The sequence below is a fragment of the Orbicella faveolata genome, unplaced genomic scaffold (assembly GCF_042242905.1).
Source record: "Orbicella faveolata isolate gen_17 unplaced genomic scaffold, um_ofav_v1 contig_50, whole genome shotgun sequence".
Lineage (NCBI taxonomy): Eukaryota > Metazoa > Cnidaria > Anthozoa > Scleractinia > Merulinidae > Orbicella > Orbicella faveolata.
The window spans coordinates 1,279,561-1,351,400 of NW_028301581.1; the positions used below are offsets into that span (position 1 = coordinate 1,279,561).

The following is a 71,840-nucleotide window of genomic DNA, read 5'->3' on the forward strand; positions in this document are numbered from 1 at the left end:
GGAAAGTCCAGTGGATTTTGTGTTTCTTACGCGTAAGAAATAAAGTAAGAACGATTAGCGAAACTCCACTCGATTTTGTGTTTTTTACGCGCAAGAAATAAAGTGAGAACGATTAGGGAAAGTCCAGTGGATTTTGTGTTTCTTACGCGCAAGAAATAAAGTGAGAACGATCACCGAAAGTCCAGTGCATTTTGTGTTTCTTACGCGCAAGAAATAAAGTGAGAACGATTAGCGAAAGTCCAGTGGATTTGGTGTTTCTTACGCGCAAGAAATCAAGTGAGAACGATTAGCGAAAGTCCACTGGATTTTGTGTTTCTTACGCGCAAGAAATAAAGTGAGAATGATTAGGGAAAGTCCAGTGGATTTTGTGTTTCTTACGCGTAAGAAATAAAGTAAGAACGATTAGCGAAACTCCACTCGATTTTGTGTTTTTTACGCGCAAGAAATAAAGTGAGAACGATTAGGGAAAGTCCAGTGGATTTTGTGTTTCTTACGCGTAAGAAATAAAGTAAGAACGATTAGCGAAACTCCACTCGATTTTGTGTTTTTTACGCGCAAGAAATAAAGTGAGAACGATTAGGGAAAGTCCAGTGGATTTTGTGTTTCTTACGCGTAAGAAGTAAAGTGAGAACGATTAGCGAAACTCCACTCGATTTTGTGTTTTTTACGCCCAAGAAATAAAGTGAGAACGATTAGGGAAAGTCCAGTGGATTTTGTGTTTCTTACGCGCAAGAAATAAAGTGAGAACGATTAGCGAAAGTCCAGTGGATTTTGTGTTTCTTACGCGCAACAAATAAAGTGAGAACGATTAGGGATAGTCCAGTGGATTTTGTCTTTCTTACGCGCAAGAAATAAAGTGAGAACGATTAGCGAAAGTCCAGTGGATTTTGTGTTTCTTACGCGCAACAAATAAAGTGAGAACGATTAGGGAAAGTCCAGTGGATTTTGTGTTTCTTACGCGCAAGAAATAAGATGAGAACGATTAGGGAAAGTCCAGTGGATTTTGTGTTTCTTATGCGCAAGAAATAAACTAAGAACGAGTAGGGAAAGTCGAGTGGATTTTGTGTTTCTTACGCGCAAGAAATAAAGTGAGAACGATTAGCGAAAGTCCAGTGGATTTTGTGTTTCTTACGCGCAGGAAATAAAGTGAGAACGATTAGGGAAAGTCCAGTGGATTTTGTGTTTCCTACGCGCAAGGAATAAAGTGAGAACGATTAGCGAAAGTCCACTGGATTTTGTGTTTCTTACGCCAAAGAAATAAAGTGAGAACGATTACCGAAAGTCCAGTGGATTTTGTGTTTCTTACGCGCAAGAAATAAACTGAGGACGATTAGCGAAAGTCCAGTGGATTTTGTGTTTCTTACGCGCAAGAAATAAAGTGAGAACGATTAGCGAAAGTCCAGTGGATTTTGTGTTTCCTACACGTAAGAAATAAAGTGAGAACGATTAGGGAAAGTCCAGTGGATTTTGTGTTTCTTACGCGCAAGAAATAAAGTGAGAACGATCACCGAAAGTCCAGTGCATTTTGTGTTTCTTATGCCCAAGAAATAAACTGAGAACGATTAGGGAAAGTCCAGTGAATTTTTGTTTCTTACGCGCAAGAAATAAAGTGAGAACGATTAGCGAAAGTCCAGTGCATTTTGTGTCTCTTACGCGCAAGAAATAAAGTGAGAACGATTAGCGAAAGTCCAGTGGATTTTGTGTTTCTTACGCGCAAGAAATAAAGTGAGAACGATTAGCGAAAGTCCAGTGGATTTTGTGTTTCTTACGCGCAAGAAATAAAGTGAGAACGATTAGCAAAAGTCAACTGGATTTTGTGTTTCTTACGTGCAAGAAATAAAGTGAGAACGATTAGCGAAAGTCCAGTGGATTTTGTGTTTCTTACGCGCAAGAAATAAAGTGACAACGATAAGCGAAAGTCCAGTGGATTTTGTGTTTCTTACGCGCAAGAAATCAAGTGAGAACGATTAGCGAAAGTCCAGTGGATTTTTGTTTCTTACGGGCAAGAAATAAAGTGAGAACGATTAGCGAAAGTCCAGTGCATTTTGTGTTTCTTACGCGCAAGAAATAAAGTGAGAACGATTAGCGAAAGTCCAGTGGATTTGGTGTTTCTTACGCGCAAGAAATCAAGTGAGAACGATTAGCGAAAGTCCAGTGGATTTTTGTTTCTTACGCGCAAGAAATAAAGTGAGAACGATTAGGGAAAGTCCAGTGGATTTTGTGTTTCTTACGCGCAAGAAATAAAGTGAGAACGATTAGCGAAAGTCCAGTGGATTTTGTGTTTCTTACGCGGAAGAAATAAAGTGAGAACGATTAGCGAAAGTCCAGTGGATTTTGTCTTTCTTACGCGCAAGAAATAAAGTGAGAACGATTAGCGAAAGTCCAGTGGATTTTGTGTTTCTTACGCGCAAGAAATAAAGTGAGAACGATTAGGAAAACTCCAGTTGATTTTGTGTTTCTTACCCGCAAGAAATAAAGTGAGAACGATTAGCGAAAGTCCAGTGGATTTTGTGTTTCTTACGCGCAAGAAATAAAGTGAGAACGATTAGGGAAAGTCCAGTGGATTTTGTGTTTCTTACGCGCAAGAAATAAAGTGAGAACGATTAGCGAAAGTCCAGTGGATTTTGTGTTTCTTACGCGTAAGAAATAAAGTGAGAACGATTAGCGAAAGTCCAGTAGATTTTGTCTTTCTTACGCGCAAGAAATAAAGTGAGAACGATTAGCGAAAGTCCAGTGCATTTTCTGTTTCTTACGCGCAAGAAATAAAGTGAGAACGATTAGGAAAACTCCAGTTGATTTTGTGTTTCTTACCCGCAAGAAATAAAGTGAGAACGATTAGCGAAAGTCCAGTGGATTTTGTGTTTCTTACGCGTAGGAAATAAAGTGAGAACGATTAGCGAAAGTCCAGTGGATTTTGTGTTTCTTACGCGCAAGAAATAGAGTGAGAACGATTAGCGAAAGTGCAGTGAATTTTGTGTTTCTCACGCGCAAGAAATAAAGTGACAACGATTAGCGAAAGTGCAGTGGATTTTGTGTTTCTTACGCGCAAGAAATAAAGTGAGAACGATTAGCGAAAGTCCAGTGGATTTTGTGTTTCTTACGCGCAAGAAATAAAGTGAGAACGATTAGCGAAAGTCCAGTGGATTTTGTGTTTCTTATGGGCAAGAAATAAAGTGAGAACGATTAGGGAAAGTCCAGTGGAGTTTGTGTTTCTTACGCCCAAGAAATAAAGTGAGAACGATTAGGGAAAGTCCAGTGGATTTTCTGTTTCTGACGCGCAGGAAATAAAGTGAGAACGATTAGGGAAAGTCCAGTGGATTTTGTGTTTCTTACGGGCAAGAAATAAAGTGAGAACGATTAGCGAAAGTCCAGTGGATTTTGTGTTTCTTACGCGCAAGAAATAAAGTGACAACGACTAGCGAAAGTCCAGTGGATTTTGTGTTTCTTACGGGCAAGAAATAAAGTGACAACGATCAGCGAAAGTCCAGTGGAATTTGTGTTTCTTACGCGCAGGAAATAAAGTGAGAACGATTAGGGAAAGTCCAGTGGATTATCTGTTTCTTACGCGCAAGAAACAAAGCGAGAACGATTAGCGAAAGTCCAGTGGATTTTGTGTTTCTTATGTGGAAGAAATAAAGTGAGAACGATTACGGAAATTCGAGTGGATTTTGTGTTTCTTACGCGTAAAAAATACAGTGAGAACGATTAGGGAAGGTCCAGTGGATTTGGTGTTTCTTACGCGCAAGAAATAAAGTTAAAACGATTAGGGAAAGTCCAGTGGATTTTGTGTATCTTAGGCGCAAGAAATAAAGTGAGAACGATGAGGAAAACTCCAGTGGATTTCGTGTTTCTTACGCGCAAGAAATAAAGTGAGAACGATTAGCGAAAGTGCAGTGGATTTTGTGTTTCTTACGCGAAAGAAATAAAGTGAGAACGATTAGAGAAAGTCCAGTGGATTTTGTGTTTCTTACGCGCAAGAAATAAAGTGAGAACGATTAGCGAAAGTCCAGTGGATTTTGTGTTTCTGACGCGTAGGAAATAAAGTGAGAACGATTAGCGAAAGTCCAGTGCATTTTGTGTTTCTTACGGGCAAGAAATAAAGTGACAACGATTAGCGAAAGTCCAGCGGATTTTGTGTTTCTTACGCGCAAGAAATAACGTGAGAACGATTAGCGAAAGTCCAGTGGATTTTGTGTTTCTTACGCGCAAGAAATAAAGTGAGAACGATTAGCGAAAGTCCAGTGGATTTTGTGTTTCCTACACGTAGGAAATAAAGTGAGAACGATTAGGGAAAGTCCAGTGGATTTTGTGTTTCTTACGCGCAAGAAATAAAGTGAGAACGATTAGGGAAAGTCCAGTGGATTTTGTGTTTCTTATGCCCAAGAAATAAACTGAGAACGATTAGGGAAAGTCCAGTGAATTTTTGTTTCTTACGCGCAAGAAATAAAGTGAGAACGATTAGCGAAAGTCCAGTGCATTTTGTGTTTCTTACGCGCAAGAAATAAAGTGAGAACGAGTAGCGAAAGTCCAGTGGATTTTGTGTTTCTTACGCGCAAGAAATAAAGTGAGAACGATTAGCGAAAGTCCAGTGGATTTTGTGTTTTTGTTACGCGCAAGAAATAAAGTGAGAACGATTAGCAAAAGTCAACTGGATTTTGTGTTTCTTACGTGCAAGAAATAAAGTGAGAACGATTAGCGAAAGTCCAGTGGATTTTGTGTTTCTTACGCGCAAGAAATAAAGTGACAACGATAAGCGAAAGTCCAGTGGATTTTGTGTTTCTTACGCGCAAGAAATCAAGTGAGAACGATTAGCGAAAGTCCAGTGGATTTTTGTTTCTTACGCGCAAGAAATAAAGTGAGAACGATTAGCGAAAGTCCAGTGCATTTTGTGTTTCTTACGCGCAAGAAATAAAGTGAGAACGATTAGCGAAAGTCCAGTGGATTTGGTGTTTCTTACGCGCAAGAAATCAAGTGAAAACGATTAGCGAAAGTCCAGTGGATTTTTGTTTCTTACGCGCAAGAAATAAAGTGAGAACGATTAGGGAAAGCCCAGTGGGTTTTGTGTTTCTTACGCGCAAGAAATAAAGTGAGAACGATTAGCGAAAGTCCAGTGGATTTTGTCTTTCTTACGCGTAAGAAATAAAGTGAGAACGATTAGCGAAAGTCCAGTGGATTTTGTCTTTCTTACGCGCAAGAAATAAAGTGAGAACGATTAGCGAAAGTCCAGTGGATTTTGTGTTTCTTACGCGCAAGAAATAAAGTGTGAACGATTAGGAAAACTCCAGTTGATTTTGTGTTTCTTACCCGCAAGAAATAAAGTGAGAACGATTAGCGAAAGTCCAGTGGCTTTTGTGTTTCTTACGCGCAAGAAATAAAGTGAGAACGATTAGCGAAAGTCCAGTGGATTATCTGTTTCTTACGCGCAAGAAATAAATTGAGAACGATTAGCGAAAGTCCAGTGGATTTTGTGTTTCTTATGCGGAAGAAATAAAGTGAGAACGATTAGGGAAAGTCCAGTGGATTTTGTGTTTCTTACGCGCAAGAAATCAAGTGAGAACGATTAGCGAAAGTCCAGTGGATTTTGTGTTTCTTACGCGCAAGAAATAAAGTGAGAACGATTAGCGAAAGTCCAGTGGATTTTGTGTTTCTTACGCGCAAGAAATAAAGTGACAACGATTAGTGAAAGTCCAGTGGATTTTGTGTTTCTTACGCGCAAGAAATAAAGTGAGAATAATTAGCGAAGGTCCAGTGGATTTTGTGTTTTTTACGCGCAAGAAAAAATGTGAGAACGATTAGGGAAAGTCCAGTGGATTATGTGTTTCTTACGCGTAGGAAATAAAGTGAGAACGATTAGCGAAAGTCCAGTGGATTATGTGTTTCTTACGCGCAAGAAATAAAGTGAGAACGATTAGCGAAAGTCCAGTGGATTTTGTGTTTCTTACGCGCAAGAAATAAAGTGAGAACGATTAGCGAAAGTCCAGTGGATTTTGTGTTTCTTACGCGCAAGAAATAAAGTGAGAACGATTAGCAAAAGTCAACTGGATTTTGTGTTTCTTACGTGCAAGAAATAAAGTGAGAACGATTAGGGAAAGTCCAGTGGATTTTGTGTTTCTTACGCGCAAGAAATAAAGTGAGAACGATTAGGAAAACTCCAGTTGATTTTGTGTTTCTTACCCGCAAGAAATAAAGTGAGAACGATTAGCGAAAGTCCAGTGGCTTTTGTGTTTCTTACGCGCAAGAAATAAAGTGAGAACGATTAGCGAAAGTCCAGTGGATTATCTGTTTCTTACGCGCAAGAAATAAATTGAGAACGATTAGCGAAAGTCCAGTGGATTTTGTGTTTCTTATGCGGAAGAAATAAAGTGAGAACGATTAGGGAAAGTCCAGTGGATTTTGTGTTTCTTACGCGCAAGAAATAAAGTGAGAACGATTAGCGAAAGTCCAGTGGATTTTGTGTTTCTTACGCGGAAGAAATAAAGTGAGAACGATTACCGAAAGTCCAGTGCATTTTGTGTTTCTTACGCGCAAGAAATCAAGTGAGAACGATTAGCGAAAGTCCAGTGGATTTTGTGTTTCTTACGCGCAAGAAATAAAGTGAGAACGATTAGGGAAAGTCCAGTGGATTTTGTGTTTCTTACGCGCAAGAAATAAAGTGACAACGATTAGTGAAAGTCCAGTGGATTTTGTGTTTCTTACGCGCAAGAAATAAAGTGAGAATAATTAGCGAAGGTCCAGTGGATTTTGTGTTTTTTACGCGCAAGAAAAAATGTGAGAACGATTAGGGATAGTCCAGTGGATTTTGTGTTTCTTACGCGCAGGAAATAAAGTGAGAACGATTAGCGAAAGTCCAGTGGATTTTGTGTTTCTTACGCGCAAGAAATAAAGTGAGAACGATTAGCGAAAGTCCAGTGGATTTTGTGTTTCTTACGCGCAAGAAATAAAGTGAGAACGATTAGCGAAAGTCTGTGTCCATTTCTCTGCAGACCAAGACCATCAGGAGTTAGTTAAGAGTTCCGGGGACTGGAAAATATCCTCCAAGTTCCGGGAAATCGAGCCACAATTGATCAAAATCACTATGCACGGAAGGTGGTTTTGGCTACTCTATCATTCTGAAAATGATGTGGGGCTATATTTCGGCCTAGAAGTTCAAAACCGAGCGTTCAATAATTTTTCCTGTCTCCATTTCACTGAAAACCAAGGCCATCACCAGTTAGTTTAGAGCTCCTGGGATTGGAAATATCCCCCAAGTTCCCGCAAATCGAGCCAAAGTTAGTCAAAATCACGATGCGCGTAAGCCGATCTCGGCTACTCTATCAGTTTTAAAATGAAGTGGCGCTATATTTCGGCCTAGAAGCTCGAAACCAAGCGTTCAAATATTTTTCCTCTGTCCATTTCACTGAAAACCAAGGACATCGCCACTTAGGTTAGAGTCCCTGAGACTGGAAAATATTCCTTAAGTTCCGCCAAATCGAGCCAAATTTGGTCAAAATCACGATGCGCGCAAGGCGGTCTCGGCTACTCTATAAGTCTTAAAATAAAGTGGGGCTATATTTTGATTTAGAAGCTCAAAACCGAGCGTTCAAATATTTTTCCTCTGTCCATTTCACTGAAAACAAAGGCCATCACCAGTTAGTTTAGAGTCCCTCGGACTGGAAAATATCTCCCAAGTTCCGGCAAATGGAGCCAAATTTGCTCAAAATCAAGATTCGCGTAGGGCGGTCTTGCTACTCTATCAGTGTTAAAATAAAAAGGGGCTATAGTTCGCTCTAGAAGCTCGAAACGGAGCGTTCAAATATTTTTTCTCTGTCCATTTCACTGAAAACCAAGGCCATCACGAGTTAGTTTAGAGTCCCTGGGACTGGAAAATATCTCCCAAGTACAGGCAAATCAAGCCAAAGTTGGTCAAAATCACGATGCGCGTGAGGCGGTCTCGGCTACTCTATCAGTCTTAACATGAAGTGGGGCTATATTTCGGCGTAGAAGCTCGAAACTGAGCCTTTAAATATTTTTCCTTTCTCCCTTTCACTGTAAACCAAGGCCATCACGAGTTAGTTTAGCGTCCCTGGGACTGGAAAATATCCCCGAAGTTCCGGCAGATCGGGCCAAAGTTGGACAAAATCACGATGCGCGTAAGGCGGTCTCAGCGGTCGATTTTCAGCAACTTGAGGGAAATTTTCCAGTCCCAGGGACTCTTACCTAACTCGTAATGGGTTTGGTTTTCGGTAAAATTGACAGACGCAAAGGGATCGCACGCTCCGTTTCGAGCTTCTAGGCCAAAATAGAGCCCCACTTCATTTTATGACTGAAAAAGTAGCCTAGACCGGCTCACGCGCAGCCTGAGTTTGACCCAACGTTGGGTCGATTCTCTGGAACTTAAGTTTAAATGCTTGGTGTAGTCTACATGCTTGATGTACTTTAATTACCTGGTGTACTTGACTTGCTTCATGTACTTTACTTGCTTTGTGTACTTTAATTGCTTGGTGTACTTTAATTCCTTTATGTACTTTACTTGCTTGGTGTACTTTACTTGCTTGATGTACTTTAATTGCTTGGTGTACTTTACCTGCTTGATGTACTTTACTTACTTGGTGTACTTTACTTGCTTGATGTACTTTAATTGCTTGATGTACTTTACTTGCTTGATGTACTTTACTTGCTTGATCTCCTTTACTTGCTTGATTTACTTTAATTGCTTGGTGTACTTTACTTCCTTGATGTACTTTACTTGCTTGATGTACTTTACTTGCTTGATTTACTCTACTTGCTTGATTTACTTTACTTGCTTGATGTACTTTACTTGCCTGATTTACTTCAATTGCTTGGTGTACTTTACTTGCTTGGTGTACTTTACTTGCTTGATGTACTTTCCTTGCTTGGCTTACCGTACTTGCTCGGTGTGCTTTACTTGCTTGGTGTACTTTAATTGCTTGATGTACTTTAATTGCTTGGTGTACTTTACTTGCTTGATGTATCTTAATTCCTTAATGTAGTTTATTTGCTTGGTGTACTTTACTTGCTTGATGTACATTAATTGCTTGGTGTACTTTACCTGCTTGATGTACTTTACTTGCTTGGTGTACTTTACTTGCTTGATGTACTTTACTTGCTTGATGTACTTTACTTGCTTGATGTACTTTACTTGCTTGATTTACTTTAATTGCTTGGTGTACTTTACTTCCTTGATGTACTTTACTTGCTTGATTTACTTTAATTGCTTGGTGTACTTTACTTGCTTGGTGTACTTTACGTGCTTGGTGTACTTTAATTACTTTGTGTACTTTAATTGCTTGGTGTACTTTACTTGCTTTGTGTTCTTTAATTGCTTGATGTACTTTAATTCCTTAATGTAGTTTATTTGCTTGATGTACTTTACCTGCTTGATGTACTTTACTTGCTTGATGTACTTTACTTGCTTGATGTACTTTACTTGCTTGATTTACTTTAATTGCTTGGTGTACTTTACTTCCTTGATGTACTTTACTTGGTTGATTTACTTTAGTTGGTTGATGTACTTTAATTGCTTGGTGTACTTTACTTGCTTGGTGTACTTTGCGTGCTTGGTGTACTTTAATTACTTTGTGTACTTTAATTGCTTGATGTACTTTAATTCTTTAATGTAGTTTATTTGCTTGGTGTACTTTACTTGCTTGATGTACATTAATTGCTTGGTGTACTTTACCTGCTTGATGTACTTTACTTGCTTGGTGTACTTTACTTGCTTGATGTACTTTAATTGCTTGATGTACTTTACTTGCTTGATGTACTTTACTTGCTTGATGTACTTTACTTGCTTGATCTCCTTTACTTGCTTGATTTACTTTAATTGCTTGGTGTACTTTACTTCCTTGATGTACTTTACTTGCTTGATGTACTTTACTTGCTTGATTTACTCTACTTGCTTGATTTACTTTACTTGCTTGATGTACTTTACTTGCCTGATTTACTTCAATTGCTTGGTGTACTTTACTTGCTTGGTGTACTTTACTTGCTTGATGTACTTTCCTTGCTTGGCTTACCGTACTTGCTCGGTGTACTTTACTTGCTTGGTGTACTTAACTTGCTTGCTGTTCTTTACTTGCTTGGTGTACGTTAATACAGGTGAAACTTGTATTAAGCGGACACCCTTTGGACCCTCGCTAATGTCCTCTTGATATGGGTTGTTCGCTCTAAGCAGGTTCAAATATATTGTGCAATAATATTAACCCGTTTGTAACATATTGTAACATATTGTAAGATCAAGGACTGCCGGTAGCACAATGTCCAGTCATTCAATGCATCAATCTGGAATAATCTGCTTAGCTTTAATATGACATCGGTGAACAATGTTGACGGAGTCTGAGCTGGGCTTTCAGAATTAAAAAGCCCTTGAAGTGTCTGCTTATTACAGGTTTTGTGCAACAAAATGGGTTAATACTGGTGTCCGTGTCCGCTTAACTGAGGTGTCCGCTGAATGCACGTTTATTTTGGAGTAAATGTAAGAAAAAAAGGTGGGACTTGAGCAGGTGTCCATTTAATAGAGTGTGTCCGCTTAATATGGGGTCCGCTTAATACAGGTTTCACTGTACATACTTGAGACTTTTCGCTATCTCGATCGAGATGTTTTTGCGTACTGTTAATTCGTTGATTACTAAAGATGCGTTCCTTACTTTCCAGCTGTTGTTACTGAGAAGAAGCTAATTCAGGGCGTGGGGAGAGGGGTTTCTACCCTATATAAGGTATGTGCCGCCTTTTTGAAGGCTATGGCTTGTCAACCGTTTTGGTTTGAAAATGGGTAGAATGATTTCGCCGGTTTGGTCCGCGAAAGTATGGCTTAATTTGAAATAAACCATAATATAGACATTACTTGAAATTTATGTCTCTTTTTGTCGAGTTTATCATCTTCAAACAAAAACGAGAGGAATCAATTTTAATACCACGATAAAGCGCGATTTGCCTCGCAGAATACACTGAACGGTCATGCATATTTGAAAACAGCATTTTAGAGGTCAAGCCTAGAAAAGGGTATGAAAAGTGACATTTATTGGTCTGAAATGGGGTCAGGATTTAGAGAACTGGACGGCACGCGCCTGCCAATGATTCCAAGGAATACTGCACCCCCCTTCCGGTATTTGGGAAGCCTACAGTGTTTATTATTTTAAAGTGCTCTACAGCCTGCGAATGCAGACGTATTTCCGCCTGTCGCTTGTCTACACCGAAAAATAACGTCAGCGAACTCGAGCCAGAAAACGGTTCTGTGACATAGCAACTTTTGTTTTCTGTTGGCCAATCAGATTTCATGATAGAATTAAACTCGAGTGGCTCGCGGCTAATCTCATACCCAGATTTCACTCTGTTTGACCCTGAGAAGTGAAATCTCCCTTCTGCTTGGTCTTGGAAGATCTGGGTTCTAGATTAATTCGCGGCTCCCCCGCTCGATGGTCGATTAATAAAACACCAACGAATATTTCTCATGTTTTCATTCCGCCGTTCCTCACTAACCAAACGCCTGGCACAGGCTATTTGCAGTTAACTGTAAGTCCGCATGTGTTAATTACAGTGGACACCAACCGGAGGTGCACCAATCTCTGGTGGTTTCAAGTACGAAATTTGAAGCTAAAATTTGAAAGTTCTAACAAAAAAATTCTGTAATAGGAGATTTCGAGTCCACATGGAGGAGGGTGGCTCACTATGGAAAAGCACTACTTTTCGGCGGAGAGGGGGACAAGACATGCTTTACAGCTGAAGAGTAAATGATTGCCATGCCGTCCCACATGTTTGATACCAAAAGAAAATATTCACTGTCAGTTTTGCTTTTTGTGCTAATGTTGACTTCATAAAATATCCAAAAACACTGACGTTCTCCTTTCAGCGCGCGCGGATTACTCGACTTTTCGTCCTCAGTGCGCGTGCGATCGTAAAACTATAGGGAGCCACCTTAAATACTGATTATGTGAAAAGAGTTTGGGGAAATACAACACTAAAATAAGGTGGCATTGTGGGAAGCTTTATTATAACAAAATAGAGAAATTTACAGAGACCGTGGTAGTGTGAAATTCTTCAGAATGTGCAATGCTCTTACTTACAAACACTATTGAGTACAAGCTGAATAATGCGATAACAGCCAATATCCCTCATTGGCACTGTTCTTGAAAAACATTTGCCAGGAGTTGTAAAATAAGCCCTATTTATATTCGATTTTAAGTAAACCAGTAATATTAGTGTTTTAATATAAATCACTGACTTAACGCTTTTCTCAGTACTGTAAAAAAATCCAATTTCATGTTAAACCACACCTGAAAAAAGTAAAAATCGATCTACATTTGTCAAAAACGGGAACGGGAACGATGGTTAAAATTGATGAAAAGAGCATTTCGACATTATTTAGCTATTCGAAGGAAGATATGATTATCAATCTTGTTTGACCATGCAGTCGTAGCCACCTTAATTGCATCCTCCGCAACGCCTTTCGTTAGTACAATTACGAGACAAAGTCAGTTGGATGAATGATTTACAGTTCCCAGAACTGAATTGTCAGAGAAAAAGATTAATCCTCTTCAAGGTTTTTCTTCCAACTTTTTCCTTTACGGTTCCTCTTGCCTAGAAGATAATAAATTATAAAAGGTGAGTGCCTTTGTTCTTATTTGTTGTGTCTGTTGACTACTTGATCCTAGCAACTTTGAAGAAAAGTATCCAATGAAGACGCTTATTGAGAATAAGGGGAACCATCCTCGTAAATGGATCAAGAACGTTAAAAGGTTAAGTGTCTTTTCTTTGGCTCTTTCAAGTTAAAATACTGTGTATAATATGTAATTATGAATCATAGTTGGCCAGGAAATATGGGATCCGTAGAGTAGGCAGCATAGAGGTTTCGGTGCTTCACAAATTCAACTGTGTTCGTTCTCAATTGGTTTCAAATTTTCTGGACTCCTAAACGACACTGGTCTGTATACGAAAAAGATCACCTTCCCTGGTTCCGATTGGTCATTTTTCTTCGAAGTGGCCAAATTCCATGCAGGTCAGAAATGGGTCGAGGGCTTCATTTTGAAATATTTGCAAAGCTCTATTTCAGTGCCCTCCAAACCGTCCACTTAAGTTCTATTCCTGTCTTAACATGTAATTAACGGCCTGTTGAGTTGATCTCCGTATACTGGAATTCAAAATGCTTCATTGTGCCCATACTAGTTCCACTCCTTTCTACAGCTAGAGACAATTTATGTATTTAAAAAGTAATTAGTTTTGCTCTGCTCCACCCCTTTAAATGTTGAGCTTACTGCAAAATTACCCACATGGAATTGTTTTGTGTTGCTACAGCATTGGAAGAGGAGAGGGAGGGCAGCCTATCAAAGAGTTTATGTTTGGTGTTTCCTGGGTTGAGTTTGCAAATTGCTGGAAACGTTATACTTTTAAAACAATCCCAAGTGCGTTTGTCTTTGGAGAAAGCTGCTTTAGGTAGCCTTGCTGATAGCTTCAGTACAAGGCAGGAAAAAAAAACACCACTTGCGATTGCCCAGGGCAAGTAAATTTTGCTCTTGGGCTAGTGAAAATGGAAGATTGATAGTCCGGTGGGCAAGTGAAATTAGCCTCAGCAGTCTTGTTAAGGCCGCTGCACACTAGCCGATTTTTTGTCGGCCGACAAAAAATCGGCTAGTGTGCGGCGGCCTTTAGTTGATAAGGAATGAACAAAGCAGACTTATTGGGCAATTAATATTTTAGTGGGGGCAACTGAAAACTGAAATGTACTGGCCCACTGAGCAACAGGATTTCATTGTTTTCCTGCCGTGCAGTACCATTCATTTTCTATTGGTGCCATTTTGTTCAGGTCATTTTTCCACATTTACTTTGATGTAAAAATACCTGTTGTAAGACCTTGGTGTAGGCCATCTACTAACTGCTTGTCAGCACCTAAAACAACAAAGAACTGAGTCAATTTAAATCACTATTACTGTTACTGTTATTAAAAACCATAAAATGTAACCCCTTTACAACGACCACAGAGGAGAAACAAAAATGGGGTCGTATAACATGTGTACCAGGGTAGATTCTCATTATGATAGCAGTACTGATGTGCGTAATGAAATATGCATTTTCCTTTAAATCATGTGACCAACGACTACCTTTTGGAGTCCGAACATCATGCTTTCACTTTGAATAATTTACTTCTTTGATACCATCATCCAAAATGCCTGATGAGCAATTATAAATTAGGGACAAGAAAGGCGGTAAATAGTAAAGATCAATTCCATTGACGTCATGACGCGCGTTCCAGTACGACTTTCCGGCCTTGCTTTTCCCTCGTGTAAGCCAGCTGTTTACTCCTCATTTTAACGCTTTTTTCACTGTTTAAACAGCCTAGTTCGAAGATAAAGTATGGAATCATAAAACTCCGTCCAAAATAAATGTTTCTTTGTCATTTCTGCAGAAAATTTAAACGATTTAACCATCTACCGTGAGCGACAGTCGTATTTGTACCGGGCCGAACAGTCGCAGATGACGAGCTCCGTATGTACTGAGCTGAGCTATAACTGTTTTTTGCTGTTCAAAATGTATTTTATTAGGATCAAACTTTTTTCTTGCTGATCACGTTGTACAAACACCCTGATCCTGCTGTAATCGAGCTTTTTATCAGTATTATTTTGTTTTGTGGTTGAAATTAAGCCTGAGAGGCAAATCTACATAGGTCTCGCAGATGTAAAATGGATGCAGGAGAAAGAAATCCTCGTCATTAATCAAGCCTATGTGGTAGAATAGAATAAATTCCCTGGTTTTGGTGAACGAAGCCATTTTTGTTAAGACTCGTAGAGGCCGCACACGCCGTTGCGCATGCCGTACAGCACAATCTCAATCAAGTCCATCCTTCATTCATTCATGAGCGCGCACTTAAATAAATAACCACGCGTGACACCACGCGTGTTTTCCTCATTTTTTTGACGTCAACCACAAACAATTCCAATAAAATACCCTATTTTTGTGAAAATCTCTCAGAGCTAATCTAATATATTTAGAATAATGACAAATTACAGATTATTGGAAAAACCGTCTGAACAACCTTGACTTTTTACCAATTCAAAGTGTCAGGCAGTATCGTTTCCATGATGTGGAGAAGTATGAAACAATTTCACCAAAGGAAAGTATAAATATTAAGGAGTTTAGGTCAAAATGAGGAATACATCTGCCTGTCATTAGATTAGATGTTGCCATGGTAACGGCGTTAATCCAAAAGTTGACAACCAAAACATAAGCCTTATTTTAACAGTACCCATACTGGTAAATCTCTTCGGGTAAAACTTTAAGAGAAATTAACTAAGTTTCCTTTTCTAACTCGCGCTCTATAGGGAGGGTGTTCGTAATTACCCTAGGGAGCCACCTTAAAAATAACCAATGAAAATGCTTCATGGAGGCTGCTTTTGGTGTTTTTACTTTATGTGCACCACAACATAAATGGTAATTTTGCAATATATTGCTTATTTTGTTGCCTTTTAACGCAGCCTAACCTTAATAAATCAGTAACTGAAAGACTGACTGACTGATTTACTGACTGACTGACTGACTGACTGACTGACTGACTTACTGACTAAATTAATACATTAAGAAATAAATAAATATTATGACATTTACCTTTTCTAACCAGGGCAGCCTTTGTGAACTCTTCATCCAAAGCCTGTTGATCAGATGTTGATATAAGAATCATGAACAAGTACTGTGAAACTAAAACAACTGATATTTTACTAGGCAGAGTTCATACTTAAGTTTTCACTTGTATTAAATGATTCTAAAAACTCATCACATGTGATCAGTCAGTCACATTTGATGAATTTCGCATTCGGATGGTAATATTTACCACTAATTAACCGAGAGTGAGGTCTTTACGGGAAAATCTCAAACCGGGACCATGCCGCATTAACCGAGCAATAGAGAGTTTAAGAAAGCCACGACGGCAACGGCAACGTCGCTAAACAAAAGGTTTAATGAGCAGAACAATGACTGTGCACGCGCGTTATGATTCTTGGTACATTTCTTTGCCGTCCCCTGCAAAACAAGAACGTGAAATGGCCAAATTCCGCGTTGTCTGAACAACGTAAACCACAACAGCTAAGGTTTGAAATTTCTATTTCAAATTTATCTCTGTGTCCCAGATTCAGTTTCGTGATACTTTTGACAGTCATAAACAAAGTAAATGACTTAAGAGTATCACGAGATTCGTAGGTAACATATAAATTCATTTTTTAATCGACGTTTTCCTCGGCGTCGTCGTCGTAGCTTCTTAAACTCCCTAATAGCAAAGTCAATACGGCAAGGCCGTGGCTTGAGAGTTTTCCTTATGGACTGAATGTTCGAGGTTAATAAGTTGTTTATTATATGGCTTTTTGCTTCAGTTTAGCAGGCCCGTAATCGACCCGTGGGCATTACGGGAGAATAATGCCGTATAATAAGCTAATCAGAGCTCGCATTCTAAAGGCTACAAACACAAGCCATCTAACAAAGCGTTGTATTGTTTTTCCATTTTTTAGAAGAGAAGTTTTCATTCCTTTTCATCCACCTTATTGCCAAATTACATCATTTGATTACAAACTTCTGCAAGGAATTACTTTCCAACATGCCTGTCTGAGCATTTACTTAAACCTTTTGTGTAAAACATTGTGGTAACTGAAAAAACGTCAGTACTGTAGTGCTTTAATACACAGCTAATCCCAATAAACAGATTTACCAATTTGTCCACATCATCCTGGTCCATTCTGGCATTACTGCTGGTACCTAAATATATAGAAATCAACAAAATTGAGACAGAATACTTAGTTGTTTGAGCCACTAGTTGGACATTTGTATAGAATTCTGTATAGTTTCTTTCAGTACCTCTCATTTCAATAAAAATATCATGAAATAAATATTTTAATTTTAATTATTATAACTTAGAGATATATCATTGCCATCAGAAAGTAGCGCAACTATTGCATTTCTAAAGTGCATTTATACTGCCAAATAAAATTTATAATTTATCACCTTCTTCCTTTCCAGTTTCTGGCCCTTTAGACCTATGAGATTCCATTTCTGCAGGTATCAAAGATGAAAAGACCACAGTCAATTATAACCATTTGTCATGGTTTGAACATACAAAGCGTATTACAAAGAGAACTGTTATTTATAGCATTAATTTTGATAGACAGTCAAGTCCTTTTTAGGACATAATTTGCTCTAACTTTGTCACGATAAAAGGGCATAATATTGTTCCAAAAAGGTATTTTCAGTATTTGGCGAACATTCTGAAGTAAAATTTCGTCATCATCAACAACAGTCTCCAAAGGGGTTGATACCTATAAAAACAATAATCTAGAACTTACTTTATTAACATATTACAGAAATTGATTATAAAAAATTCATTAATACTCAATATAATTACTTTTGTGCTCTTGCCTGTAAATATGAAGAATCATGCAACATGCAGGAGTGAAATTTTATAATTTATTTTATTTTACCTGAAAGACCCCTTGGAAAACTATTTTCAAAAATTATGTTTACAAGTCCTGCTGCATTTTTAGTTTTGTGAATTTAAGAAAAGTTCAAAATACCTACAAATGCCCATGTGGGCCCACAGAAAAATTGTTAAAATCATACATCTTTAACAAGTTAAGGTTGTGTGCATAAATGAAACATTGTGTAGTTACGTCATTTCAACAGTGAATAAACCATCCACTTACCTGTTCTAGAATATAAAAATTAGGAGTCAATGGGTTAAAGTGAGAAGCTAAATATTACCTTGTCATTTAAAATGGTATCCACAGGAACTGAAGTTCCACTGGCTGCTTCTTCACTCTTTAAAACAACATACAGTGTGTTACAGCATTTTTTTCTTTATTTATTTATGGATTCTACAAGAAGTGATAATTTAACATGGGCCACGAGCATCTTTGTCAATATTGCTAGCACTTTACATAGGTGATGGAACTGTGTAGCACAAGACTTTAAATTTATTATTTATAATTCTATGAGTCCTGGATTTTTTTTTTTGAGATCAGGTGTAATGTCTCACAATATGGCAAAAGAGAAGGATTAAAAATTAATTTTTAATTGGCAGTACTTTATAAAGACAGACAGCACAGCTGTTAATGGGAACTACATTCTTTTGTTGTTACGATTATTACTAACTGTTAGTAAGTTATAACTTGATCAATTTTAATTATTTTACCTCTTTGAGGACATCCCCAAAAACTTGATTCTCTGGTTTCTTCATATGCTGAACGAATGTTTGAAAACAAAACAGAAAAAGTGAGTTCTGTACATTGACTTTATTCCCAAGTTAGTATATAGACCACATTTCAAAAAAGCCAAAAAATTATTTCATGCTGTCTGTTATTGTTATCTCAAAAAAGGCTTTAAACATGACAAGGAGGTAAAAACAATGATAATACAAAAACATCACAGAAAATATATTTTTGACAGACAATGTTATCTAGTAACTTTAACAACGGTTCAAACTTATTACTCAGGGGGCTAATGCAACCACCACCATGACAGAAACACGAATGCCACCAAACAAAAGATTCAATAAGCTGTATAAGGGCTCTGCATCTGAGTTATCAATCTTGGTACATTTCTTAAATCAATCTACATTGTACAAAACAACAACTTGGAATAAAAAAATTCTGCATACTGTTTGAGGAAAACGGAATCACTATCAATGGTGAATTTGTAAATTTTCAAGTTGGAATTCAACATGATCATATTTAGTTAGCTCTGACAGCTATAGACAAAGTGAATGCACACATGCAGATTGTCATGAGATTATCATTATAGTTGTCCAACACATCACTGTCTTGGCTGCATAACTAATAACAGTCAAATGGAACCAGGGGAACAGTAAATGCTAGTCACAGTGGCAGTCACTCATTGACCTGTGACATCATATATCCTCAGTTCCTAGCCCTGGACACCTTTGGTGTGTTGTTTACTATCCCCATCAAAAAATACTGTTAAAAGAATGTCACAAGTCTTCTCTATACGCATATACCTTCATCATTGTTGATTAGTATCTCGGTTGAAAAAAGGCGCCTTTGAACGTGCAAGCATCCTGACAACTGTCCTCTTCCTGGCAAAGTCAGTCATCCCACACATCCTCTTCCCAGTGAAAACAAGTGCTTCATCTACAAGTACTTTAAGTCCTAAGACATCGCCACACTTCCATTTGGTTAAAGATGTTTTTGGGATAAAGAAATGCTTTGTCTGAAAAAAAAAAATACAATTACATAGCCAAAATGAGATTGGTTAAACAGTATTAGGCTATAATGAGCAATGTGTCCTACATGTATGTGTGATTAATTCCTGCAGCCTGACTTACATGTAACTCAGGATTGTGTCATTTGTACATTATTTTTCACTCAAGCAAATTATAAGTTATTGCATTTGACATGTTATCCAAAAGTATATAATAAACCAAAACCAGATTAAGCAAGGCCTTTTCAGGAACAACGGAACAGCTTTGAACAATCCTGTTGACCACTGCCGTCATCTCTGCCACTTCCTCCTCATTATAATCAACAGCACTGTCTGCCCTCCCTTCATCTTGATCCAGAAGCTGCATGTGCCTGGGCACTACTTTCTCAGAGAAGAGGCTCTCTACTATATTAAGATAGGCTTCTTTCAATTGGAGTTTCCCTAGTATCTACAAGGAAACAAATTTCAAAATTAAGCTCCCTTGCGGTATTTTATTGATGTCAGTCTAAGGTAAAGCTATTACAAATAATTTGCCAAAAGTACATGTTGTAAGATTTTTTTATTTTCTTACTGTTAATGAATAACCCTCTATGACTCAATTCTTAAATACCATGACCACATCCATAACATATAACTGTTTCCCAGCTAACAGTCTAGGGAGTTTTGAAACCCAGGTTTCATAAATTTCATTCTATATTACTACCATTGATCTCATTCTTAATCTCCATAGCAATGTATGTCTGCTCAACAAAACTGTCTGTACAAAGATCAAGTCACAATCAAAAATATATAGTCTTGTGTTTGTAGCCCATCTTCATCTGTTGTCAGTGGTTATAGAGAGACTCAATTTTACAAGTACATTTAATTGTTCACAATGACTGCCTACTTTCTTGCACGATCACTGGCTTACATGTATTTTTATCATCAGTAGGAGTACAGACTCACAGCTGACATCATCGTGAACAGTTTCAGCGACATTTAGCATATGATTTTGCTTTCTCAATATAGCCAAAAAGTGCATCTAAACAGGATTAACAGATAGCTAGCCTGAAGATCAGCTTGTGAATATAATGAATTCAACTGTGAAGTGAAAAAGATTGGGTAAATTATTGTAGTTTGGCATGAAAATTTACCGCAATACAGTAGAACCCTTTTTTTGCTGTGTTCGAGTATTTGATGAAAATAAACTAAACTTGGGAATAATTCAGTATGTTTTCAGGAATTTCCCAGTGGAATAAAGGCCGTGATTCTATGGATCATTTTGGCTTAATTCAATTTAGCTTTTAACCGGTGTTTTCCTCTAGTGAAGCCTCCATTTGACAATTTTGGATTTTGTTAACAGTGAAACCTGTATTAGGCAGACCCCATATTAAGCAGACACCCTCTTTTAAGTGGACACCAGCTTTAATAAGTCCCAAATTTTTTTTCCCACATTTACAGTAATTAAAAATCAACCGGCATTCAGCAGACACCTCTTAATTAAACAGATGCAGACACCAATATTAAGACATTTTGTTGCACAAAACCTGCAGTAAGCGGACGCTTAAAGGGCTCATTTTACTTCTAAAGGTTCAGCTGAGACTCCTGTACATTGTTCAGCAATATCGTTTTTAAGCTGAGTGATTATTCCAGATTGATGCAGTGATCAACTGGACATTGTGCTATGAGCAGTCTTAGCTATTCTTTGATGTTACATGCTAAGTTGTGTTACAAAATAATTGACTATTATTGCACAACATACTAGAACCTGTTTTGAGCAGACAGCCTGTGTTAAGCAGACACTAGTAAGGGTGTCTGCCTACCAATCACTAGAAGGGTGTCCGCCTAATACAGGTTTCACTGTAATGAAAATAAAAAACACAGCAAGCAGATTCTTATGCATCTGTGTTCTTATTGATGATAAATTTGGTCATAAATATTACATTGTCAAAGTTGTATGGATGAAGGCAAGTGGATCTGCAGACTACTTTGACAATGAACTTTATGATGCAATTTACCATTAATAAGAGGACAGATACTTAAAAAACCAGTGTCAATTTGTTAAATTTCACAACTTTTATAAGACCCACATTCATAAATATCACATATTTTTAAAAGTATGGTATGGATTCACATACTTTGCCCTGGCATGGAAACCAGAATTCAAATAACTTCCACTTCTATAATATTACTGACATTTTGATAACACAGACAATAAACTCTACTCCTTAGGTTCAACTAAATTGAAAATTGGAGTACAGATCAAACTCTGAAAAAAAAAGGAAATTTCTCTTACTGATTCTCTAAAGTATTTTCAGAGAACCGAAAACAAAATCAAGATTGTCAGGAATTTTGTTGCATTACCTGCCTATATACTTACCTTTCCAGTTGCAAACAAAACAAGAGCATAATTCATTTGGCTCCTCATATCCAGTCTTGTTTCTCCCATGATGTTACATACATCTCTTTAAAAAGGTCATCTTCTCTCATTGCTGCAAAGGAGGATCCCAGCTCTATCAGTGTCCCTACACTGAGAAATGTCCTTTCAAGGACTGGCTGTAATTCAGCTTTTAAACTAAGGCAGTGTTCCAACCTTTGTTTCCCACCAACTTTACTGATAGGAATAACTGCTATTCTTGAAAAAACCCTGGAATGCACATTTCAAAAAGAAACAATCAATTACAAGTACAAAATACTTGATGCACTACACCTGAAACTGAGAATGCAATTCTCTTGGAATGATGGTTACCTATATGCAAAACCGTGTAATTGATAAACTGGTAAATAATTATCCATGTTGCAGTTATGCAACTTTAACATACTAATAACAAAACTTGTAATTATATATACAAATTTATACCAAAAAATATCTTACCGTATTCATCTATACAGGTGATACTCTGAATCTCCACAGACAAGCAGTGGTGATTAAATTTTTTCAAAATGAAATGATTTAGAAAAAGAGGAACAAACATTCCATCCTGTGCAAAATCATAATAATAACAATCACATTCTAACTGGCTGCAGTACTACTACAGTGCAGCTCAGATATATCCGAACCAAAAAATACGCGTAATTCGCGTCAGCCCAATACGCGTATGTGCGTATACATACATATATACGCACATACGCGTATGCATATACACATAATTATACAGTATATATGCATATGCCTGATTAGTACATGTATGTATGAGCTAACCTATTGTTTTTTCTTTTCTTAACAGGTCATTGTTGTTTTCAATGGCTTGACAGCTTGCCCCAGAGCAAGAAAGAGTTTTCTTTATTTTGAACACATGTATACAGTATATGCACATATGCCTTCAGACGACTTATTAGCAAAATGTAAGCTGAAACTAACATTTTGCAATTGGGCACTTGACACAAAATTAACTGACTGAATATTAATTAAAAGAGAGAGTATTTTGCCGTTAAATCATAAATTTACTGTTTTTTTGTCAAATAGAACTGGGGATACACGCTTCAGCAATTTCATCTTCATGGAGCAAACACAACCGAAAGATAACATTTTTTTGACGCAAAGTGAACAAGGGTCGAAGCAAGCAACTTGGAGACATGTGCTGAAACACCCAACTTTTCCTTGAAGAAAATTAAAAATAACAAAATGTGAGCAGCGCACCATAGAAACTTCGAGTATTTTACCATTTGAATGAACGGTTTGTGTCAGATACATGTACATGTATAATGGGAGATATCATTTTTCCACAAGGTCTTCGGAATACTTCAAAGTAGCCTTCAAACAGTAAACATCTCGCAAGCGACTTGCTGACGCATGCTGAAACACAGAACTTTTCCCTGAAGAAAAAAAATAACTAGATGTGAGCAGCGCGCCATAGCAACTTTGGTAAACAATTCTTTGGCTAAAGAAGGATTATTTCACAGTTTAAATGAACCAGAGATATCATTTTTTCAAAAAGGATCCTCAGAACGGTTCAGACAATAAACATTTTGCAAATGACTTGCCAATGCGTGTCAAAACACAGAACTTTTTCTTGCAGAAAAAATAACTAAACATGAGCAGCGCACCATAGAAACTTGGATAGACAATTTTTTCGTCAAGGAAAGAGTATTTTACCATTTGAATAAATGATCTGTGTCAAATATAACCAGAGATTTTATTTTTTTGACTAGGATCTTCAGAACGCTTAATTCAGACAAAGAAACATTTGCAAACAACTTGCCGACACATGCTGAAACATAGATCTTTACTTGTAAAAACATAGAGTTCACGTGTTAAAATAGGGAGTTCAAGAGACTGCTTCAATTTTCTTCCCATTTTTGGTAGCTAAAGATCAAGCAAGTGTTAATAAACGGTAGTTTGTCAGCGAATTTGCGAAGTGATTGAAAACTCAAAATATAATAGCTTTCATTGATTGGCACGATGTTTTAACAATATGCAAATTTCGCTTTGAAACATTTTCATTCCCAGAAATATAATGTCCTTTGTTTGACTAACAATGCTTCACATAAAGAAACCTATGGGAATGCATAACAAAGAGACATATATGCATGTATATACGTGTATATGTGGGCATATACACGCACATATGTGTGCGTATTGATGTACGCGTATATGCAAAATATGGTCGTATAAAATGCGTATGCGTAGTTTGCATATATCTGAGCTGCACTGTAATTTGGGGTACCTAACTAACCTAGCAAGAAATCAGGCAGGCTCCTAAGTGCATACAACTATATTGGAAGTAAGTAATATACTAGGCTAAATAAAAATACATATGATTAAACAAGGGTAAATAGATTATGATGAAACATTCAAAAGTTTTAGTGGCAATGTATAAAATATAGTGCTAGCAATTATAACTGATCTGTTGTTTCTGGTTGTTTCTAGCTATAATTAGTACACTAGTACAATTTGTTAGTTTTATAACATTGGCTAACATGTACGGTCAACGGCCTTAAACCAGCTTACACATAAACTATCACGATGTAGCAGGATGTATCCTGCTACATCGCTGCCAGTCATTAGCAGATAGCAGACTGAAGTTTGAATTAATAGTGAGAACGATTATGGAAAGTCCAGTGGATTATGTGTTTCTTACGCGCAAGAAATAAAGTGAGAACGATTAGGGAAAGTCCAGTGGATTTTGTGTTTCTGACGCGCAAGAAATACAGTGAGAACGATTAGCGAAAGTCCAGTGGATTATGTGTTTCTTACGCGCAAGAAATAAAGTGAGAACGATTATGGAAAGTCCAGTGGATTTTGTGTTTCTTACGCGCAAGAAATCAAGTGACCACGATTAGCGAAAGTCCAGTGGATTTTGTCTTTCTTACGCGCAAGAAATAAAGTGAGAACGATTAGCGAAAGTCCAGTGGATTATGTGTTTCTTACGCGCAAGAAATAAAGTGAGAACGATGAGCGAAAGTCCAGTGGATTTTGTGTTTCTTACGCGGAAGAAATAAAGTGAGAACGATTAGCGAAAGTCCAGTGGATTTTGTGTTTCTTACGCGCAAGAAATAAAGTGAGAACGATTAGCGAAAGTCCAGTGGATTTTGTGTTTCTTACGCGCAAGAAATAAAGTGAGAACGATTAGCGAAAGTCCAGTGGATTTTGTGTTTCTTACGCGATAGAAATAAAGTGAGAACGATTAGGGAAAGTCCAGTGGATTTTGTGTTTCTGACGCGCAAGAAATACAGTGAGAACGATTAGCGAAAGTCCAGTGGATTATGTGTTTCTTACGCGCAAGAAATAAAGTGAGAACGATTAGCGAAAGTCCAGTGGATTTTGTGTTTCTTACGCGCAAGAAATAAAGTGAGAACGATTAGCGAAAGTCCAGTGGATTTTGTGTTTCTTACGCGCAAGAAATAAAGTGAGAACGATTAGGGAAAGTCCAGTGGATTTTGTGTTTCTTACGCGCAAGAAATAAAGTGAGAACGATTAGCGAAAGTCCAGTGGAATATGTGTTTCTTACCCGCAAGAAATAAAGTGAGAACGATTAGGGAAAGTCCAGTGGATTTTGGGTTTCTTACGCGCAAGAAATAAAGTGCGAACGATTAGCGAAAGTCCAGTGGATTTTGTGTTTCTTACGCGCAAGAAATAAAGTGAGAACGATTAGCGAAAGTCCAGTGGATTTTGTGTTTCTTACGCGCAAGAAATAAAGTGAGAACGATTAGGGAAAGTCCAGTGGATTTTGTGTTTCTGACGCGCAAGAAATACAGTGAGAACGATTAGCGAAAGTCCAGTGGATTATGTGTTTCTTACGCGCAAGAAATAAAGTGAGAACGATTAGCGAAAGTCCAGTGGAATATGTGTTTCTTACCCGCAAGAAATAAAGTGAGAACGATTAGGGAAAGTCCAGTGGATTTTGGGTTTCTTACGCGCAAGAAATAAAGTGCGAACGATTAGCGAAAGTCCAGCGGATTTTGTGTTTCTTACGCGCAAGAAATAAAGTGAGAACGATTAGCGAAAGTCCAGTGGATTTTGTGTTTCTTACGCGCAAGAAATAAAGTGACAACGATTAGGGAAAGTCCAGTGGATTTTGTGTTTCTGACGCGCAAGAAATACAGTGAGAACGATTAGCGAAAGTCCAGTGGATTATGTGTTTCTTACGCGCAAGAAATAAAGTGAGAACGATTAGCGAAAGTCCAGTGGATTTTGTGTTTCTTACGCGCAAGAAATAAAGTGAGAACGATTAGCGAAAGTCCAGTGGATTTTGTGTTTCTTACGCGCAAGAAATAAAGTGAGAACGATTAGGGAAAGTCCAGTGGATTTTGTGTTTCTTACGCGCAAGAAATAAAGTGAGAACGATTAGCGAAAGTCCAGTGGAATATGTGTTTCTTACCCGCAAGAAATAAAGTGAGAACGATTAGGGAAAGTCCAGTGGATTTTGGGTTTCTTACGCGCAAGAAATAAAGTGCGAACGATTAGCGAAAGTCCAGTGGATTTTGTGTTTCTTACGCGCAAGAAATAAAGTGAGAACGATTAGCGAAAGTCCAGTGGATTTTGTGTTTCTTACGCGCAAGAAATAAAGTGAGAACGATTAGCGAAAGTCCAGTGGAATATGTGTTTCTTACCCGCAAGAAATAAAGTGAGAACGATTATGGAAAGTCCAGTGGATTTTGTGTTTCTTACGCGCAAGAAATAAAGTGAGAACGATTAGGGAAAGGCCAGTGGATTTTGTGTTTCTTACGCGCAAGAAATAAAGTGACAACGATTATGGAAAGTCCAGTGGATTATGTGTTTCTTACGCGCAAGAAATAAAGTGAGAACGATTAGCGAAAGTCCAGTGGATTTTGTGTTTCTTACGCGCAAGAAATAAAGTAACAACGATTAGCGAAAGTCCAGTGGATTTTGTGTTTCTTACGCGCAAGAAATAAAGTGAGAACGATTAGCGAAAGTCCAGTGGATTTTGTGTTTCTGACGCGCAAGAAATACAGTGAGAACGATTAGCGAAAGTCCAGTGGATTATGTGTTTCTTACGCGCAAGAAATAAAGTGACAACGATTAGCGAAAGTCCAGTGGAATATGTGCTTCTTACCCGCAAGAAATAAAGTGAGAACGATTAGCGAAAGTCCAGTGGATTTTGTGTTTCTTACGCGGAAGAAATAAAGTGAGAACGATTAGCGAAAGTCCAGTGGATTTTGTGTTTCTTACGCGCAAGAAATAAAGTGAGAACGATTAGCGAAAGTCCAGTGGAATATGTGTTTCTTACCCGCAAGAAATAAAGTGAGAACGATTAGGGAAAGTCCAGTGGATTTTGTGTTTCTTACGCGCAAGAAATAAAGTGAGAACGATTAGCGAAAGTCCAGTGGATTTTGTGTTTCTTACGCGCAAGAAATAAAGTGAGAACGATTAGCGAAAGTCCAGTGGATTTTGTGTTTCTTACGCGCAAGAAATAAAGTGAGAACGATTAGCGAAAGTCCAGTGGATTTTGTGTTTCTTACGCGCAAGAAATAAAGTGACAACGATTATGGAAAGTCCAGTGGATTATGTGTTTCTTACGCGCCAGAAATAAAGTGAGAACGATTAGCGAAAGTCCAGTGGATTTTGTGTTTCTGACGCGCAAGAAATACAGTGAGAACGATTAGCGAAAGTCCAGTGGATTATGTGTTTCTTACGCGCAAGAAATAAAGTGACAACGATTAGCGAAAGTCCAGTGGATTTTGTGTTTCTTACGCGCAAGAAATAAAGTGACAACGATTAGCGAAAGTCCAGTGGATTTTGTGTTTCTTACGCGGAAGAAATAAAGTGAGAACGATTAGCGAAAGTCCAGTGGATTATGTGTTTCTTACGCGCAAGAAATAAAGTGAGAACGATTAGCGAAAGTCCAGTGGATTTTGTGTTTCTTACGCGCAAGAAATAAAGTGAGAACGATTAGGGAAAGTCCAGTGGATTTTGTGTTTCTTACGCGCAAGAAATAAAGTGAGAACGATTATGGAAAGTCCATTGGATTATGTGTTTCTTACGCGCAAGAAATAAAGTGAGAACGATTAGGGAAAGTCCAGTGGATTTTGTGTTTCTGACGCGCAAGAAATACAGTGAGAACGATTAGCGAAAGTCCAGTGGATTATGTGTTTCTTACGCGCAAGAAATAAAGTGAGAACGATTAGCGAAAGTCCAGTGGATTTTGTGTTTCTTACGCGCAAGAAATAAAGTGAGAACGATTAGCGAAAGTCCAGTGGATTTTGTCTTTCTTACGCGCAAGAAAAAAAGTGAGAACGATGAGCGAAAGTCCAGTGGATTTTGTGTTTCTTACGCGCAAGAAATAAAGTGAGAACGATTAGCGAAAGTCCAGTGGATTTTGTGTTTCTTACGCGCAAGAAATAAAGTGAGAACGATTAGGGAAAGTCCAGTGGATTTTGTGTTTCTGACGCGCAAGAAATACAGTGAGAACGATTAGCGAAAGTCCAGTGGATTATGTGTTTCTTACGCGCAAGAAATAAAGTGAGAACGATTAGCGAAAGTCCAGTGGATTTTGTGTTTCTTACGCGCAAGAAATAAAGTGACAACGATTAGCGAAAGTCCAGTGGATTTTGTGTTTCTTACGCGCAAGAAATAAAGTGAGAACGATTAGCGAAAGTCCAGTGGATTTTGTGTTTCTTACGCGCAAGAAATAAAGTGACAACGATTACCGAAAGTCCAGTAGATTTTGTGTTTCTTACGCGCAAGAAATAAAGTGAGAACGATTAGGGAAAGTCCAGTGGATTTTGTGTTTCTGACGCGCAAGAAATACAGTGAGAACGATTAGCGAAAGTCCAGTGGATTATGTGTTTCTTACGCGCAAGAAATAAAGTGAGAACGATTAGCGAAACTCCAGTGGATTTTGTGTTTCTTATGCGCAAGAAATAAAGTGACAACGATTAGCGAAAGTCCAGTGGAATATGTGTTTCTTACCCGCAAGAAATAAAGTGAGAACGATTAGCGAAAGTCCAGTGGATTTTGTGTTTCTTACGCGCAAGAAATAAAGTGAGAACGATTAGCGAAAGTCCAGTGGATTTTGTGTTTCTTACGCGCAAGAAATAAAGTGAGAACGATTAGGGAAAGTCCAGTGGATTTTGTGTTTCTGACGCGCAAGAAATACAGTGAGAACGATTAGCGAAAGTCCAGTGGATTATGTGTTTCTTACGCGCAAGAAATAAAGTGAGAACGATTAGCGAAAGTCCAGTGGATTTTGTGTTTCTTACGCGCAAGAAATAAAGTGAGAACGATTAGGGAAAGTCCAGTGGATTTTGTGTTTCTGACGCGCAAGAAATACAGTGAGAACGATTAGCGAAAGTCCAGTGGATTATGTGTTTCTTACGCGCAAGAAATAAAGTGAGAACGATTAGCGAAAGTCCAGTGGATTTTGTGTTTCTTACGCGCAAGAAATAAAGTGACAACGATTAGCGAAAGTCCAGTGGATTTTGTGTTTCTTACGCGCAAGAAATAAAGTGAGAACGATTAGCGAAAGTCCAGTGGATTTTGTGTTTCTTACGCGCAAGAAATAAAGTGAGAACGATTACCGAAAGTCCAGTAGATTTTGTGTTTCTTACGCGCAAGAAATAAAGTGAGAACGATTAGGGAAAGTCCAGTGGATTTTGTGTTTCTGACGCGCAAGAAATACAGTGAGAACGATTAGCGAAAGTCCAGTGGATTATGTGTTTCTTACGCGCAAGAAATAAAGTGAGAACGATTAGCGAAACTCCAGTGGATTTTGTGTTTCTTATGCGCAAGAAATAAAGTGACAACGATTAGCGAAAGTCCAGTGGAATATGTGTTTCTTACCCGCAAGAAATAAAGTGAGAACGATTAGCGAAAGTCCAGTGGATTTTGTGTTTCTTACGCGCAAGAAATAAAGTGAGAACGATTAGGGAAATTCCAGTGGATTTTGTGTTTCTTACGCGCAAGAAATAAAGTGAGAACGATTAGCGAAAGTCCAGTGGATTTTGTGTTTCTTACCCGCAAGAAATAAAGTGAGAACGATTAGGGAAAGTCCAGTGGATTTTGTGTTTCTTACGCGCAAGAAATAAAGTGAGAACGATTAGCGAAAGTCCAGTAGATTTTGTGTTTCTTACGCGCAAGAAATAAAGTGAGAACGATTAGCGAAAGTCCAGTGGATTTTGTGTTTCTTACGCGATAGAAATAAAGTGAGAACGATTAGGGAAAGTCCAGTGGATTTTGTGTTTCTGACGCGCAAGAAATAAAGTGAGAACGATTAGGGAAAGTCCAGTGGATTTTGTGTTTCTGACGCGCAAGAAATACAGTGACAACGATTAGCGAAAGTCCAGTGGATTATGTGTTTGTTACGCGCAAGAAATAAAGTGAGAACGATTAGCGAAAGTCCAGTGGATTTTGTGTTTCTTACGCGCAAGAAATAAAGTGACCACGATTAGCGAAAGTCCAGTGGATTTTGTCTTTCTTACGCGCAAGAAATAAAGTGAGAACGATTAGCGAAAGTCCAGTGGATTATGTGTTTCTTACGCGCAAGAAATAAAGTGAGAACGATTACCGAAAGTCCAGTGGATTTTGTGTTTCTTACGCGCAAGAAATAAAGTGAGAACGATTAGCGAAAGTCCAGTGGATTTTGTGTTTCTTACGCGCAAGAAATAAAGTGAGAACGATTAGCGAAAGTCCAGTGGATTATGTGTTTCTTACGCGCAAGAAATAAAGTGAGAACGATTAGCGAAAGTCCAGTGGATTTTGTGTTTCTTACGCGCAAGAAATAAAGTGAGAACGATTAGCGAAAGTCCAGTGGATTTTGTGTTTCTTAGGCGCAAGAAATAAAGTGAGAACGATTAGCGAAAGTCCAGTGGATTTTGTGTTTCTTACGCGCAAGAAATACAGTGAGAACGATTAGCGAAAGTCCAGTGGATTTTGTGTTTCTTACGCGCAAGAAATAAAGTGACAACGATTAGCGAAGTCCAGTGGATTTTGTGTTTCTTACGCGGAAGAAATAAAGTGAGAACGATTAGCGAAAGTCCAGTGGATTATGTGTTTCTTACGCGCAAGAAATAAAGTGAGAACGATGAGCGAAAGTCCAGTGGATTTTGTGTTTCTTACGCGGAAGGAATAAAGTGAGATCGATTAGGGAAAGTCCAGTGGATTTTGTGTTTCTTACGCGCAAGAAATAAAGTGAGAACGATTAGCGAAAGTCCAGTGGATTTTGTGTTTCTTACGCGCAAGAAATAAAGTGAGAACGATTAGGGAAAGTCCAGTGGATTATGTGTTTCTGACGCGCAAGAAATAAAGTGAGAACGATTAGCGAAAGTCCAGTGGATTTTGTGTTTCTTACGCGCAAGAAATAAAGTGAGAACGATTAGCGAAAGTCCAGTGGATTATGTGTTTCTTACGCGCAAGAAATAAAGTGAGAACGATGAGCGAAAGTCCAGTGGATTATGTGTTTCTTACGCGCAAGAAATAAAGTGAGAACGATTAGCGAAAGTCCAGTGGATTTTGTGTTTCTTACGCGCAAGAAATAAAGTGAGAACGATTAGGGAAAGTCCAGTGGATTTTGTGTTTCTGACGCGCAAGAAATACAGTGAGAACGATTAGCGAAAGTCCAGTGGATTATGTGTTTCTTACGCGCAAGAAATAAAGTGAGAACGATTAGCGAAAGTCCAGTGGATTTTGTGTTTCTTACGCGCAAGAAATAAAGTGACAACGATTAGCGAAAGTCCAGTGGAATATGTGTTTCTTACCCGCAAGAAATAAAGTGAGAACGATTAGCGAAAGTCCAGTGGATTATGTGTTTCTTACGCGCAAGAAATAAAGTGAGAACGATTAGCGAAAGTCCAGTGGAATATGTGTTTCTTACCCGCAAGAAATAAAGTGAGAACGATTAGGGAAAGTCCAGTGGATTTTGTGTTTCTTACGCGCAAGAAATAAAGTGAGAACGATTAGCGAAAGTCCAGTGGATTTTGTGTTTCTTACGCGCAAGAAATAAAGTGAGAACGATTAGGGAAAGTCCAGTGGATTTTGTGTTTCTTACGCGCAAGAAATAAAGTGAGAACGATTATGGAAAGTCCAGTGGATTATGTGTTTCTTACGCGCAAGAAATAAAGTGAGAACGACTAGGGAAACTCCAGTGGATTTTGTGTTTCTGACGCGCAAGAAATACAGTGAGAACGATTAGCGAAAGTCCAGTGGATTATGTGTTTCTTACGCGCAAGAAATAAAGTGAGAACGATTAGCGAAAGTCCAGTGGATTTTGTGTTTCTTACGCGCAAGAAATAAAGTGACAACGATTAGCGAAGTCCAGTGGATTTTGTCTTTCTTACGCGCAAGAAATAAAGTGAGAACGATTAGCGAAAGTCCAGTGGATTTTGTGTTTCTTACGCGGAAGAAATAAAGTGACAACGATTAGCGAAAGTCCAGTGGATTTTGTGTTTCTTACGCGGAAGAAATAAAATGAGAACGATTAGCGAAAGTCCAGTGGATTATGTGTTTCTTACGCGCAAGATATAAAGTGAGAACGATTAGCGAAAGTCCAGTGGATTTTGTGTTTCTTACGCGCAAGAAATAAAGTGACAACGATTAGCGAAAGTCCAGTGGATTATGTGTTTCTTACGCGCAAGAAATAAAGTGAGAACGATGAGCGAAAGTCCAGTGGAATATGTGTTTCTTACCCGCAAAAAATAAAGTGAGAACGATTAGCGAAAGTCCAGTGGATTATGTGTTTCTTACGCGGAAGAAATAAAGTGAGAACGATTAGGGAAAGTCCAGTGGATTTTGTGTTTCTTGCGCGCAAGAAATAAAGTAAGAACGATTAGCGAAAGTCCAGTGGATTTTGTGTTTCTTACGCGCAAGAAATAAAGTGAGAACGATTAGCGAAAGTCCAGTGGATTTTGTGTTTCTTACGCGCAAGAAATAAAGTGAGAACGATTAGGGAAAGTCCAGTGGATTTTGTGTTTCTGACGCGCAAGAAATACAGTGAGAACGATTAGCGAAAGTCCAGTGGATTATGTGTTTCTTACGCGCAAGAAATAAAGTGAGAACGATTAGCGAAAGTCCAGTGGATTTTGTGTTTCTTACGCGCAAGAAATAAAGTGACAACGATTAGCGAAAGTCCAGTGGAATATGTGTTTCTTACCCGCAAGAAATAAAGTGAGAACGATTAGCGAAAGTCCAGTGGATTTTGTGTTTCTTACGCGCAAGAAATAAAGTGACAACGATTAGCGAAAGTCCAGTGGATTTTGTGTTTCTTACGCGCAAGAAATAAAGTGAGAACGATTAGCGAAAGTCCAGTGGAATATGTGTTTCTTACCCGCAAGAAATAAAGTGAGAACGATTAGGGAAAGTCCAGTGGATTTTGTGTTTCTTACGCGCAAGAAATAAAGTGAGAACGATTAGCGAAAGTCCAGTGGATTTTGTGTTTCTTACGCGCAAGAAATAAAGTGAGAACGATTAGCGAAAGTCCAGTGGATTTTGTGTTTCTTACGCGCAAGAAATAAAGTGAGAACGATTATGGAAAGTCCAGTGGATTATGTGTTTCTTACGCGCAAGAAATAAAGTGAGAACGACTAGGGAAACTCCAGTGGATTTTGTGTTTCTGACGCGCAAGAAATACAGTGAGAACGATTAGCGAAAGTCCAGTGGATTATGTGTTTCTTACGCGCAAGAAATAAAGTGAGAACGATTAGCGAAAGTCCAGTGGATTTTGTGTTTCTTACGCGCAAGAAATAAAGTGACAACGATTAGCGAACTCCAGTGGATTTTGTCTTTCTTACGCGCAAGAAATAAAGTGAGAACGATTAGCGAAAGTCCAGTGGATTATGTGTTTCTTACGCGCAAGAAATAAAGTGAGAACGATTAGGGAAAGTCCAGTGGATTTTGTGTTTCTTACGCGCAAGAAATAAAGTGAGAACGATTAGCGAAAGTCCAGTGGATTTTGTGTTTCTTACGCGCAAGAAATAAAGTGAGAACGATTAGCGAAAGTCCAGTGGATTTTGTGTTTCTTACGCGCAAGAAATAAAGTGAGAACGATTAGGGAAAGTCCAGTGGATTTTGTGTTTCTGACGCGCAAGAAATACAGTGAGAACGATTAGCGAAAGTCCAGTGGATTATGTGTTTCTTACGCGCAAGAAATAAAGTGAGAACGATTAGCGAAAGTCCAGTGGATTTTGTGTTTCTTACGCGCAAGAAATAAAGTGACAACGATTAGCGAAAGTCCAGTGGAATATGTGTTTCTTACCCGCAAGAAATAAAGTGAGAACGATTAGCGAAAGTCCAGTGGATTTTGTGTTTCTTACGCGGAAGAAATAAAGTGAGAACGATTAGGGAAAGTACAGTGGATTTTGTGTTTCTTACGCGCAAGAAATAAAGTGAGAACGATTAGCGAAAGTCCAGTGGATTATGTGTTTCTTACGCGCAAGAAATAAAGTGAGAACGATTAGCGACAGTCCAGTGGATTTTGTGTTTCTTACGCGCAAGAAATACAGTGACAACGATTAGCGAAAGTCCAGTGGATTATGTGTTTCTTACGCGCAAGAAATAAAGTGAGAACGATTAGCGAAAGTCCAGTGGAATATGTGTTTCTTACCCGCAAGAAATAAAGTGAGAACGATTAGCGAAAGTCCAGTGTATTTTGTGTTTCTTACGCGGAAGAAATAAAGTGAGAACGATTAGGGAAAGTCCAGTGGATTTTGTGTTTCTTACGCGCAAGAAATAAAGTGAGAACGATTAGCGAAAGTCCATTGGATTTTGTGTTTCTTACGCGCAAGAAATAAAGTGACAACGATTAGCGAAAGTCCAGTGGATTTTGTGTTTCTTAGGCGCAAGAAATAAAGTGAGAACGATTAGGGAAAGTCCAGTGGATTTTGTGTTTCTTACGCGCAAGAAATAAAGTGACAACGATTATGGAAAGTCCAGTGGATTATGTGTTTCTTACGCCCAAGAAATAAAGTGAGAACGATTAGGGAAAGTCCAGTGGATATTGTGTTTCTGACGCGCAAGAAATAAAGTGAGAACGATTATGGAAAGTCCAGTGGATTATGTGTTTCTTACGCGCAAGAAATAAAGTGAGAACGATTAGCGAAAGTCCAGTGGATTTTGTGTTTCTTACGCGCAAGAAATAAAGTGACAACGATTAGCGAAAGTCCAGTGGATTATGTGTTTCTTACGCGCAAGAAATAAAGTGAGAACGATGAGCGAAAGTGCAGTGAATTTTGTTTTTCTTACGCGTAAGAAATAAAGTGAGAACGATTAGCGAAAGTCCAGTGGATTTTGTGTTTCTTACGCGCAAGAAATAAAGTGAGAACGATTAGGGAAAGTCCAGTGGATTTTGTGTTTCTGACGCGCAAGAAATACAGTGAGAACGATTAGCGAAAGTCCAGTGGATTATGTGTTTCTTACGCGCAAGAAATAAAGTGAGAACGATTAGCGAAAGTCCAGTGGATTTTGTGTTTCTTACGCGCAAGAAATAAAGTGAGAACGATTAGCGAAAGTCCAGTGGAATATGTGTTTCTTACCCGCAAGAAATAAAGTGAGAACGATTAGCGAAAGTCCAGTGGATTTTGTGTTTCTTACGCGCAAGAAATAAAGTGACAACGATTAGCGAAGTCCAGTGGATTTTGTCTTTCTTACGCGCAAGAAATAAAGTGAGAACGATTAGCGAAAGTCCAGTGGATTTTGTGTTTCTTACGCGGAAGAAATAAAGTGAGAACGATTAGGGAAAGTCCAGTGGATTTTGTGTTTCTTACGCGCAAGAAATAAAATGAGAACGATTAGCGAAAGTCCAGTGGATTATGTGTTTCTTACGCGCAAGATATAAAGTGAGAACGATGAGCGAAAGTCCAGTGGATTTTGTGTTTCTTACGCGCAAGAAATAAAGTGACAACGATTAGCGAAAGTCCAGTGGATTATGTGTTTCTTACGCGCAAGAAATAAAGTGAGAACGATGAGCGAAAGTCCAGTGGAATATGTGTTTCTTACCCGCAAAAAATAAAGTGAGAACGATTAGCGAAAGTCCAGTGGATTATGTGTTTCTTACGCGGAAGAAATAAAGTGAGAACGATTAGGGAAAGTCCAGTGGATTTTGTGTTTCTTACGCGCAAGAAATAAAGTGAGAACGATTAGCGAAAGTCCAGTGGATTTTGTGTTTCTTACGCGCAAGAAATAAAGTGACAACGATTAGCGAAAGTCCAGTGGATTTTGTGTTTCTTACGCGCAAGAAATAAAGTGAGAACGATTAGGGAAAGTCCAGTGGATTTTGTGTTTCTGACGCGCAAGAAATACAGTGAGAACGATTAGCGAAAGTCCAGTGGATTATGTGTTTCTTACGCGCAAGAAATAAAGTGAGAACGATTAGCGAAAGTCCAGTGGATTTTGTGTTTCTTACGCGCAAGAAATAAAGTGACAACGATTAGCGAAAGTCCAGTGGAATATGTGTTTCTTACCCGCAAGAAATAAAGTGAGAACGATTAGCGAAAGTCCAGTGGATTTTGTGTTTCTTACGCGCAAGAAATAAAGTGAGAACGATTAGCGAAATTCCAGTGGATTTTGTGTTTCTTACGCGGAAGAAATAAAGTGACAACGATTAGGGCAAGTCCAGTGGATTTTGTCTTTCTTACGCGCAAGAAATAAAGTGAGAACGATTAGCGAAAGTCCAGTGGAATATGTGTTTCTTACCCGCAAGAAATAAAGTGAGAACGATTAGGGAAAGTCCAGTGGATTTTGTGTTTCTTACGCGCAAGAAATAAAGTGAGAACGATTAGCGAAAGTCCAGTGGATTTTGTGTTTCTTACGCGCAAGAAATAAAGTGAGAACGATTAGCGAAAGTCCAGTGGAATATGTGTTTCTTACCCGCAAGAAATAAAGTGAGAACGATTAGCGAAAGTCCAGTGGATTTTGTGTTTCTTACGCGGAAGAAATAAAGTGAGAACGATTAGGGAAAGTCCAGTGGATTTTGTGTTTCTTACGCGCAAGAAATAAAGTGAGAACGATTAGCGAAAGTCCATTGGATTTTGTGTTTCTTACGCGCAAAAAATAAAGTGACAACGATTAGCGAAAGTCCAGTGGATTTTGTGTTTCTTAGGCGCAAGAAATAAAGTGAGAACGATTAGGGAAAGTCCAGTGGATTTTGTGTTTCTTACGCGCAAGAAATAAAGTGACAACGATTATGGAAAGTCCAGTGGATTATGTGTTTCTTACGCCCAAGAAATAAAGTGAGAACGATTAGGGAAAGTCCAGTGGATTTTGTGTTTCTGACGCGCAAGAAATAAAGTGAGAACGATTATGGAAAGTCCAGTGGATTATGTGTTTCTTACGCGCAAGAAATAAAGTGAGAACGATTAGCGAAAGTCCAGTGGATTTTGTGTTTCTTACGCGCAAGAAATAAAGTGACAACGATTAGCGAAAGTCCAGTGGATTATGTGTTTCTTACGCGCAAGAAATAAAGTGAGAACGATGAGCGAAAGTGCAGTGAATTTTGTTTTTCTTACGCGTAAGAAATAAAGTGAGAACGATTAGCGAAAGTCCAGTGGATTTTGTGTTTCTTACGCGCAAGAAATAAAGTGAGAACGATTAGGGAAAGTCCAGTGGATTTTGTGTTTCTGACGCGCAAGAAATACAGTGAGAACGATTAGCGAAAGTCCAGTGGATTATGTGTTTCTTACGCGCAAGAAATAAAGTGAGAACGATTAGCGAAAGTCCAGTGGATTTTGTGTTTCTTACGCGCAAGAAATAAAGTGAGAACGATTAGCGAAAGTCCAGTGGAATATGTGTTTCTTACCCGCAAGAAATAAAGTGAGAACGATTAGCGAAAGTCCAGTGGATTTTGTGTTTCTTACGCGCAAGAAATAAAGTGACAACGATTAGCGAAGTCCAGTGGATTTTGTCTTTCTTACGCGCAAGAAATAAAGTGAGAACGATTAGCGAAAGTCCAGTGGATTTTGTGTTTCTTACGCGGAAGAAATAAAGTGAGAACGATTAGGGAAAGTCCAGTGGATTTTGTGTTTCTTACGCGCAAGAAATAAAATGAGAACGATTAGCGAAAGTCCAGTGGATTATGTGTTTCTTACGCGCAAGATATAAAGTGAGAACGATGAGCGAAAGTCCAGTGGATTTTGTGTTTCTTACGCGCAAGAAATAAAGTGACAACGATTAGCGAAAGTCCAGTGGATTATGTGTTTCTTACGCGCAAGAAATAAAGTGAGAACGATGAGCGAAAGTCCAGTGGAATATGTGTTTCTTACCCGCAAAAAATAAAGTGAGAACGATTAGCGAAAGTCCAGTGGATTATGTGTTTCTTACGCGGAAGAAATAAAGTGAGAACGATTAGGGAAAGTCCAGTGGATTTTGTGTTTCTTACGCGCAAGAAATAAAGTAAGAACGATTAGCGAAAGTCCAGTGGATTTTGTGTTTCTTACGCGCAAGAAATAAAGTGACAACGATTAGCGAAAGTCCAGTGGATTTTGTGTTTCTTACGCGCAAGAAATAAAGTGAGAACGATTAGGGAAAGTCCAGTGGATTTTGTGTTTCTGACGCGCAAGAAATACAGTGAGAACGATTAGCGAAAGTCCAGTGGATTATGTGTTTCTTACGCGCAAGAAATAAAGTGAGAACGATTAGCGAAAGTCCAGTGGATTTTGTGTTTCTTACGCGCAAGAAATAAAGTGACAACGATTAGCGAAAGTCCAGTGGAATATGTGTTTCTTACCCGCAAGAAATAAAGTGAGAACGATTAGCGAAAGTCCAGTGGATTTTGTGTTTCTTACGCGGAAGAAATAAAGTGACAACGATTAGCGAAAGTCCAGTGGATTTTGTGTTTCTTACGCGCAAGAAATAAAATGAGAACGATTAGCGAAAGTCCAGTGGATTATGTGTTTCTTACGCGCAAGATATAAAGTGAGAACGATGAGCGAAAGTCCAGTGGATTTTGTGTTTCTTACGCGCAAGAAATAAAGTGACAACGATTAGCGAAAGTCCAGTGGATTATGTGTTTCTTACGCGCAAGAAATAAAGTGAGAACGATGAGCGAAAGTCCAGTGGAATATGTGTTTCTTACCCGCAAAAAATAAAGTGAGAACGATTAGCGAAAGTCCAGTGGATTATGTGTTTCTTACGCGGAAGAAATAAAGTGAGAACGATTAGGGAAAGTCCAGTGGATTTTGTGTTTCTTACGCGCAAGAAATAAAGTGAGAACGATTAGCGAAAGTCCAGTGGATTTTGTGTTTCTTACGCGCAAGAAATAAAGTGACAACGATTAGCGAAAGTCCAGTGGATTTTGTGTTTCTTACGCGCAAGAAATAAAGTGAGAACGATTAGGGAAAGTCCAGTGGATTTTGTGTTTCTGACGCGCAAGAAATACAGTGAGAACGATTAGCGAAAGTCCAGTGGATTATGTGTTTCTTACGCGCAAGAAATAAAGTGAGAACGATTAGCGAAAGTCCAGTGGATTTTGTGTTTCTTACGCGCAAGAAATAAAGTGACAACGATTAGCGAAAGTCCAGTGGAATATGTGTTTCTTACCCGCAAGAAATAAAGTGAGAACGATTAGCGAAAGTCCAGTGGATTTTGTGTTTCTTACGCGCAAGAAATAAAGTGAGAACGATTAGCGAAATTCCAGTGGATTTTGTGTTTCTTACGCGGAAGAAATAAAGTGACAACGATTAGGGCAAGTCCAGTGGATTTTGTCTTTCTTACGCGCAAGAAATAAAGTGAGAACGATTAGCGAAAGTCCAGTGGAATATGTGTTTCTTACCCGCAAGAAATAAAGTGAGAACGATTAGGGAAAGTCCAGTGGATTTTGTGTTTCTTACGCGCAAGAAATAAAGTGAGAACGATTAGCGAAAGTCCAGTGGATTTTGTGTTTCTTACGCGCAAGAAATAAAGTGAGAACGATTAGCGAAAGTCCAGTGGAATATGTGTTTCTTACCCGCAAGAAATAAAGTGAGAACGATTAGCGAAAGTCCAGTGGATTTTGTGTTTCTTACGCGGAAGAAATAAAGTGAGAACGATTAGGGAAAGTCCAGTGGATTTTGTGTTTCTTACGCGCAAGAAATAAAGTGAGAACGATTAGCGAAAGTCCATTGGATTTTGTGTTTCTTACGCGCAAAAAATAAAGTGACAACGATTAGCGAAAGTCCAGTGGATTTTGTGTTTCTTAGGCGCAAGAAATAAAGTGAGAACGATTAGGGAAAGTCCAGTGGATTTTGTGTTTCTTACGCGCAAGAAATAAAGTGACAACGATTATGGAAAGTCCAGTGGATTATGTGTTTCTTACGCCCAAGAAATAAAGTGAGAACGATTAGGGAAAGTCCAGTGGATTTTGTGTTTCTGACGCGCAAGAAATAAAGTGAGAACGATTATGGAAAGTCCAGTGGATTATGTGTTTCTTACGCGCAAGAAATAAAGTGAGAACGATTAGCGAAAGTCCAGTGGATTTTGTGTTTCTTACGCGCAAGAAATAAAGTGACAACGATTAGCGAAAGTCCAGTGGATTATGTGTTTCTTACGCGCAAGAAATAAAGTGAGAACGATGAGCGAAAGTGCAGTGAATTTTGTTTTTTTTACGCGTAAGAAATAAAGTGAGAACGATTAGCGAAAGTCCAGTGGATTTTGTGTTTCTTACGCGCAAGAAATAAAGTGAGAACGATTAGGGAAAGTCCAGTGGATTTTGTGTTTCTGACGCGCAAGAAATACAGTGAGAACGATTAGCGAAAGTCCAGTGGATTATGTGTTTCTTACGCGCAAGAAATAAAGTGAGAACGATTAGCGAAAGTCCAGTGGATTTTGTGTTTCTTACGCGCAAGAAATAAAGTGAGAACGATTAGCGAAAGTCCAGTGGAATATGTGTTTCTTACCCGCAAGAAATAAAGTGAGAACGATTAGCGAAAGTCCAGTGGATTTTGTGTTTCTTACGCGCAAGAAATAAAGTGACAACGATTAGCGAAGTCCAGTGGATTTTGTCTTTCTTACGCGCAAGAAATAAAGTGAGAACGATTAGCGAAAGTCCAGTGGATTTTGTGTTTCTTACGCGGAAGAAATAAAGTGAGAACGATTAGGGAAAGTCCAGTGGATTTTGTGTTTCTTACGCGCAAGAAATAAAATGAGAACGATTAGCGAAAGTCCAGTGGATTATGTGTTTCTTACGCGCAAGATATAAAGTGAGAACGATGAGCGAAAGTCCAGTGGATTTTGTGTTTCTTACGCGCAAGAAATAAAGTGACAACGATTAGCGAAAGTCCAGTGGATTATGTGTTTCTTACGCGCAAGAAATAAAGTGAGAACGATGAGCGAAAGTCCAGTGGAATATGTGTTTCTTACCCGCAAAAAATAAAGTGAGAACGATTAGCGAAAGTCCAGTGGATTATGTGTTTCTTACGCGGAAGAAATAAAGTGAGAACGATTAGGGAAAGTCCAGTGGATTTTGTGTTTCTTACGCGCAAGAAATAAAGTAAGAACGATTAGCGAAAGTCCAGTGGATTTTGTGTTTCTTACGCGCAAGAAATAAAGTGACAACGATTAGCGAAAGTCCAGTGGATTTTGTGTTTCTTACGCGCAAGAAATAAAGTGAGAACGATTAGGGAAAGTCCAGTGGATTTTGTGTTTCTGACGCGCAAGAAATACAGTGAGAACGATTAGCGAAAGTCCAGTGGATTATGTGTTTCTTACGCGCAAGAAATAAAGTGAGAACGATTAGCGAAAGTCCAGTGGATTTTGTGTTTCTTACGCGCAAGAAATAAAGTGACAACGATTAGCGAAAGTCCAGTGGAATATGTGTTTCTTACCCGCAAGAAATAAAGTGAGAACGATTAGCGAAAGTCCAGTGGATTTTGTGTTTCTTACGCGGAAGAAATAAAGTGACAACGATTAGCGAAAGTCCAGTGGATTTTGTCTTTCTTACGCGCAAGAAATAAAGTGAGAACGATTAGCGAAAGTCCAGTGGAATATGTGTTTCTTACCCGCAAGAAATAAAGTGAGAACGATTAGGGAAAGTCCAGTGGATTTTGTGTTTCTTACGCGCAAGAAATAAAGTGAGAACGATTAGCGAAAGTCCAGTGGATTTTGTGTTTCTTACGCGCAAGAAATAAAGTGAGAACGATTAGGGAAAGTCCAGTGGATTTTGTGTTTCTTACGCGCAAGAAATAAAGTGAGAACGACTAGGGAAACTCCAGTGGATTTTGTGTTTCTGACGCGCAAGAAATACAGTGAGAACGATTAGCGAAAGTCCAGTGGATTATGTGTTTCTTACGCGCAAGAAATAAAGTGAGAACGATTAGCGAAAGTCCAGTGGATTTTGTGTTTCTTACGCGCAAGAAATAAAGTGACAACGATTAGCGAAGTCCAGTGGATTTTGTCTTTCTTACGCGCAAGAAATAAAGTGAGAACGATTAGCGAAAGTCCAGTGGATTATGTGTTTCTTACGCGCAAGAAATAAAGTGAGAACGATTAGCGAAAGTCCAGTGGATTTTGTGTTTCTTACGCGCAAGAAATAAAGTGAGAACGATTAGCGAAAGTCCAGTGGATTTTGTGTTTCTTACGCGCAAGAAATAAAGTGAGAACGATTAGCGAAAGTCCAGTGGATTTTGTGTTTCTTACGCGGAAGAAATAAAGTGAGAACGATTAGGGAAAGTCCAGTGGATTTTGTGTTTCTGACGCGCAAGAAATACAGTGAGAACGATTAGCGAAAGTCCAGTGGATTATGTGTTTCTTACGCGCAAGAAATAAAGTGAGAACGATTAGCGAAAGTCCAGTGGATTTTGTGTTTCTTACGCGCAAGAAATAAAGTGACAACGATTAGCGAAAGTCCAGTGGAATATGTGTTTCTTACCCGCAAGAAATAAAGTGAGAACGATTAGCGAAAGTCCAGTATATTTTGTGTTTCTTACGCGGAAGAAATAAAGTGAGAACGATTAGGGAAAGTCCAGTGGATTTTGTGTTTCTTACGCGCAAGAAATAAAGTGAGAACGATTAGCGAAAATCCAGTGGATTATGTGTTTCTTAGGCGCAAGAAATAAAGTGAGAACGATTAGCGAAAGTCCATTGGATTTTGTGTTTCTTACGCGCAAGAAATAAAGTGACAACGATTAGCGAAAGTCCAGTGGATTTTGTCTTTCTTACGCGCAAGAAATAAAGTGAGAACGATTAGGGAAAGTCCAGTGGATTTTGTGTTTCTTACGCGCAAGAAATAAAGTGACAACGATTATGGAAAGTCCAGTGGATTATGTGTTTCTTACGCCCAAGAAATAAAGTGAGAACGATTAGGGAAAGTCCAGTGGATTTTGTGTTTCTGACGCGCAAGAAATAAAGTGAGAACGATTATGGAAAGTCCAGTGGATTATGTGTTTCTTACGCGCAAGAAATAAAGTGAGAACGATTAGCGAAAGTCCAGTGGATTTTGTGTTTCTTACGCGCAAGAAATAAAGTGACAACGATTAGCGAAAGTCCAGTGGAATATGTGTTTCTTACGCTCAAGAAATAAAGTGAGAACGATGAGCGAAAGTGCAGTGAATTTTGTTTTTCTTACGCGTAAGAAATAAAGTGAGAACGATTAGCGAAAGTCCAGTGGATTATGTGTTTCTTACACGAAAGAAATAAAGTGAGAACGATTAGCGAAAGTCCAGTGGATTTTGTGTTTCTGACGCGCAAGAAATACAGTGAGAACGATTAGTGAAAGTCCAGTGGATTATCTGTTTCTTACGCGCAAGAAATAAAGTGAGAACGATTAGCGAAAGTCCAGTGGATTTTGTGTTTCTTACGCGCAAGAAATAAAGTGACAACGATTAGCGAAGTCCAGTGGATTTTGTCTTTCTTACGCGCAAGAAATAAAGTGAGAACGATTAGCGAAAGTCCAGTGGATTATGTGTTTCTTACGCGCAAGAAATAAAGTGAGAACGATTAGCGAAAGTCCAGTGGATTTTGTGTTTCTTACGCGGAAGAAATAAAGTGAGAACGATTAGGGAAAGTCCAGTGGATTTTGTGTTTCTTACGCGCAAGAAATAAAGTGAGAACGATTAGCGAAAGTCCAGTGGATTTTGTGTTTCTTACGCGCAAGAAATAAAGTGACAACGATTAGCGAAAGTCCAGTGGATTATGTGTTTCTTACGCGCAAGAAATAAAGTGAGAACGATTAGGGAAAGTCCAGTGGATTTTGTGTTTCTGACGCGCAAGAAATACAGTGAGAACGATTAGCGAAAGCCCAGTGGATTATGTGTTTCTTACGCGCAAGAAATAAAGTGAGAACGATTAGCGAAAGTCCAGTGGATTTTGTGTTTCTTACGCGCAAGAAATAAAGTGAGAACGATTAGCGAAAGTCCTGTGGAATATGTGTTTCTTACCCGCAAGAAATAAAGTGAGAACGATTAGCGAAAGTCCATTGGATTTTGTGTTTCTTACGCGCAAGAATTAAAGTGAGAACGATTAGGGAAAATCCAGTGGATTTTGTGTTTTTGTTACGCGCAAGAAATAAAGTGAGAACGATTAGCGAAAGTCCAGTGGATTATGTGTTTCTTACGCGCAAGAAATAAAGTGAGAACGGTTAGCGAAAGTCCATTGGATTTTGTGTTTCTTACGCGCAAGAAATAAAGTGACAACGATTAGCGAAAGTCCAGTGGATTATGTGTTTCTTACGCGCAAGAAATAAAGTGAGAACGATGAGCGAAAGTCCAGTGGAATATGTGTTTCTTACCCGCAAGAAATAAAGTAAGAACGATTAGCGAAAGTCCAGTGTATTTTGTGTTTCTTACGCGGAAGAAATAAAGTGAGAACGATTAGGGAAAGTCCAGTGGATTTTGTGTTTCTTACGCGCAAGAAATAAAGTGAGAACGATTAGCGAAAATCCAGTGGATTATGTGTTTCTTAGGCGCAAGAAATAAAGTGAGAACGATTAGCGAAAGTCCATTGGATTTTGTGTTTCTTACGCGCAAGAAATAAAGTGAGAACGATTAGCGAAAGTCCAGTGGATTTTGTGTTTCTTACGCGGAAGAAATAAAGTGAGAACGATTACGGAAAGTCCAGTGGATTTTGTGTTTTTTACGCGCAAGAAATAAAGTGACAACGATTATGGAAAGTCCAGTGGATTATGTGTTTCTTACGCCCAAGAAATAAAGTGAGAACGATTAGGGAAAGTCCAGTGGATTTTGTGTTTCTGACGCGCAAGAAATAAAGTGAGAACGATTATGGAAAGTCCAGTGGATTTTGTGTTTCTTACGCGCAAGAAATAAAGTGAGAACGATTAGGGAAAGTCCAGTGGATTTTGTGTTTCTGACGCGCAAGAAATACAGTGAGAACGATTAGCGAAAGCCCAGTGGATTATGTGTTTCTTACGCGCAAGAAATAAAGTGAGAACGATTAGGGAAAGTCCAGTGGATTTTGTGTTTCTTACGCGCAAGAAATAAAGTGAGAACGATTAGGGAAAGTCCAGTGGATTTTGTGTTTCTGACGCGCAAGAAATACAGTGAGAACGATTAGTGAAAGTCCAGTGGATTATGTGTTTCTTACGCGCAAGAAATAAAGTGAGAACGATTAGCGAAAGTCCAGTGGATTTTGTGTTTCTTACGCGCAAGAAATAAAGTGACAACGATTAGCGAAGTCCAGTGGATTTTGTCTTTCTTACGCGCAAGAAATAAAGTGACAACGATTAGCGAAAGTCCAGTGGATTATGTGTTTCTTACGCGCAAGAAATAAAGTGAGAACGATGAGCGAAAGTCCAGTGGATTTTGTGTTTCTTACGCGCAAGAAATAAAGTGAGAACGATTAGGGAAAGTCCAGTGGATTTTGTGTTTCTTACGCGCAAGAAATAAAGTGACACCGATTAGCGAAAGTCCAGTGGATTTTGTGTTTCTTACGCGCAAGAAATAAAGTGACAACGATTAGCGAAAGTCCAGTGGATTTTGTGTTTCTTACGCGTAAGAAATAAAGTGAGAACGATTATGGAAAGTCCAGTGGATTTTGTGTTTCTGACGCGCAAGAAATACAGTGAGAACGATTAGCGAAAGCCCAGTGGATTATGTGTTTCTTACGCGCAAGAAATAAAGTGAGAACGATTAGCGAAAGTCCAGTGGATTTTGTGTTTCTTACGCGCAAGAAATAATGTGAGAACGATTAGCGAAAGTCCTGTGGAATATGTGTTTGTTACCCGCAAGAAATAAAGTGAGAACGATTAGCGAAAGTCCAGTGGATTTTGTGTTTCTTACGCGCAAGAAATAAAGTGACAACGATTAGCGAAAGTCCAGTGGATTATGTGTTTCTTACGCGCAAGAAATAAAGTGAGAACGATTAGCGAAAGTCCATTGGAATTTGTGTTTCTTACGCGCAAGAAATAAAGTGACAACGATTAGCGAAAGTCCAGTGGATTATGTGTTTCTTACGCGCAAGAAATAAAGTGAGAACGATGAGCGAAAGTCCAGTGGAATATGTGTTTCTTACCCGCAAGAAATAAAGTGAGAACGATTAGCGAAAGTCCAGTGTATTTTGTGTTTCTTACGCGGAAGAAATAAAGTGAGAACGATTAGGGAAAGTCCAGTGGATTTTGTGTTTCTTACGCGCAAGAAATAAAGTGAGAACGATTAGCGAAAATCCAGTGGATTATGTGTTTCTTAGGCGCAGGAAATAAAGTGAGAACGATTAGCGAAAGTCCATTGGATTTTGTGTTTCTTACGCGCAAGAAATAAAGTGAGAACGATTAGCGAAAGTCCAGTGGATTTTGTGTTTCTTACGCGCAAGAATTAAAGTGAGAACGATTAGGGAAAATCCAGTGGATTTTGTGTTTCTTACGCGCAAGAAATAAAGTGAGAACGATTAGCGAAAGTCCAGTGGATTATGTGTTTCTTACGCGCAAGAAATAAAGTGAGAACGGTTAGCGAAAGTCCATTGGATTTTGTGTTTCTTACGCGCAAGAAATAAAGTGACAACGATTAGCGAAAGTCCAGTGGATTATGTGTTTCTTACGCGCAAGAAATAAAGTGAGAACGATGAGCGAAAGTCCAGTGGAATATGTGTTTCTTACCCGCAAGAAATAAAGTAAGAACGATTAGCGAAAGTCCAGTGTATTTTGTGTTTCTTACGCGGAAGAAATAAAGTGAGAACGATTAGGGAAAGTCCAGTGGATTTTGTGTTTCTTACGCGCAAGAAATAAAGTGAGAACGATTAGCGAAAATCCAGTGGATTATGTGTTTCTTAGGCGCAAGAAATAAAGTGAGAACGATTAGCGAAAGTCCATTGGATTTTGTGTTTCTTACGCGCAAGAAATAAAGTGAGAACGATTAGCGAAAGTCCAGTGGATTTTGTGTTTCTTACGCGGAAGAAATAAAGTGAGAACGATTACGGAAAGTCCAGTGGATTTTGTGTTTTTTACGCGCAAGAAATAAAGTGACAACGATTATGGAAAGTCCAGTGGATTATGTGTTTCTTACGCCCAAGAAATAAAGTGAGAACGATTAGGGAAAGTCCAGTGGATTTTGTGTTTCTGACGCGCAAGAAATAAAGTGAGAACGATTATGGAAAGTCCAGTGGATTTTGTGTTTCTTACGCGCAAGAAATAAAGTGAGAACGATTAGGGAAAGTCCAGTGGATTTTGTGTTTCTGACGCGCAAGAAATACAGTGAGAACGATTAGCGAAAGCCCAGTGGATTATGTGTTTCTTACGCGCAAGAAATAAAGTGAGAACGATTAGGGAAAGTCCAGTGGATTTTGTGTTTCTTACGCGCAAGAAATAAAGTGAGAACGATTAGGGAAAGTCCAGTGGATTTTGTGTTTCTGACGCGCAAGAAATACAGTGAGAACGATTAGTGAAAGTCCAGTGGATTATGTGTTTCTTACGCGCAAGAAATAAAGTGAGAACGATTAGCGAAAGTCCAGTGGATTTTGTGTTTCTTACGCGCAAGAAATAAAGTGACAACGATTAGCGAAGTCCAGTGGATTTTGTCTTTCTTACGCGCAAGAAATAAAGTGACAACGATTAGCGAAAGTCCAGTGGATTATGTGTTTCTTACGCGCAAGAAATAAAGTGAGAACGATGAGCGAAAGTCCAGTGGATTTTGTGTTTCTTACGCGCAAGAAATAAAGTGAGAACGATTAGGGAAAGTCCAGTGGATTTTGTGTTTCTTACGCGCAAGAAATAAAGTGACAACGATTAGCGAAAGTCCAGTGGATTTTGTGTTTCTTACGCGCAAGAAATAAAGTGACAACGATTAGCGAAAGTCCAGTGGATTTTGTGTTTCTTACGCGTAAGAAATAAAGTGAGAACGATTATGGAAAGTCCAGTGGATTTTGTGTTTCTGACGCGCAAGAAATACAGTGAGAACGATTAGCGAAAGCCCAGTGGATTATGTGTTTCTTACGCGCAAGAAATAAAGTGAGAACGATTAGCGAAAGTCCAGTGGATTTTGTGTTTCTTACGCGCAAGAAATAATGTGAGAACGATTAGCGAAAGTCCTGTGGAATATGTGTTTGTTACCCGCAAGAAATAAAGTGAGAACGATTAGCGAAAGTCCAGTGGATTTTGTGTTTCTTACGCGCAAGAAATAAAGTGACAACGATTAGCGAAAGTCCAGTGGATTATGTGTTTCTTACGCGCAAGAAATAAAGTGAGAACGATTAGCGAAAGTCCATTGGAATTTGTGTTTCTTACGCGCAAGAAATAAAGTGACAACGATTAGCGAAAGTCCAGTGGATTATGTGTTTCTTACGCGCAAGAAATAAAGTGAGAACGATGAGCGAAAGTCCAGTGGAATATGTGTTTCTTACCCGCAAGAAATAAAGTGAGAACGATTAGCGAAAGTCCAGTGTATTTTGTGTTTCTTACGCGGAAGAAATAAAGTGAGAACGATTAGGGAAAGTCCAGTGGATTTTGTGTTTCTTACGCGCAAGAAATAAAGTGAGAACGATTAGCGAAAATCCAGTGGATTATGTGTTTCTTAGGCGCAGGAAATAAAGTGAGAACGATTAGCGAAAGTCCATTGGATTTTGTGTTTCTTACGCGCAAGAAATAAAGTGAGAACGATTAGCGAAAGTCCAGTGGATTTTGTGTTTCTTACGCGGAAGAAATAAAGTGAGAACGATTAGCGAAAGTCCAGTGGATTTTGTGTTTCTTACGCGCAAGAAATAAAGTGACAACGATTAGGGAAAGTCCAGTGGATTATGTGTTTCTTACGCGATAGAAATAAAGTGAGGACGATTAGGGAAAGTCCAGTGGATTTTGTGTTTCTTACGCGCAAGAAATACAGTGAGGACGATTAGCGAAAGTCCAGTGGATTATGTGTTTCTTACGCGCAAGAAATAAAGTGAGAACGATTAGCGAAAGTCCAGTGGATTTTGTGTTTCTTACGTGCAAGAAATAAAGTGACAACGATTAGCGAAAGTCCAGTGGATTTTGTGTTTCTTACGTGCAAGAAATAAAGTGAGAACGATGAGCGAAAGTGCAGTGAATTTTGTTTTTCTTGCGCGTAAGAAATAAAGTGAGAACGATTAGCGAAAGTCCAGTGGATTATGTGTTTCTTACGCGCAAGAAATAAAGTGAGAACGATTAGGGAAAGTCCAGTGGATTTTGTGTGTCTGACGCGCAAGAAATACAGTGAGAACGATTAGTGAAAGTCCAGTGGATTATGTGTTTCTTACGCGCAAGAAATAAAGTGAGAACGATTAGCGAAAGTCCAGTGGATTTTGTGTTTCTTACGCGCAAGAAATAAAGTGACAACGATTAGGGAAAGTCCAGTGGATTATGTGTTTCTTACGCGCAAGAAATAAAGTGAGAACGATGAGCGAAAGTCCAGTGGATTTTGTTTTTCTTACGCGTAAGAAATAAAGTAAGAACGATTAGCGAAAGTCCAGTGGATTATGTGTTTCTAACGCGCAAGAAATAAAGTGACAACGATGAGCGAAAGTCCAGTGGAGTTTGTTTTTCTTACGCGTAAGAAATAAAGTGAGAACGATTAGCGAAAGTCCAGTGGATTTTGTGTTTCTTACGAGCAAGAAATAAAGTGAGAACGATTAGGGAAAGTCCAGTGGAGTTTGTGTTTCTTACGGGCACGAAATAAAGTGAGAACGATTAGGGAAAGTCCAGTGGATCTTGTGTTTCTTACGCGCAAGAAATAAAGTGAGAACGATTAGCGAAAGTCCAGTGGATTTTGTGTTTCTTACGAGCAAGAAATAAAGTGAGAACGATTAGGGAAAGTCCAGTGGATCTTGTGTTTCTTACGCGCAAGAAATAAAGTGAGAACGATTAGCGAAAGTCCAGTGGATTTTGTGTTGCTTGCTTGGTGTACTTTACTTACTTCATGTACTTTAATTGCTTGGTGTACTTTACTTGCTTGGTGTACTTTAATTGCTTGGTGTACTTTACTCGCTTGGTGTACTTTACTTGCTTGATATACTTTACTTGCTTGATGTACTTTTCTTGCTTGGTGTACTTTACTTGCTTGATATACTTTACTTGCTTGGTGTACTTTACTTGCTTGATATACTTTACTTGCTTGATGTACTTTTCTTGCTTGGTGTACTTTACTTGCCTGATGTACCTTACTTGCTTGGTGTCGTTTACTTGCTTGATGCACTTTACTTACTTCATGTACTTTAATTGCTTGGTGAACTTTACTCGCTTGGTGTACTTAACTTGCTTGATGTACTTTAATTGCTTGGTGGCGTTTTTGCAAGTGCGGCGCATTTTGCCAAGTGTGGCCCATTTTTTTTTTTTAAGGTTGCGCATTTTGACAACTTTGCCGCGTTTTTTGAAGTGTAGCACATGTTTCCAAGTGTTACTCAACTTTCCAAGTTTGGCACATTATGGCAACTTTAGCGCCTTTTTCTAAGTGTGGCGTAGTTTTCCAAGTGTGATGCATTTTTTCAAGTTGGGCACATTTTTCTAAGTGTAGCGCATTTTTCCAAGGTTGCTTCATTTTACTAACTGTGTCGCATTTTTTCAAGTGTGGCACATTTTTCCGAGTGTTGCCCATTTTTCTAAGTGTCGCACATTTTTCCAAGTCTGGCGCATTTTTCCAAAAATTGCGCAGTTTTCCAATTGTCGCGCATTTTTCCAAAAATTGCGCAATTTTCCAATTGTCGCGCATTTTTCCAAAAATTGCGCAATTTTCCAAGCGTGGCGCGTTTTTCCAAGTGTGGTGCATTTTAACAAACGTTGAGCAATTTTCCAAGTGCTGCGCATATTACCAACTGTTTTGCATTTGTTTACAAGTGTTGCCCAGTTTTCCAAGTGTGGCACATTTTTTGAAAGGGTTGCGCATTTTTCTAAGTGTGGCGCAGTTTTCCAAGTGTGGCGCATTTTTCCAACTGTGCCGCATTTTTTCAAGTGTTGCCCAGTTTTCCAAGTGTGGCACATTTTTTCAAGTGTGGCGCATTTTTCTAAGTGTGGCGCAGTTTTCCAAGTGTGGCGCTTTTTTCCAAGTGTGGCATATTTTTCCAAGTGTAGAACATTTTTCCAAGTTTGCCGCATTTTACCAACTGAACCGCATTTTTTTAAGTGTGCCACATTTTTCCAAGTGTGGCACAATTTTGGAAGCGTGGTGCAGTTTTCCAAGTGTGGCGCATTTTTCCAAGTTTGGTGCATTTTGCCAAACATAACGCAAAAACAGTTCCACGCTCGGTTTCGAGCTTCTAGTCCCGAAATATAGCCCCACTTTATTTTCAGACTTAAAAAGTAGCCCAGACCGCCTTACGCGTAGCGTGATTTTGACCAACTTTGAGTCGATTTCCAGCATCTTAGGGGATATTTTCCCGTCCTGGGGACTCTAAACTAACCCGTGATGGCCTTGGTTTTCGGTGAAATGGAGAGAGGTAAAACGATGGCACGCTCGCTTTGAGCGTCTAGGCGGAAATATAGCCCCACTTTATTTTAAGACTGAAACAGTAGCCAGGACCGCTTTACGCGCAGCGTGATTTTAACCAACTTTCGGTCCATTTCCAGCAGCTTGGGGGATATTTTTCAGTCCCAGAGACCCTAAGCTAACTCGTAATGGCCTTGGTTTTTAGTGAAATGGAGAAAGGAAAACTAATTAAACGCTCGGTTTCAAGCTTCTAGGACAAAATATAGCCCACTTCATTTTAAGACTGAAAAAGTACCCGACACCGCCTTACGTGCAACGTGATTTTGCCCAACTTTGGCTCGATTTCGAGCAAGTTGGGGGGTATTTTTCAGTCCCGGGGACTCTAAACTAACTCGTGATTGCCTTGGTTTTCGGTAAAAAGAAAAAAGGAAAAATATTTGAACGCTCGACTTCGAGCTTCTAGGCCGAAATAAAGACCCACTTCATTTAAAGACTGAAAAAGTAGCCAAAACCGCCTTACGCGCAGCGTGATTTTTACCAATTTTGGGCCGATTTCCATCAACTTGGGTGATATTTTCCAGTCCCAGGAACTCTAAACTAACTCGTGACGGCCTTGGTTTTCGTTGAAGTGGACAGAAATAAAAATAATTTAACGTTCGGTTTCGAGCTTTAAGCCGAAATATAGCCCCATTACATTTTAAGACTAAAAAGCAGCCCAAACTGCCTTATGCAAAGCGTAATTTTGACCAACTTTGGGTGGAGTTCCAGTAACTTGGAGGATATTTTCCACTCCCAGGGACCCTGAACTAAATCGATGTGGCCTTGGTTTCCGGTGAAATGACCAAATATAGCTTCACTTCCTTTTAAACCTCAAACAGTAGCCGAGACCGCCTAAAGCGCATCGTGATCTTGACCAACTTTGACTCGATTTCCCGGAACTTCGGAGATCTATTCCAGTCCCGGGGACTCTAAACTAACTCCTGCTGGTCTTGGTTTGCAGAGAAATGGACACAGGTAAAACGATCGCACGCTCGGTTTCGAGCTTTTAGGCCGAAATATAGCCTCATTTCATTTTAAGACTGAAAGAGTAGCTTAGATCGCCTTAAGCGTATCGTAATTTTGACCAGCTTTGGCTCGATTTCCCGAAACTTGAGGGATATTTTTTAAACCCAGAGACTCTAAACTAACTCTTGATGACCTTGGTTTGCAGACAAATGGACACAGGTAAAACGATCTTTGCTCAGTTTTGAGCTTTTAGGCCGAAATATAGCAAATCGAAAGGAAATCGAGCAGATGTTGCTTAAGATCGCGATGTGCGCAAGGCGGTCTCGGCTACTCTTGGGGCTATATTTCGGCCTAAAAGCTCGAAACCGAGCGTGCGATCGTTTTCCCTGTGTCCATTTCTCTGCAAACAAGGGCCATCAGGAGTTAGTTTAGAATAACTCGGTTTAGAAAATATCCCTCAAGTTCCAGGAAATGGAGCCAAAGTTGTTCAAGATCACGACGCGCGCAAGGCGGTCTCGGCTACTCTTTCAGTCTTAAAATAAAGTGGGGCTACATTTCGCCCTAAAAGCTCAAAACCGAGCATGCCATACTTTCACCTGTGTCCATATGTCTGGAAACCAAGGCCATCAGCAGTTAGGTTAGGGTCCCCGGGACTGGAAAATATCCCCCAAGTTCAGGGAAATCGAGTCAAAGTTGGTGATGATCTCGATGCGCGCAAGGCGGTCTCGGCTACTCTTTCAAGTCTTAAAATGAAGTGGGGCTACATTTTGGCCTAAAAGCTTCAAACCGAGCGTGCGATCGTTTTACCTGTGTCCTTTCCTCTGCAAACCAAGGTTATCAAAAGTTAGTTTAGTGTCCCCCGGAATGGAAAATATCCCCCAAGTTCCAGGAAATCGAGCCAAAGTTGGTCAAGATCACGATGCGGGCAAGGCGGTCTTGAATACTCTTTTAGTTTTAAATAAAAGTGGGGCTATATTTCGCACTAAAAGCTCGAAAGCGAGCGTGCCATCGTTTTACCTGTGTCCATTTCTCTGCAAACCAAGGTCATCAGGAGTTAGCTTAGAGTCCCCGAGACTGGAATATATCCCCCAACCTCCGGGAAATCGAGCCAAAGTTGGTCAAGATTGCGTTTCGCGTAAGACGGTCTCGGCTACTCTTTCAGTGTTAAAACAAAGTGGGACTATATTTCGGCCTAAAAGCTTGAAACCGAGTGTGCAATCCTCTTACTTGTGTCCATTTCTCTGCCAACCAAGGCAGCCAAGAGTTAGGTTAGAGTCCCTAGGATTTAAAATTCTTCCTGAAGTTCCGGGAAAAGGAGCCAAAGTTGGTGAAGATCACGATGCGCTTAAGGCGGTTTTGGCTACTCTTTCAGTCTTAAAAAATGAAGTGGGGCTAGATTACGGGCTAAAAGCTGCAAACCGAGAGCGCGATCGTTTTACCTGTGTCCATTTCTCTGGAAACCAAGGCCATCAGGAGTTACTCTAGAGTCCCCGGGACTGAAAAATATCCCCCAAGTTCCGGGAAATCGAGCCAAAGTTGGTCAAGATCACAATTCGCGCAAGGCGTTCTTGGCTGCTACTTCAGTCTTAAAATGAATTGGGGCTATATTTCGGTCTAAAAGCTCGAAACCGAGCGTGCGATGGTTTTACCTGTGTCCATTTCGTTACACACCAAGGCCATCAGGAGTTAGTTTAGAGTCCCCGGGACTCGAAAAACATCCCCCAAGTTCGGCAAATCAAGCCAAAGTTGGTCAAAATCACGATGCGCGCAACGCGTTTTTGGCTACTCTTTCAGTCTTAAAATGAAGTGGGCCTATTTTCCGGCCTAAAAGCAAGCGTGCGATCGTTTTACCTGTGTCCATTTCTCTGCAAACCAAGACCATCAGAAGATCAGAAGATCACGAAGATCACGATGCGCGTAAAGCGGTCTCGCCTACTCTTTCAGTCTTAAAATGAAGTGGGGTTATATTTCGGCCTACAAGCTCGAAACCAAGCGTGCGATTAATTTACGTGTGTCCAGTACTCTGGAAACCAAGGCCATCAGGAGTTAGTTTAGAGTTCCCGGGATTGGAAAATATCCCCGAAGTTCCGGGAAATCGAGCCAAAGTTGGTCAAGATCACAATGATCGTAAGGCGGTCTAGGCTACTCTTTCAGTCTTAAAATGAACTTGTGCTATACTTCCACCTAAAAGCTTAAAACCGAGCGTGCGATCGTTTTACCTGTGTCCCTTTCTCTGCAAACCAAGGCCATCAGGAGTTAGTTTAGAATACCCGGGACTGGAAAATATTCCCTAAGTTCCGGAAAATCGAGCCAAAGTTGGTCAAGATCACGATGCACGTAAGGCGGTCTCGGCTACTCTTTCAGGCTTAAAATGAAGTTGGGCTATATTTTGGCCTAAATGCTCGAATTCGAGCCCCCGATACTCTTACCTGTGTTCATTTCTCTTCAAACCAAGGCCATCAGGAGTTAGCTTAGAGTCCCCGGGACTGGAACATATCCCCCAAGTTCCTGGAAATTAAGCCAAAGTTGGTCAAGATCACGATGCGCGCAAAGCGGTCTCGCCTATTCTTTCAGTCTTAAAATAAAGTTGGGCTATATTTCGGCCTTAAAGCTTGAAACCGAGCGTGCGAGCATTTTACCTGTGTCCATTTCTCTGCAAACCAAGGCGATCAGGAGTTAGTTTGGAAAATATCTCCCAGTCCCGGGGACTGTAAACTAACTCCTGATAGCCTTGGTTTGCAGAGAAATGGACACGGGTAAAACGATGGCACGCTCGGTTTTGAGCTTTACGGCCGAAATATAGCCCCACTTTATTTTAAGACTTAAGGAGTTGCCCAGACCGCCTTATGCGCGTCGTGATCTTGACCAACTTTGGCTCGTTTTTCCGGAAATTGGGGGATATTTTCTAGTCCCAGGGACTCTAAACTAAGTCCTGATGGCCTTGGTTAGCACAGAAATGAACACAGGCAAAAGGATCGCATGCTCGGTTTCGAGCTTTTAGCCCGACATAAAGCCTCACTTTATTTTAAGACTGAAAGAGTAGCCGAGATCGCCTTACGCGCGTCGTCATTTTGACCAACTTAGGCTCGATTTCCCGAAACTTGAAGGATATTTTTTAAACCCAGGGACTCTAAATTAACTCTTGATGGCCTTGGTTTAATTTGCAGAGAAATGGACACAGGTAAAACGATCTTTCCTCGGTTTCGAGCTTTTATGCCGAAATATAGCAAATCGAAAGGAAATCGAGCCAAGGTTGCTCAAGATCGGGATGTGCGCAAGGCGGTCTCGGCTACTCTTTCAGTCTTAAAATGAAGTGGGGCTATATTACGGCCTAAAAGCTCGAAACTGAGCGTGCGATCGTTTTACCTGTGTCTATTTCTCTGGAAACCACGGCCATCAGGAGTTACTTTAGGGACCCGGGACTGGAACATATCCCATAAATTCCGGGAAAGGAAGCCAAAGGTTGTTAAGATCACGACGCGCACAAGGCGGTCTCGGCTACTCTATTAGTCTTAAAATGAAGTGGGGCTATATTTCGACCTCAAAGCTCGAAACCAAGCGTGCGACCGCTTTACCTGTGTCCATTTCTCTGCAAACCAAGGGAAACAGGAGTTAGTTTACACTCCCTGGGCCTGAAAAATATCCTTCAAGTTCCGGGAAATGGAGCCAAAGTTGGTCAAGATCACGATGCGCGTAAGACGGTCTCGGCTACTCTTACACTCTTAAAATGAAGTGGGGCTATATTTTGGCCTAAAAGCTCGAAACCGAGTGTGCGATCGTTTTACATGTGTCCATTTTTCTGCAAACCAAGACCATCAGGAGTTAGTTTAGAGTTCCTGCGACTGAAAAATATCCCCCAAGTTGCAGGAAATGCAGCCAAAGTTGGTCAAGACGACGATGCGCGTAAGGCGTTCTTGGCTGCTCTTTCAGTCTTAAAATGAAGTGGGGCTATTTTTCGGCCTAAAAGCTCAAAAGCAAGCGTGCGATCGTATTACCTGTGTGCATTTTAATGAAAACCAAGGCCATCAAGAATTAGTTTAGAAGCCTTAGAACTGAAAATATCCCCCAAGTTCCGGAAAATCGGGCCAAAGTTGCTCAAAATCACCAAGGGCGTTAGGCGGTCTCTGCTACTCTATCAGTCTCAAAATGAAGTGAGGCTATATTTCAGCCCAGAAGCTCGAAACCGAGCGTTCAAATATTCTTCCTCTGTCCTTTTCACTGAAAACAAAGTACATCACGAGTTAGTTTAGAGTCCCCAGGACTGAAAAATATAACGCAAGTTCCTGGAAATCGACCCAAAGTTGGTGAAAATCGCCCTGCGCGTCAGGCGGTCTCGGCTACCTTTTCTTTAAAGTGAAGTGGGACTATATTTCGGCCTAGAAGCTCGAAACCGCGCGTTCAAATATTTTTCCTCTGTCCATCTCACTGAGAACCATGGCTATCAGGAGTTAGTTTAGAGTCCCCAGCACTGGAAAATATCCCGCAAGTTCCAGGAAATCGAGCTAAAGTTGGTGCAAAACGCTCTACGCGTAAGGCGGTCTTGGCAACCTTTTCTCACTCTTGATATGAAGTGGGGCTATATTTCGGCCTAGAAGCTCGAAACCGAACGTTCAAATATTTTTCCTCTGTCCATTTCACTGAAAACCTAGCCCATCACGTGTTAGTTTAGAACTCCCGGGACAGGAAAATATCCCGCAAGTTCCTGGAAATCGATCCAAAGTTGCTTAAAATCGCCCTAGGCGTAAGGCGGTCTCGGCTACCTTTTCTCACCCTTAAAGTGAAGTGGGTCTATATTTCGGCCTAGAAGCTCTAAACCATGCGTTCAAATATTTCTCCTCTGTCCATTTCACTTAAAACCAAGCCCGTCACGAGTTAGCTTGGAGTTCCCGGGACTGGAAAACATCCTGCAAGTTCCTGGAAGTCCACACAAAGTTGGTGAAAATCGCTTTGCGCGTAAGGCGGTATCGGCTGCCTTTTCTTACTCTTAAAGTAAAGTGGGGCTATACTCGGCCTAGAAGCTCCTAAACGGAGCGTTCAAATATTTTACCTCTGTCCATTTTACTGAAAACCAAGGCCATCAGGAGTTACTTTATATTCCCCGGGACTTTAAAATATCCTGCAAGTTCCTGGAAATCGACCTAAATTTGGTGAAAATCGCCCTGCGCATAGGGCGCTTTCGGCTACCTTTTCTTACTCTTAAAGTGAAGTGGTGCAATAATTTGGCCTAGAACCTCAGTATCAAGTGTTCAAATATATTTCCTCTGTCTATTTCACTGAAGACCACGGCAATCACGAGTTAGTTTAGAGTCCCCGAGACTAGAAAATATCCCCGAAATTCTTGTAAATCGACCCAAAGTTGTTGAAAATCGCCCTGCGCGTAAGGCGATCTGGGCTACCGTTTCTTACTCTTAAATTAAAGTGTAGCTATACTTCGGCCTAGAAGATCGAAACCGAGCGCTCAAATATTGTTTCTCTGTCAATTTCTCTAATAACCAAGGCCATCAAGAGTTAGCTTAGAGACCCCGGGACTGGAAAATATTCCGTAACTTCCTGGAAATCGACCCAAAGTTGCTGAAAATCGCCCTGCTCGTAAGGCGATCTCGCCTACCTTTTCTCATTCTTATAGTGAAGTGGGGCTATATTTCGGCCTAGAAGCTCGTAACCGAGCGTTCAAATATTTTTCCTCTGTCCATTTCACTGACAAGCAAGGCAATCACGAGCTAGTTTAGAGTCCTCGGGACTGGAAAATATTCCGGAAATTCCTGGAAATCGACCCAAAGTTGGTGAAAATCGCCCTGCACGTAAGGCGGTCTCGGCAGCCTTTTCTCACTCTTGATATGAAGTGGGGCTATATTTCGGCCTAGAAGCTCGAAACCGAGCGTTCAAATATTTTTCCTCTGTCTATTTTACTGAAACCAAGGCCATCACAAGTTAGTTTAGAGTCCCCAGAACTGGAAAATATCCCGCTAATTCCTGGAAATCGGCCCAAAGTTGGTGAAAATCGCCGTACGCGTTAGGCGGTCTGGGCTACCTTTTCTCACTCTTAAAGTGAACTGGGGCTATATTTCGGCCTAAAAGCCCTAAACCGAGCGTTCAACTATTTTTCCTCTGGCCAATTCACTGAAAACCAAGGCCATTACGCGTTAGTTTAGACTCCCCAGGACTGGAAAATATAACGCAAGTTCTTGCAAATCGACCCAAAGCTGGTAAAAATCGCCCTGCGCGTAAGGCGGTCTCGCCTACCTTCTCTCACTCTTAAAGTGAAGTGGGGCTATATTTTGGCCTAAAAGCTCGAAACCGAGCGTTCAAACATTTTTCCTCTGTTTATTTCACTGAAAACCGAGGCCATCACCAGTTACTTTAGAATCCCTGGGACTGGAAAACATCTCGCTAATTCCTTAAAATCGGCCCAAAGCTGGTGAAAATCGCCGTGCGCGTTAGGCGGTCTCGGCTACCTTTTCTCACTCTTAAAGTGAAGTGGAGCTATATTTCGGCCTAGAAGCCCGAAACCGAGCCAAACAGAGCGTTGAACTATTTTTCCTCTGTCCACTTCACTGAAAACCAAGGCCATCACGAGTTAGTTTAGATTCCCCAGGACTCGAAAATATAACGCAAGTTCCTGGAAATCGACCGAAAGTGGGTAAAAATCGCCCTGCGCGTAAGGCGGTCTCGGCTACCTTCTCTCACTCTTAAAGTGAAGTGGGGCTATATTTTGGCCTAGAAGCTCCAAACCGAGCGTTCAAATATTTTTCCTCTGTCCATTTCACTAAAAACCAAGGCCATCACGAGTTAGTTTAGAGTCCCTGAGACTGGAAAATATCACCCAAGTTCCGTCAAATCGAGCCAAAGATTTTCAAAATCACGATGCGCTTAAGGCGGTGTCGGCTTTTGCTCAATTTGCCGAAACTTGGGGGATATTTTCCAGTCCCGGGGATTCTAAACGAACTCTTGATGGCCTTGGTTTGCAGAGAAATAGACACAGCTAAAATGATCGCATGCTCGGTATCGAGCTTTTAGGCCCAAATATAGCCCCACTTTATTTTAAGACTGAAAGAGTAGCCGACACCGCCTAACGCGCATCGTATTCCTGACAAACTCTGGATCGAGTTGCCGGAACTTGGGATATATTTTCCAGTCTCGGGGGACTCTAAAATAACTCCTGATGGCCTTTGTTTACGCAGAAATAAACACAGGTAAAACGATCGCACGCTCAGGTTTGAGCTTTTAGGCCGAAATATCGCCCCACTTCATTTTAAGACTGAAAGAGTAGCGGAGAACGCCTTGCGCGCATCGTAATCTTGACCGACTTTGGCTCCATTGGCCGGAACTTGGGGGATATTTTCCAAACCCAGGGACTCTAAACTAACTCTTGATTGCCTTGGTTTGCAGAGAAATGGACACAGGTAAAACGATCTTTGCTCGGTCTCGAGCTTTTAGGCCGAAATCTAGCAAATCGAAAGGAAAGCGAGCCAAAGCTGGTCTGGGCTACTCTTTTAGTCTTAAAATAAAGTGGGGCTATATTTCGCCCTAAAACCTCGAAACCGAGCGTGTGATCTTTTTACCTGTGTCCATCCCTCTGCAAACCAAGGCCATCAGGAGTTAGTTTAGAGTCTCCGGGACTGGAAAATATCCCCCAAGTTCCAGGAAATCGAGCCAAACTTGGTCAAGGTCACGATCCACGCAAGGCGGTCTCGGCTACTCTTTCGGTCTTAAAATTAGGTGGGGCTATATTTCGGCCTAAAAGCTCGTAATCAAGCAAGGGATCGTTTTACTTGTGTCCATTTCTCTGCAAACCAAGCCCATCAGGAGTTAGTATAGAGTCCTTGGGACTGGAAAATATCCCCCAAGTTTTTGGAAATCGAGCCAAATCTGGTCAAAGTCACAATGCGTGTAAGGTGGTCTCGGCTACTCTTTCAGTGTTAAAATGAAGTGGGGCTATATTTCTGCGTAAAAGCTGGAAACCGAGCGTGCGTTCGTTTTACCTGTGTCCATTTCTCTGCAAACCAAAGCCATCAGGAGTTAGTTTTGAGTCCCCGGGACTGGAAAACACCCCGCATGTTCCAGAAAATCAAGTCAAAGTTGGTCAAGATCAGGATGCACGTAAGGCGGTCTCGGCTACTCTTTCAGGCTTAAAATGAAGTGGGGCTATATTTTGGCCTAAAAGCTCGAGTTCGAGCGTGCGATCCTCTTACCTGTGTCCATTTCTCTGCAAACCAAGGCCATCAGTAGTTAGGTTAGAGTCTCCGGGAATGGAAAATATCCCACAAGTTCCGGGAAAGTAAGCCAAAGTTGGTCAAGATCACGATGCGCGCAAGGCGGTTTTGTCTACTCTTCCAGGCTTAAAACGAAGTGGGGCTATATTTCGGCCTAAAAGCTCGAAACCGAGCGAGCGATCGTTTTACAAATGTCTATTTCTCTGCAAACCAAAGGCATCAGGAGTTACTTTAGAAAATCCGGGAGTGAAAAATATCCCCCAAGTTCCGGCAAATCGAGCCAAAGTTGGTCAAGATCTCGATGCGTAAAAAGTCCGGCAAATCGAGGCAAAGTTGGTCAAAATCTTAATGCGCGTTAGGGGGTCTCGGCTACTCTTTTAGTCTTAAAATGAAGTAGGGCTATATTTCGGCCTAAAAGCTCGAAACCGAGCGTGCGATAGTTTTACATGTGTTCATTTCTCTGCAAACGAAGGCCATGAGGGGTTAGTTTAGGGTCCGCGGGACTGGAAAATAGCCCCCAAGTTCCGCCAAATCGAGGCAAACTTGGTCAAGATCACGATGCGTAGAAGGCGGTCTCGGCTACTCTATCAGTCTTGAAATGAAGTGGCGCTATATTTCGGCCGAAAACCTCGAAACCGATCGTGCGAACGTTTTATCTGTGTCCATTTCTCTGCAGACCAAGACCATCAGGAGTTAGTTAAGAGTTCCCGGGACTGGAAAATATTCTCCAAGTTCCGGGAAATCGAGCCACAATTGATCAAAATCACTATGCACGGAAGGTGGTTTTGGCTACTCTATCATTCTGAAAATGATGTGGGGCTATATTTCGGCCTAGAAGTTCAAAACCGAGCGTTCAATAATTTTTCCTGTCTCCATTTCACTGAAAACCAAGGCCATCACCAGTTAGTTTAGAGCTCCTGGGATTGGAAATATCCCCCAAGTTCCCGCAAATCGAGCCAAAGTTAGTCAAAATCACGATGCGCGTAAGCCGATCTCGGCTACTCTATCAGTTTTAAAATGAAGTGGCGCTATATTTCGGCCTAGAAGCTCGAAACCAAGCGTTCAAATATTTTTCCTCTGTCCATTTCACTGAAAACCAAGACCATCACGAGTTAGTTTAGAGTCCCTGGGACTGGAAAATATCTCCCAAGTACAGGCAAATCAAGCCAAAGTTGGTCAAAATCACGATGCGCGTGAGGCGGTCTCGGCTACTCTATCAGTCTTAACATGAAGTGGGGCGATATTTCGGCGTAGAAGCTCGAAACTGAGCCTTTAAATATTTTTCCTTTCTCCCTTTCACTGTAAACCAAGGCCATCACGAGTTAGTTTAGAGTCCCTGGGACTGGAAAATATCCCCGAAGTTCCGGCAGATCGGGCCAAAGTTGGACAAAATCACGATGCGCGTAAGGCGGTCTCAGCGGTCGATTTTCAGCAACTTGAGGGAAATTTTCCAGACCCAGGGACTCTTACCTAACTCGTAATGGGCTTGGTTTTCGGTAAAATTGACAGACGCAAAGGGATCGCACGCTCAGTTTCGAGCTTCTAGGCCAAAATAGAGCCCCACTTCATTTTATGACTGAAAAAGTAGCCTAGACCGGCTCACGCGCAGCGTGAGTTTGACCCAACGTTGGGTCGATTCTCTGGAACTTAAGTTTAAATGCTTGGTGTACTTTACATGCTTGGTGTACTTTACTTGCTTGATGTACTTTAATTGCCTGGTGTACTTTACTTGCTTGATGTACTTTACTTGCTTGATGTACTTTACTTGCTTGATGTACTTTACTTGCTTGATTTACTTTAATTGCTTGATGTACTTTACTTGCTTGATTTACTTTACTTGCTTGATGTACTTTACTTGCTTGATGTACTTTACTTGCTTGATGTACTTTACTTGCTTGATTTACTTTAATTGCTTGATGTACTTTACTTGCTTGATTTACTTTACTTGCTTGATGTACTTTACTTGCTTGATGTACTTTACTTGCTTGATGTACTTTACTTGCTTGATGTACTTTACTTGCTTGATGTACTTTACTTGCTTGATGTACTTTACTTGCTTGATGTACTTTACTTGCTTGATGTACTTTACTTGCTTGATTTACTTTAATTGCTTGGTGTACTTTACTTGCTTGATGTACTTTACTTGCTTGATTTACTTTACTTGCTTGATTTACTTTAATTGCTTGGTGTACTTTACCTGCTTGATGTACTTTACTTGCTTGATTTACTTTACTTGCTTGATTTACTTTAATTGCTTGGTGTACTTTATTTCCTTGATGTACTTTACTTGCTTGATGTACTTTACTTGCTTGATTTACTTTAATTGCTTGGTGTACTTTACCTGCTTGATGTACTTTACTTGCTTGATGTACTTTACTTGCTTGATGTACTTTACTTGCTTGATTTACTTTAATTGCTTGGTGTACTTTACTTGCTTGATTTACTTTACTTGCTTGATGTACTTTACTTGCTTGATGTACTTTACTTGCTTGATGTACTTTACTTGCTTGATGTACTTTACTTGCTTGATGTACTTTCCTTGCTTGATGTACTTTACTTGCTTGATGTACTTTACTTGCTTGATGTACTTTACTTGCTTGATGTACTTTAGTTGGTTGATGTACTTTACTTGCTTGATTTACTTTACTTGCTTGATGTACTTTACTTGCTTGATGTACTTTACTTGCTTGATTTACTTTAATTGCTTGGTGTACTTTACTTGCTTGATGTACTTTACTTGCTTGATGTACTTTACTTGCTTGATGTACTTTACTTGCTTGATGTACTTTACTTGCTTGATGTACTTTACTTGCTTGATTTACTTTAATTGCTTGGTGTACTTTACTTGCTTGATGTACTTTACTTGCTTGATTTACTTTACTTGCTTGATTTACTTTAATTGCTTGGTGTACTTTACCTGCTTGATGTACTTTACTTGCTTGATTTACTTTACTTGCTTGATTTACTTTAATTGCTTGGTGTACTTTACTTGCTTGATGTACTTTACTTGCTTGATGTACTTTACTTGCTTGATTTACTTTAATTGCTTGGTGTACTTTACCTGTTTGATGTACTTTAGTTGGTTGATGTACTTTACTTGCTTGATGTACTTTACTTGCTTGATGTACTTTACTTGCTTGATTTACTTTAATTGCTTGATGTACTTTACTTGCTTGATGTACTTTACTTGCTTGATGTACTTTACTTGCTTGATGTACTTTACTTGCTTGATGTACTTTACTTGCTTGATGTACTTTACTTGCTTGATGTACTTTACTTGCTTGATGTACTTTAGTTGGTTGATGTAGTTTACTTGCTTGATGTACTTTACTTGCTTGATGTACTTTAGTTGGTTGATGTACTTTACTTGTTTGATTTACTTTACTTGCTTGATGTACTTTACTTGCTTGATTTACTTTAATTGCTTGGTGTACTTTACTTGCTTGATGTACTTTACTTGCTTGATTTACTTTAGTTGGTTGATGTACTTTACTTGCTTGGTGTACTTTACTTGCTTGGTGTACTTTACTTGCTTGGTGTACTTTACTTGCTTGATGTACTTTACTTGCTTGATGTACTTTACTTGCTTGATGTACTTTTTGCTTGATGTACTTTACTAGCTTGATTTACTTTAATTGCTTGGTGTAGTTTACTTCCTTGATGTACTTTACTTGCTTGATTTACTTTAGTTGGTTGATGTACTTTAATTGCTTGGTGTACTTTACTTGCTTGGTGTACTTTAATGACTTTGTGTACTTTAATTGCTTGGTGTACTTTACTTGCTTGATGTACTTTACTTGCTTGATGTACTTTACTTGCTTGATTTACTTTAATTGTTTGGTGTACTTTAATTGCTTGATGTACTTTACTTGCTTGATGTACTTTACTTGCTTGATTTACTTTAATTGCTTGGTGTACTTTACTTCCTTGATGTACTTTACTTGCTCTATTTACTCTACTTGCTTGATGTACTTTACTTGCTTGATGTACTTTCCTTGCTTGGCTTACCGTACTTGCTCGGTGTATTTTACTTGCTTGGTGTACTTAACTTGCTTGCTGTTCTTTACTTGCTTGGTGTACGTTAATACAGGTGAAACTTGTATTAAGCGGACACCCTTTGGACCCTCGCTAATGTCCTCTTGATATGGGTTGTTCGCTCTAAGCAGGTTCAAATATATTGTGCAATAATATTAACCCGTTTGTAACATATTGTAACATATTGTAAGATCAAGGACTGCCGGTAGCACAATGTCCAGTCATTCAATGCATCAATCTGGAATAATCTGCTTAGCTTTAATATGACATCGGTGAACAATGTTGACGGAGTCTGAGCTGGGCTTTCAGAATTAAAAAGCCCTTGAAGTGTCTGCTTATTACAGGTTTTGTGCAACAAAATGGGTTAATATTGGTGTCCGTGTCCGCTTAACTGAGGTGTCCGCTGAATGCACGTTTATTTTGGAGTAAATGTAAGAAAAAAAGGTGGGACTTGAGCAGGTGTCCATTTAATAGAGTGTGTCCACTTAATATGGGGTCCGCTTAATACAGGTTTCACTGCACATACTTGAGACTTTTCGCTATCTCGATCGAGATGTTTTTGCGTACTGTTAATTCGTTGATTACTAAAGATGCGTTCCTTACTTTCCAGCTGTTGTTACTGAGAAGAAGCTAATTCAGGGCGTGGGGAGAGGGGTTTCTACCCTATATAAGGTATGTGCCGCCTTTTTGAAGACTATGGCTTGTGAACCGTTTTGGTTTGAAAATGGGTAGAATGATTTCGCCGGTTTGGTCCGCGAAAGTATGGCTTAATTTTAAATAAACCATAATATAGACATTACTTGAAATTTATGTCTCTTTTTGTCGAGTTTATCATCTTCAAACAAAAACGAGAGGAATCAATTTTAATACCACGATAAAGCGCGATTTGCCTCGCAGAATACACTGAACGGTCATGCATATTTGAAAACAGCATTTTAGAGGTCGCCTAGAAAAGGGTATGAAAAGTGACATTTATTGGTCTGAAATGGGGTCAGGATTTAGAGAACTGGACGGCACGCGCCTGCCAATGATTCCAAGGAATACTGCACCCCCTTCCGGTATTTGGGAAGCCTACAGTGTTTATTATTTTAAAGTGCTCTGCAGCCTGCGAATGCAGACGTATTTCCGCCTGTCGCTTGTCTACACCGAAAAATAACGTCAGCGAACTCGAGCCAGAAAACGGTTCTGTGACATAGCAACTTTTGTTTTCTGTTGGCCAATCAGATTTCATGATAGAATTAAACTCGAGTGGCTCGCGGCTAATCTCATACCCAGATTTCACTCTGTTTGACCCTGAGAAGTGAAATCTCCCTTCTGCTTGGTCTTGGAAGATCTGGGTTCTAGATTAATTCGCGGCTCCCCCGCTCGATGGTCGATTAATAAAACACCAACGAATATTTCTCATGTTTTCATTCCGCCGTTCCTCACTAACCAAACGCCTGGAACAGGCTATTTGCAGTTAACTGTAAGTCCGCATGTGTTAATTACACTGGACACCAACCGGAGGTGCACCAATCTCTGGTGGTTTCAAGTACGAAATTTGAAGCTAAAATTTGAAAGTTCTAACAAAAAAATTCTGTAATAGGAGATTTCGAGTCCACATGGAGGAGGGTGGCTCACTATGGAAAAGCACTACTTTTCGGCGGAGAGGGGGACAAGACATGCTTTACAGCTGAAGAGTAAATGATTGCCATGCCGTCCCACATGTTTGATACCAAAAGAAAACATTCACTGTCAGTTTTGCTTTTTGTGCTCATGTTGACTTCATAAAATATCCAAAAACACTGACGTTCTCCTTTCAGCGCGCGCGGATTACTCGACTTTTCGTCCTCAGTGCGCGTGCGATCGTAAAACTATAGGGAGCCACCTTAAATACTGATTATGTGAAAAGAGTTTGGGGAAATACAACACTAAAATAAGGTGGCATTGTGGGAAGCTTTATTATACAAAATAGAGAAATTTACAGAGACCGTGGTAGTGTGAAATTCTTCAGAATGTGCAATGCTCTTACTTACAAACACTATTGAGTACAAGCTGAATAATGCGATAAACGCCAATATCCCTCATTGGCACTGTTCTTGAAAAACATTTGCCAGGAGTTGTAAAATAAGCCCTATTTATATTCGATTTTAAGTAAACCAGTAATATTAGTGTTTTAATATAAATCATTGACTTAACGCTTTTCTCAGTACTGTAAAAAAAATCCAATTTCATGTTAAACCACACCTGAAAAAAGTAAAAATCGATCTACAATTGTCAGGAACGGGAACGGGAACGATGGTTAAAATTGATGAAAAGAGCATTTCGACATTATTTAGCTATTCGAAGGAAGATATGATTATCAATCTTGTTTGACCATGCAGTCGTAGCCACCTTAATTGCATCCTCCGCAAGGCCTTTCGTTAGTACAATTACGAGACAAAGTCAGTTGGATGAATGATTTACAGTTCCCAGAACTGAATTGTCAGAGAAAAAGATTAATCCTCTTCAAGGTTTTTCTTCCAACTTTTTCCTTTACGGTTCCTCTTGCCTAGAAGATAATAAATTATAAAAGGTGAGTGCCTTTGTTCTTATTTGTTGTGTCTGTTGACTACTTGATCCTAGCAACTTTGAAGAAAAGTATCCAATGAAGACGCTTATTGAGAATAAGGGGAACCATCCTCGTAAATGGATCAAGAACGTTAAAGGTTAAGTGTCTTTTCTTTGGCTCTTTCAAGTTAAAATACTGTGTATAATATGTAATTATGAATCATAGTTGGCCAGGAAATATGGGATCCGTAGAGTAGGCAGCATAGAGGTTTCGGTGCTTCACAAATTCAACTGTGTTCGTTCTCAATTGGTTTCAAATTTTCTGGACTCCTAAACGACACTGGTCTGTATACGAAAAAGATCACCTTCCCTGGTTCCGATTGGTCATTTTTCTTCGAAGTGGCCAAATTCCATGCAGGTCAGAAATGGGTCGAGGGCTTCATTTTGAAATATTTGCAAAGCTCTATTTCAGTGCCCTCCAAACCGTCCACTTAAGTTCTATTCCTGTCTTAACATGTAATTAACGGCCTGTTGAGCTGATCTCTGTATACTGGAATTCAAAATGCTTCATTGTGCCCATACTAGTTCCACTCCTTTCTACAGCTAGAGACAATTTATGTATTTAAAAAGTAATTAGTTTTGCTCTGCTCCACCCCTTTAAATGTTGAGCTTACTGCAAAATTACCCACATGGAATTGTTTTGTGTTGCTACAGCATTGGAAGAGGAGAGGGAGGGCAGCCTATCAAAGAGTTTATGTTTGGTGTTTCCTGGGTTGAGTTTGCAAATTGCTGGAAACGTTATACTTTTAAAACAATCCCAAGTGCGTTTGTCTTTGGAGAAAGCTGCTTTAGGTAGCCTTGCTGATAGCTTCAGTACAAGGCAGGAAAAAAAACACCACTTGCGATTGCCCAGGGCAAGTAAATTTTGCTCTTGGGCTAGTGAAAATGGAAGATTGATAGTCCGGTGGGCAAGTGAAATTAGCCTCAGCAGTCTTGTTAAGGCCGCTGCACACTAGCCGATTTTTTGTCGGCCGACAAAAAATCGGCTAGTGTGCGGCGGCCTTTAGTTGATAAGGAATGAACAAAGCAGACTTATTGGGCAATTAATATTTTAGTAGGGGCAACTGAAAACTGAAATGTACTGGCCCACTGAGCAACAGGATTTCATTGTTTTCCTGCCCTGCAGTACCATTCATTTTCTATTGGTGCCATTTTGTTCAGTTCATTTTTCAACATTTACTTTGATGTAAAAATACCTGTTGTAAGACCTTGGTGTAGGCCATCTACTAACTGCTTGTCAGCACCTAAAACAACAAAGAACTGAGTCAATTTAAATCACTATTACTGTTACTGTTATTAAAAACCATAAAATGTAACCCCTTTACAACGACCACAGAGGAGAAACAAAAATGGGGTCGTATAACATGTGTACCAGGGTAGATTCTAATTATGATAGCAGTACTGATGTGCGTAATGAAATATACATTGTCCTTTAAATCATGTGACCAACGACTACCTTTTGGAGTCCGAACATCATGCTTTCACTTTGAATAATTTACTTCTTTGATACCATCATCCAAAATGCCTGATGAGCAATTCTAAATTAGGGACAAGAAAGGCGGCAAATAGTAAAGATCAATTCCATTGACGTCATGACGCGCGTTCCAGTACGACTTTCCGGCCTTGCTTTTCCCTCGTGTAAGCCAGCTGTTTAATCCTCATTTTAACGCTTTTTTCACTGTTTAAACAGCCTAGTTCGAAGATAAAGTATGGAATCATAAAATTCCGTCCAAAATAAATGTTTCTTTGTCATTTCTGCAGAAAATTTAAACGATTTAACCATCTACCGTGAGCGACAGTCGTATTTGTACCGGGCCGAACAGTCGCAGATGACGAGCTCCGTATGTACTGAGCTGAGCTATAACTGTTTTTTGCTGTTCAAAATGTATTTTATTAGGATCAAACTTTTTTTCTTGCTGATCACGTTGTACAAACACCCTGATCCTGCTGTAATCGAGCTTTTTATCGGTATTATTTTGTTTTGTGGTTGAAATTAAGCCTGAGAGGCAAATCTACATAGGTATCGCAGATGTAAAATGGATGCAGGAGAAAGAAATCCTCGTCATTAATCAAGCCTATGTGGTAGAATAGAATAAATTCCCTGGTTTTGGTGAACGAAGCCATTTTTGTTAAGACTCGTAGAGGCCGCACACGCCGTTGCGCATGCCGTACAGCACAATCTCAATCAAGTCCATCCTTCATTCATTCATGAGCGCACACTTAAATAAATAACCACGCGTGACACCACGCGTGTTTTCCTGATTTTTTTGACGTCAGCGTGACCAAATAAATGCTAACTTTCTCGCGTTCCCTTGGGTGAATTTTTCTTTAATTTGGCTCAGTTCTAACCACAAACAATTCCAATAAAATACCCCATTTTTGTGAAAATCTCTCAGAGCTAATCTAATATATTTAGAATAATGACAAATTACAGATTATTGGAAAAACCGTCTGAACCTTGACTTTTTACCAATTCAAAGTGTCAGGCAGTATCGTTTCCATGATGTGGAGAAGTATGAAACAATTTCACCAAAGGAAAGTATAAATATTAAGGAGTTTAGGTCAAAATGAGGAATACATCTGCCTGTCATTAGATTAGATGTTGCCATGGTAACGGCGTTAATCCAAAAGTTGACAACCAAAACATAAGCCTTATTTTAACAGTACCCATACTGGTAAATCTCTTCGGGTAAAACTTTAAGAGAAATTAACTAAGTTTCCTTTTCTAACTCGCGCTCTATAGGGAGGGTGTTCGTAATTACCCTAGGGAGCCACCTTAAAAATAACCAATGAAAATGCTTCATGGAGGCTGCTTTTGGTGTTTTTACTTTATGTGCACCACAACATAAATGGTAATTTTGCAATATATTGCTTATTTTGTTGCCTTTTAACGTAGCCTAACCTTAATAAATCAGTAACTGAAAGACTGACTGACTGACTGACTGACTGACTGACTGACTGACTTACTGACTAAAGTAATACATTAAGAAATAAATAAATATTATGACATTTACCTTTTCTAACCAGGGCAGCCTTGTGAACTCTTCATCCAAAGCCTGTTGATCAGATGTTGATATAAGCATCATGAACAAGTACTGTGAAACTAAAACAACTGATATTTTACTAGGCAGAGTTCATACTTAAGTTTTCACTTGTATTAAATGATTCTAAAAACTCATCACATGTGATCAGTCAGTCACATTTGATGAATTTCGCATTCGGATGGTAATATTTACCACTAATTAACCGAGAGTGAGGTCTTTACGGGAAAATCTCAAACCGGGACCATGCCGCATTAACCGAGCAATAGAGAGTTTAAGAAAGCCACGACGGCAACGGCAACGTCGCTAAACAAAAGGTTTAATGAGCAGAACAATGACTGTGCACGCGCGTTATGATTCTTGGTACATTTCTTTGCCGTCCCCTGCAAAACAAGAACGTGAAATGGCCAAATTCCGCGTTGTCTGAAAACGTAAACCACAACAGCTAAGGTTTGAAGTTTCTATTTCAAATTTATCTCTGTGTCCCAGATTCAGTTTCGTGATACTCTTGACAGTCATAAACAAAGTAAATGACTTAAGAGTATCACGAGATTCGTAGGTAACATATAAATTCATTTTTTAATCGACGTTTTCCTCGGCGTCGTCGTCGTAGCTTCTTAAACTCCCTAATAGCAAAGTCAATACGGCAAGGCTGTGGCTTGAGATTTTTCCTTATGGACTGAATGTTCGAGGTTAATAAGTTGTTTATTATATGGCTTTTTGCTTCAGTTTAGCAGGCCCGTAATCGACCCGTGGGCATTACGGGAGAATAATGCCGTATAATAAGCTAATCAGAGCTCGCATTCTAAAGGCTACAAACACAAGCCATCTAACAAAGCGTTGTATTGTTTTTCCATTTTTTAGAAGAGAAGTTTTCATTCCTTTTCATCCACCTTATTGCCAAATTACATCATTTGATTACAAACTTCTGCAAGGAATTACTTTCCAACATGCCTGTCTGAGCATTTACTTCAACCTTTTGTGTAAAACATTGTGGTAACTGAAAAAACGTCAGTACTGTAGTGCTTTAATACACAGCTAATCCCAATAAACAGATTTACCAATTTGTCCACATCATCCTGGTCCATTCTGGCATTACTGCTGGTACCTAAATATATAGAAATCAACAAAATTGAGACAGAATACTTAGTTGTTTGAGCCACTAGTTGGACATTTGTATAGAATTCTGTATAGTTTCTTTCAGTACCTCTCATTTCAATAAAAATATCATGAAATAAATATTTTAATTTTAATTATTATAACTTAGAGATATATCATTGCCATCAGAAAGTAGCGCAACTATTGCATTTCTAAAGTGCATTTATACTGCCAAATAAAATTTATAATTTATCACCTTCTTCCTTTCCAGTTTCTGGCCCTTCAGGTATCAAAGATGAAAAGACCACAGTCAATTATAACCATTTGTCATGGTTTGAACGTACAAAGCGTATTACAAAGAGAACTGTTATTTATAGCATTAATTTTGATAGACAGTCAAGTCCTTTTTAGGACATAATTTGCTCTAACTTTGTCACGATAAAAGGGCATAATATTGTTCCAAAAAGGTATTTTCAGTATTTGGCAAACATTCTGAAGTAAAATTTCGTCATCATCAACA

At 39.6% G+C, this 71,840-nt stretch overlaps 1 protein-coding gene, 1 long non-coding RNA gene and 1 pseudogene across 2 annotated transcripts; 1 reads left to right on the forward strand and 2 right to left on the reverse strand.

The window, feature by feature from the left end:
- Positions 1–8,522: 8,522 nt before the first annotated feature.
- LOC149095530 (uncharacterized) lies at positions 8,523–10,400 on the forward strand (annotated as a pseudogene).
- An 8,945-nt stretch (positions 10,401–19,345) lies between these two features.
- LOC149095531 (uncharacterized) lies at positions 19,346–22,272 on the reverse strand. Its single transcript, XM_089281878.1, has 2 exons — positions 21,545–22,272; positions 19,346–19,633 (listed from the first exon to the last, which is right to left on the reverse strand). The coding sequence occupies exons 1-2, from the start codon at positions 21,611–21,613 to the stop codon at positions 19,346–19,348; spliced, it is 357 nt and encodes a 118-aa protein (XP_089138004.1). The 5' UTR covers positions 21,614–22,272.
- A 44,241-nt stretch (positions 22,273–66,513) lies between these two features.
- On the reverse strand, positions 66,514–70,217 carry LOC149095532 (uncharacterized). The gene is made up of 3 exons (XR_016204861.1): positions 70,196–70,217; positions 68,378–68,425; positions 66,514–67,122 (listed from the first exon to the last, which is right to left on the reverse strand). It is a non-coding gene; the product is annotated as an uncharacterized LOC149095532 (long non-coding RNA).
- Positions 70,218–71,840: the final 1,623 nt, after the last annotated feature.

Coding starts and splice junctions, on each gene's coding strand:
- LOC149095531 (XM_089281878.1), bottom strand. CDS start 21,613: ATGGGAGAAACAAGACTGGATATGAGGAGCCAAATGAATTATGCTCTT. Junction 19,634..21,544: donor TTTTGTTTGCAACTGGAAAG/GTAAGTATATAG, acceptor GTTTCCTTGTAG/ATACTAGGGAAACTCCAATT.